Here is a 72,089-nt window from a genome sequence, read left to right as displayed (position 1 = left end):
TGCTTCAAAACATGTCCAGATGAGCAGAATTAAAATTCCTCAGTGCCAGAGTGAGAACAGTAGATCTCATATCTCCAGATCAGTTACTGGTTGGGTTGCCAACAAACTATTTATTTGTTGTATTCTGTTGGCAATACTTATATATTTTTCTTGCATTTGTTTACTTTCTGTTCAAGTTTTTGTTGTGCCAACTCTTGATTGTAGTTATGATTTTTGTATAGTTGATATATGTAATGGAACTTTCTAAGATTAAAACTCAACAGTTTCTCCATCTTTGGTGTTCTGGTTATCAAATGATGTTTTATTCTCACAACAGTGCCTACTGAAAAAGCAGTTGATAGGCTGAGTTGGGTAGGTCACCAGAGGTGTTTCTGAGGGAGAAAATACACAAGCATTTTGGTAAGTGCTTGTATTGATGATTAAAGATAGTCAGCACATCTTTGTGTATGGGAGGTTATCTTATGAATTTGCCTGAGTTTTGTGAGGAAGTAATTCAGAAGGTCAATGAGGGTGGGGGTTATATGGGCTTCAGTAAGACCTTTCTTTGATAAGGTTTTGCATGGTAGGCTACTATGAAAAGCTAGCTCAAATGGAGTCCAGAGACAGCTAACTAATCGGATATTAAATCAGCATATTGGTAGAAGCAAGGGGTGATGATGGTTTGTTTTATGGAACGGAAGCCTGGGACTAGTGGTGTTCACCAGGGCTTGGTGTGAGACCTGTTGCTATTTATCATCTATATTTATGATTTGGATGAAAATGTACTAGGCGTTGTTGGTTAGATTGCAGATATCACTAGAATAGGCAGTGTCATTGACAGTCTGACAGTTATTAGGGTTTACAGAGGGCTCTTGAGGAGTGGTCCAAGTAATGAGAAATGGAGTTTAATTTAGATAAGTGTGAGGTATTGCATTTTGGGAAAACAAATGAAGTTAGGATTTTTACAGTGAACATTAGGGTTCTAAGAATTGTTTTGAAACAGGGGGACCTGGGAGTCCAAGGGCATCATTCTTCAAAATGGCATCATAGGACAAGTTGTTGAAGGAGGTATTTGGTATGCTGATCATCATTGATTGGGACACTGAGTAAAGAAGTTGAAGTGTACTGTTGTTGTGCATGACACTGGTGAGGCCATTAAGTTAGAAAGAGTGGAGAGGACACGAGAGCATTGCTGTAATTTGGGTGACTGAGTTAGGGGAGACTGAGCAGGTTGGGACGTTTTTCACTGGAGTATGGGAGAATGAAAAGTCATTTTATAGAGGTGTATAAAATTATGAGGAACACAGATAGGGTGAATGCTCACTGCCTTTTTGCCAGGGTTGAGGAACCAAGAACTGTTGAGCCTAGGTTTAAGTGAGGAGAAATTTTACAGGAACCTGAGGGGCAACTTTTTCACCCAATGAGTGGTCAATCTGTGGAATGATCTGCCAAAAGGAGTATTTGAGACAGGTGTATTATCAATATTTAAAAATTACTTGTACTGGTAAATAGATAAGAGAGGTTTAGAGTGATATGGGCCAAACACAGGCATGGAGCAGTTGGGCTGGAAGGCTTGTTTCCATGATGTATGCTGCAGTGACTACTGGACAGTTCATTTGTCCTGGTCCTGCTTTACTTTGTTCTCCCTTTATCTCAATTACTGACTGAGGCATAAATGTCATTAATACAGAAGGAGAGAGGGATGGGAAGAAAATAGAGGAGGAAGTGAAAGTAGAGGGAGAAAGAAGTAAAGCAGGAGAAGGTGTGACATGATGGAGAAGAGGAGCATGGGGAGAGAGTCAGAAACAAAACATAAATTTGAAATATTAGTGGTGAATTTTTTGTGACTTGGCAATAGAACTGTGAAAATCTCAGAAGTTAGAGCCCATTGTATGGTTAGAACTTGCAGTTGAAGTCAGAAGTTTACATACACTTGGGTTGAAGTCATTAAAACTCATTGTTTAACCACTCCACAGATTTCATATTAGCAAATTATATTTTTGGCAAGATGTTGAGAATATCTACTCTGTGCATGACACGAGTATTTTTTTCAACAATTGTTTACGGACAGATTATTTCACTTTTAATTCACTATAATCACAATTCCAGTGGGTCAGAAGTTTACAAACAAAATCAAAAGAAATCAGCCAAAACCTCGGGAAAAAAAATTGTGGACCTCCAAGTCTGGTTCACCATCGGGAGCAATTTCCAGACGCCTGAAGATACCACTTTCATCTGTGCAAACAATAGTACACAAGTATAAACACCATGGGACCACGCAGCCATCATACCGCTCAGGAAGGAGACACATTCTGTCTCCTAGAGATGAACGTACTTTGGTGTGAAAAGTGCAAATCCATCCAAGAACAACAGCAAAGGACCTTGTGAAGATGCTGGAGGAAACAGGTAGACAAATATCTATATCCACAGTAAAACGAGTCCTATATCGACATAACCTGAAAGGCTGCTCAGCAAGGAAGAAGTCACTGCTCCAAAACCGCCATAAAAAAGCCAGACTACAGTTTGCAAGTGCACATGGGGCAAAGATCTTACTTTTTGGAGAAATGTCCTCTGGTCTGATGAAACAAAAATTGAGCTGTTTGGCCATCGTTTTGTTTGGAGGAAAATGGGTGAGGCTTGCAAGCTGAAGAACACCATCCCAACTGTGAAGCACGGGGTGGCAGCATCATGTTGTGGGGGTGCTTTGCTGCAGGAGGGACTGGTGCACTTCACAAAATAGATGGCATCATGAGGAAGGAAAATTATGTGGATATATTGAAGCAACATCTCAAGGACATCAGCCAGGAAGTTAAAGCTCAGTCACAAATGGGTCTTCCAAATGGACAATGACCCCAAGCATACCTCCAAAGTTGTGGCAAAATTGCTTAAGGACAACAAAGTCAAGGTATTGGAGTGGCCATCACAAAACCCTGACCTCAATCTGATAGAAAATTTGTGGGCAGACCTGAAAAAGTTTGTGTGAGCAAGGAGGCCTACAAACCTGACTCATTACACCAGTTCTGTCTGGAGGAATGGAACAAAATTCCAGCAACTTGTTGTGAGAAGCTTGTGGAAGGCTATCCAAAATGTTTGACCCAATTTAAAGGCAATGCTACCAAATACTAAAAGTGTATGTAAACTTCTAACCAACTGGGAATGGGATGAAAGAAATAAAAGCTGAAAAAAATCATTCTACTATTATTCTGACATTTCACATTCTTAAAATAAAGTAGTGATCCTAACTGACCTAAGACAGCGAATGTTTTCTAGGATTAAATGTCAGGAATTGTGGAAAAACTGAGTTTAAATGTATTTGGTTAAGGTGAATGTAAACTTCTGATTTCAACTGTATGTCAATTATAGTTTCAGTAGTCACCTGAGATAACCAGCCCAGGTTAAACAGTGAAACCTATTCACTTCACAAAAGCATAAAATATTTTCTTGGCACAATGAAAATAAAGAGAGGTTCTATTGAAGCTGTGTTTTTCTCATGGAAATTCAATATTTACACAAACTTGAATGCATTAGCTAAAGTAAAGAAGTTACCAGGTTATTTGCATAGCTATAAATCTTTGCAGTGAAATTATATGACGTGCACTACCTGATGGTGCTACTGATTAATTTTGAAGCACGAGAATTTTCAAGGTCATATTTAATCAAGTTTCATGAATCATTGATAACAGTAAGCAGTTGTGAAAACTGGTGAAATTTATAATGCACACATTTTTACTGCACAATTCAATCCCTACTGACTCATTAATTTGCTTAACAAAGAGCCATATTCTGGTTGTGAAAAGGGAATCGCAGGGTCACCAGATGCTACAGGGATTCACAGTTTTATTCTCCTTTCCAAAGCATGCAAAGAGGTGTTGAGCTAATCTGGGCGTGAAGCATCAAAACAGTCCAATGTACATGAAAGAAATAAAGCTGACTTTATAAATAAATCCTTGTATCTTATTCAAGGTTCAAAATTCAAGGATGTTTACTATTATGCTTTAGTACATGATTGAAAAGGAGACAGAAATGATTGTAATTCCAGATCTGGTGCAGCTTAAAAAGCACAATAAGCATAAAGAACGCAATTTAAAAAACAAAAAAACACAATATAAATATGAAAGCAATCCTATAAAACACAATGTACAAGTAACTGTTACATATAGATTGATTTGTATGTACGTAAAGTGACACAAAGTGATGTGTCCTCCCTTCCAAAACGTGTTGATGTCGCTGGTTAATGGCTGGAGATGCTGATCAGCCAGACAGCTTGTGGGAAGTCACAAACAAGAGAAAACCTGCTGGAGCTGGAAATCAAAGTAATACACACAAAATGCTGGAGGAACTCGACAGGCAGCATCTGAGGAAGAGAGTGAACGGTCGACATTTTGGGCCGAGACTTTTCATCAGGACCTGATGAAAGGTCTTGACCCGAAGCATCGACTGTTAACTCTTTTCTATTTTTGCTGCCTGGCCGCCTGAGCACCAGCAGCATTTTGTGTGTATTAGCTTGTGTGACGTAACTGTTTTTGAGACTAGTGGGTCTGGTGTGAATGCTGCATAGACTCCTCCCTGATGGGAATGGGGCAAACTGTCCAAACGCAGAGTAGGTGGGAACCTTTGTAATATCTCTGGTCTTCTGGCACCATTCTGTGTATAGGTCTTTGATGGCAGGTAGGTTAGGGCTGGTGATGACTTGCACATCATTATATATTGTATGCTTTGGCAATTTCAACTGTCTTCTTAGACCTAATGTCAGGGATTCCCATAATTGCCCAAGTGTTGTATTTTTATCATTTATTCATTTTCCAGGATAAGTGGTTCATTTTGGTAGCTCAAATATGATGGCAGAATATAATATTAATGGTAAGACTCTTGGCAGTGTGGAGGATCAGAGGGATCTTAGGGTCTGAGTCCATAGGACACTCAAAGCAGCTGCGCAGGTTGACTCTGTGGTTAAGAAGGTGTACGGTGTATTGGCCTTCATCAATCGTGGAATTGAATTTAGGAGCCGAGAGATAATGTTGCAGCTATATAGGACCCTGGTCAGACCCCACTTGGAGTACTGTGCTGAGTTCTGGTCGCCTCACTACAGGAAGGATGTGGAAACCATAGAAAGGGTGCAGAGGAGATTTACAAGGATGTTGCCTGGATTGGGGAGCATGCCTTATGAGAATAGGTTGAGTGAACTCTGCCTTTTCTCCTTGAGCAAAGGAAGATGAGAGGCATTGATCGTGTGGATAGTCAGAGGCTTTTTCCCAGGGCTGAAATGGTTGCCACAAGAGGACACAGGTTTAAGGTGCTGAGGAGCAGGTACAGAGGAAATGTGAGGAATAAGCTTTTTACTCAGTAGTGAGTGCGTGGAATAGGCTGCCAGCAACGGTGGTGGAAGCAGATATGATGGGGTCTTTTAAGAGCCTTTTAGATGGGTACATGGAGCTTAGTACAGTAAAATAGAGGGCTTATATGTAAGCCTAGTAATTCCTAAGGTAGGGACGTGTCCGGCACAACTTTGTGGGCTGAAGGGCCTGTATTGTGCTGTAGGTTTTCATGTTTCTATGAAGGTCACTCGCAAAACCAATATTTATTGTCCATCCCTAATTGCCTTAAAGACATTGTCATGAATTACTTTCTGGGATGCATTCCTCACAGTGCTGTCGAATTGAGGGTTTCAGGTTTTAGGTCCAGTATTGATGAAGAATGAGATATATATTTAAATTAGGATGTTGTGCACATCCTGGAGAGTCGTATGCAGATAGTTGTATTCCTTTGGGTCTGCTGTTCTTGAACCTCTTTGTGCTAGAGGATGAGGAATTGGGACGTGATGTCAGAAGACCTTGTGTGAGTAACTGAAGTTCCTTGTGTACATGGTAGACACAGTGACCACAGTGCACTGCTAGAGGTGACGATGAACATTTAGCGTGATTGTTGTGATGGCAGTCAATCTTCCTGAGGAGTTAGTTGTATTCATTCAGGCAAGTAAGGGGTAACATCTTCAGTATTAAAACAGGTCACGTATATTAATACATTAATAACATTTGTGTTATTTCCTTTTTCCGTTAAAGTACTTTTGCATGTTATTTGAGTAAAATATTAAGGATTCTTTCCAGCTTTATAGTTTTTCTCATGAAAAACAATTCCATTATTTTTAACTACTCTACTATTTCGTCTTTTTTTTCCTTCAGTCCTACCTAAGAGTCTTAGCTTGAAATGTCAGTTGTACTTCTTTTCATAGATGCTGCCTGTACTGCTGATTTCTTCCAGCATTTTGTTTGTGTTGCCTCCATATTTCCAAATTTTTTTGGAGATAATTAAAAACTATTCAATTTATATTTCTCAGATACCTTCTGATACTCTGGTTCCTACTAAACCAACCCTACATCCTGTCCCTAGTTCACCTCATGAATTTCATCAGTGTGAGAACTACAAGTTCATTGTCTACTCCAAGCCTTCTCTTGTTTCCTTAGTTCCATGAAATGCCTGACAATACAGGTTTTCTTGCTCAATCATGCATTACTGAGTAGCAAATTGCTTTGTTCTCTTTCAAGACTACCAGCATTAATTATGTTCAAAAAATACCCCTTTGCCTGCAGTCCTTCTCCCACCACCTTTTTTAAAGTGACTCCTTCCTCCACGGCTAATAAAGTAGCTGTGTTTTATGATGAGCATTTCTTCCCTCCCCACCCACACGCATTGCGACACGCGAGGCATATGAAACGGGTGACGTGAGAATTATCAGTGGCACCACTTCCTTCAAGACTAAGGACGAGGTAAAGTTCAGAGGTAATGTCAGAGCAAGAAATAATTCTGAGCATATTTTAAAATACCTCATCAGGACCCAATAGTTCACAATAAACTTTTTCAAACAACTATTTTAGAAAAAGGTAGATGAAAAAGGAACAAAAATTAAGTGGTAATTTATTATTTTAATTTTAAAATAAAACAATTAAGTGTTATTTTTAAATTTTATTCAGTAGAATATACTGTATTCTACTTGTTGATGAATAACAATTAGGAACCTTCTGTCAACGCTGTCCCATAAGCAGGTGAGTAGAAAGGTGTCATGGTTCATGCTGCTAGAAGACAATGGACAAGTTGTCTCACCAAAGGTTAAGCCACAAAATGACATTGAGGTATATCAACATGGATAGAGCATTGGTGATCATCTGATTGGAGTGTGGAAGATGGGGAAAATTGAAATGTAGATGCTGTTAATTTCCAGCAGATTTTTTTTGGTTCCAGTTTGCAGCACATGCAGTCGCTATTAACATGGAACAGCACAATACAGGCCCTTCAGCCCACAATGCTGTGCTGAACATGTACGTACTTTAGAAATTACCTAGGGTTACCCATGGCCTCTATTTTTCTAAGCTCCATGTACCTATCCAGGAGTCTCTTAAAAGACCCTATTGTATCCGCCTCCACCACTGGCACCGGCTGCCCATTCCACACACTCACCACTCTGAGTTTTCTAAAAAAAAAACTATTCCTGATATCTCCTCTGTACCTACTTCCAAGCACCTTAAAACTATGCTCTCTCACATTAGTCACTTCATCCCTGGGGGAAAAAGCCTCTGACTATCCACACAATCAATACCTCTCGTCTTATACACCTCTATCAGATCACCTCTCATCCTCTGCTCCAAGGAGAAAAGGCCAAGTTCATTCAACCTATTCTCATAAGGCATGCTCCCCAATCCAGGCAACATCCTTGTAAATCTCCTCTGCATCCTTTCTATAGTTTCTGCTTCTTTCCTCTAGTGAGGTGACCAGAACTGAGCACAGTACTCTAAGTGGGGTCTGACCAGGGTCCTATATAACTGTAAAATTACCTCTTGACTCTTAAACTCAATCCCACGATTGATGAAGGCCAATGCACCATATGCCTTCTTAAACACAGAGTCAACCTGCTTTGAGTGTCCTATGGACATGAAACCCAAGATCCTTCTGATCCTCCATACTGCCAAGAGTCTTACCATTAATACTATATTCTGTCATCATTTTTGACCTACCAAAATGAACCACCTCACACTTATCTGGGTTCAACTCCATCTTCCACTTCTCAGCCCAGTTTTGCATCTTATCAATGTCCTACTGTAACTTCTGACAGCCCTCCACACTATCTACAACACCTCCAACCTGTCTGTCATCAGCAAATTTACTAACCCATCCCTCCACTTCCTCATCCAGGTCATTTATAAAAATCACAAAGAGAAGGGGTCCCAGAACAGATCCCTGAGGCATACCACTGGTGACTGACCTCCATGCAGAATATGACCCATGTACAACTGCTCTGTCTTCTGGGGGCAAGGCAATTCTGGATCCACAAAGCAATGTCCCCTTGAATCCCATGCCTCCTTACTTTCTCAATAAGCCTTGCTTGGGGGTACCTTATCAAATGCCTTGCTGAAAAACATATACACTACATCTACTGCCCTACCTTCATCAATGTGCATAGTCACATCCACAAAAAATTCAATCAAAAATGTTTCACAATGAGGATAGTTTGGACTTTGAATGCTTGGACAATGTTTCAGTAAGTTTTGTTTGACATAAATCCATTAATTTCATTAGTGCAATCAGACTTTGAGTCCAGAATCTCTAGGGGTCAAAATTGTGAAAAATATACTTACCTTTTTTCCCATCAGTAGTATCACTTGCCATCAAAAGAGCCACTCCTTGGATACCAACGATCTAATACTGAAGTGATGAGCGATAAAGTTGGGACTTAAAATGCCAGTGCAATTTAAATGGTCAGTTTTTGAGTTGAAACATTTTGTTTATCCTTGAGTTCCATTAGCAAAGACTAATCTAGCTGTTGATGGCACGTAGCACTTTTGGAGGTTGACGGTATGACGTTGTGGGCATCACCGCATTATGGTTGATCGTAGTTGGCAGTTTAAGATGCAAGGATACATTGTACGGACAGGACAGCCAGGTAGGCAGAGGGGGTGGGTGGCTTTGTTAGTTAAAAAAAAGCAAATCCTTGGAAAGAGGTGACATAGGATCAGAAAATGTAGAATTCTTGTGTGTGGCATTGAGGAACTGTAAGGGTAAAAAGATCCTGATGGTATTTATATACAGGTATAGGCCTCCCAACTGTAGCCAGGACGTGGGGTACAAATTATAACAGCAGAAAGAAAAGGCACGTAAAAAGGATAATGTTTTGATAGACATGGTCACCTCATTATAGGAAGGATGTGGAAGCTATGGAGAGGGTGCAGAGGAGATTTACCAGGATGTTGCCTGGTTTGGAGAACAAGTCATATGAAGCAAGGTTAGCAGAGCTGGGACTTTTCTCTTTGGAGTGTAGAAGAATGAGAGGGGACTTGATAGAGGTTTACAAGATTGAGAGGCATTGACAGGGTAGATAGTCAGTACCTGTTTCCCAGGGCACCAATAGCAAACACCAGAGAGCATATGTACAAAATTAAGGGAGGGAAGTTTAGGGGAGACATCAGGGGTATGTTTTTTTTTTACACAGAAGGTTGTGAGTGCCTGGAATGACTTGCCTGGGATGGTGGTGGAGGCTAAAACATTAGGGGTATTTAAGAACCTCTTGGACAAGCACATGGATGAAAGAAAAATGGAGGGTTATGGGGTAGTGTGGGTTTAGTACTTTTTTTTAAGGATTATATGGGTCGGCACAACATGGAGGGCTGAAGGGCCTGTACTGTGCTGTAGTGTTCTATGGTTCTATGAAGTATTTCAATATACAGCAAGATTGGGAAAATCATTTTGGTGCTGGATCCCAAGAGAGGGGATTAGTAGGATGCCTACGTGATGGCTTTTTTGAGCAGCTTGTGGTTGAGGCCACCAGAGGAAAGGGATTTCTGGATTAGGTGATTTGAATTGAACCAGATTTGACTAGGGAGCTTAAGGTAAATTAACCCATAGGAGGCAGTGATCATAATATAGCATTCACCCTGCAGTTTGCAAGGGAAAAGCTAAAGTCAGATGTATCCGTATTCCAACTGGAAGGATCAGAAGCTTGAGAAGATGTAATTCACTCAGGTTTGCTGATTGTGTAGAAAAGGCAATGACTCCTGACAGTTTTGGAGCTTTGAACAGTGACCAAGCAGCTTTCAGGATTGATTGACAAGTACAAATTAAAGTAAGGCAGGGGCAAACAGAGTAGCTGAGTTAGTGGAGATTTGAGGCTTTAACTGTTTGGGGCTTCAGTAAGAAAAGGCAAAAACAAACTATGGTATAGGTAGAGTACTATTTTTCCCTTTACATTTGCTCAGTTAGAACAATAGAGATGCCAGGCAAGGGTGCATTTGGACAGGCTAGCTCTCGCAGGATGTGGGAATACAGGGAGACCTCCAGTGCCCCCGATGACTTCACCTGTGAGAAGTTGCATCCAGTTGCAGTTTCTAACAATCTGCGTTAATGAGTTGGATAGGGTATGATAGATAGGACATATAGAGAGGTAGTTATACCCATGATACAGGACAGAGTACCAGAACAATTAGTGGAGAGGTTGTGAGGCAGATGTTGGTAAGACCTCAGAAAAAGTCCAGAATGGAAAAGTTGAGCATGGTACTAGTGTCCTGAGCTGTGTATATTTCAATGCAAGAAGTATCGTAGGAAATGCAGATGAGCTCAGGGCATGGATCAACACCTAGAATTATGATACTATAGCCATTAATGTGACTTGGTTGCAGGAGGGGCAGGACTGGCAGCTCAGTATTCCAATGTTCTGTTTTAGATGTGATAGAGGGGGAGGGATTGAAGGGAGAGGGGTGGCATGACAAGTCAGGGAAAATGTCAGTGTTCCGTCAGGACAGACTGGAGAACTCATCTAGTGAGGTGTTATGGGTGGAAATGAAAAATAAAAATGGTATAGCTATGTTAATGGGGCTATTTTACAGACCATCCAAGGGATTTAGAGGAACAAATTTGTAGACAGATCGCAGACTGTTGCAAGAAGCATAAGATTGTTAAAGTAGGTCATTTTAACTTTCCACATATTGACTGGGACTCCTATTTGGTAAAAGACTAGATGGAACAAAGTTTGTCAAATGTGTTCAGGAAAGTTTTCTTAATGAGTATGTAGAAGTGCCAACGAGAGAGTGTGTGATACTTGATCTGCTATTAGGGAATGGCAGAAGTTTGTGTAGGGAAACACTTTGCATCTAGTGATCACAATGCCACTAGTTTCAAAGTAAATCTGCAAAAGGATAGGTCTGGTTCATGGGCTGAGATTCTAAATTGGAGAAAGGACAAGTTTAATGGTATCAAAAATAATCTGGCAAGTGTGGATTGGGCTTGCTTGCTTTCTGGCAAAGATGTGCTTGGTAAGTGGGAGGCTGTCAAAAGCAAAATTTTGAGAGCACAAATCATGTATGTGCCTGTCAGAATAAAAGGTAAAGATAACAAACATAGGGAACCTGGGTTTCAAGAGATATTGAGGCCCTGATTAAGAACAAAAAGGAGATGCATAGCAAATATAGGCAGGTAGGAACAAATGAGGTGCATAAGGAGTATAAGAAATAGAAGAGAACATTTAAGAAAAAAATCACGAGAGCTAACAGAAGGCATGGCGTTGCCCTAGCAGACAAGGTGAAGGAGGATCCCAAGAGGTTCTACAGATATATGAAGAGCAAAAGGATTGCAATGGACAAAATTGGTCCTCTGGAAGATCAGAATGTTAACCCATGTGTGGAGCCGAAAGAGATGGAGGAGATCTTAAATATGTTTTTTGCATCTGTATTTACTCTTGTGATTCATCCCAAGTCCAGCGAACCTGGCTGGTAGCACCTGGTAGGGATCCCTTGCTCGGGGTTACGAGCGATGGCCAACGACTGGTGGGGAAGGCGGAAGAGCTATGACCTTGGAAGACAGTGGTTGCTTTGCAAGCAGATGATCTACCATCTTCGTGCAAGGTTCCTTAAAGGTTAACTTGCAGATTGAGTCAGTGGTAATAAAAGCAAATGCAATGTTAGCATTCATTTCAAGAGGTCTAGAATATAAAAACAAGAATGTAATGCTGAGGATTTATAAGGCATTGGACAGGCCGAACTTTGTGTATTGTGAGCAGGTTTAGGCACCTTTACTAAGAAATCATGTGCTACCTTTGGAGAGAGTCCAGAGGAGATTCCCCAGAATGATTCCAGGAATGAAAGGGTTAATGCATGAGGAGCATTTGGTAATTCTGGGCATGTACTTGCTGGTGTTTAGAAGAATGAGGTGGATCTCATTGAAACCTATTAAATATTGAAAAGCCTAGATAGAGTGGATGTGGAAAAGATGTTTCCTATAGTAGGAAGAGTCTAGGATCAGAGGGCACAGCTTCAGGATAAAGGGACATCCATTTAAAACAGAGATGAAGAGGAATTTCTTGAGTCAGAGGGCAGTGAATCTTTGGAATTCATTGCCACAGATGACTCTGGAGGCCAAGTCATTGGGTTTACTTAAAGTGGAGGTTGATAAGTTCCTGATTAGTCAGGGCATCAAAGGTTACGGGGAGAAGGCAAGAGAATGGGGTTGAAGGAGGTAATAAAATCAGCCATGATGGAATGGCAGAGCAGATGTCATGGGTTGAATAGCCTAATTCTGCTTTAATGTCTTGTGGTCCTATCATCCACCAAGTAAATGTTGGCAACATTTTAAATGAAGTTGATATAGTACTTTCTATTAAAGATGTGCTTTAAGAATAGAGGACCCTTTTCTGAAGCAATGTTTGCAGAAAATGTGATAACCAGTTAACCCTCAAATGTAACCTTGTAACAAGATCCATTTGAAGATTTATTACTAATAAGGTTTAATTTCATATACTTACAGGCCCGTTTCAGTTTGCGATGCACTTCCAGTCAAACTGTGGGTGTTGATTTGACCACAGCATCAGCAGTGTACTTTGTGTGAACTATATACTGTCTATCTAGCATTTCTAATTTGGCATCAGCTTGACTAATATTCATATAGCAGAATTCAATTAGAAAGGTTTCATTTCCCCAAAATTCAAAGGTTTTTTCCCCAGTAACACAGCTGACTATAGCAGTCAATTTTAATGAAAGCCATTTTCAGTTTTCAAGCCAGCAATAATTTAGCTGTGAATTATTGTTAAGTTTTTCCATGAATCATTAATGAGACCAATAATACAAAAGTCTATAGATAAAGGTTTATTGTATTGTGAAAGATTATTTAATGGTTGAAACTTGCCCTTCAAGTATGAGGTTTCGGAATTTTATTTGATGCAAATATTGACACTGCCATCAGGAGCTACAGTCATGACAATCCCAGCTGTATTGTTTTCACCCAAATTACAAGGTAAAGCAATGCTCTGGAGTCTGTGCTAAAGGAGTTGAAGTTCTGAAGTGTCTGTAACAGTTGTGTTCTAGCACAGGTTAAAAACTCAGTATCATTCCCCCCCCACCCTCCCCAATCAGCTTAAAAAAATGAACTAATCACCTACAGCATTCAAACTAGCTGCTGTATCTGCAAGACATCATAACATTTAAGTGCTTTGAGTTGCACAGATTAAGATAGGTGATTACTGTGGACAGTGAAGAAAGTTATCAAAAAAATGGCAGGGTGATTTTGATCAGTTAGGCTCTTGGCTGAGGAATAGCATTCAATTCAGGCAAGTGCAAGGTGTTGCATTTTGGGAAGTCTGAGCAGAGTAAGATCTTGGTGGTGGTAGATAGTGGGGGGGGGGGGGAGTAAAGAACAGAGACCTGGGAATTCAAGTACCCTGGAAGTAGTGCCACAGGTAGACAAGATGAAGGTTTTGATGCTGACCTTCAGTCAGGGCACTGACCATGTTGAGACATTATATTGGTTGTACAGGATACTTCTGAGGTCACAAATTGAACAATGTGTACATTTTTGATTATCCTGTTATTGGTATCATTAAGCTGGAAAGATTTCAAATAAGATCTGTGAGAATGTTGCCAGGACTCAAGGGCCTGAGTTTATAGGGAGAGGCAGACAAAGATTTTATTTCTTGGAGGGTAGGAGACTGAGAGGTGACTTGAGGAGCATACAAGATTATAATGGACATAGACTGACTTCATCCTACCTTTCTCTCTTCCCTCTCCACCACTACCAACTGAGAAAGGAATCAAATTCCAGGGTGTATGGCTGGGGGAAGGGGGGGGGGGGGGAGATCCAAGTGATAACTTCTTGACAAAGGGCAAGTGTGAATGGACTGAGCTGCCAGAGTAAAATGTTGAGGCAGGAACAGTCACCATTGCAAGATATTTTGACAAGTATACAAATAGGAAAAGCTTTAAGGTCTTGGACCAAATGCAGGAAAATGGGATTAACTTAAGTGCCTACAAGGTTGACCTTGGTTGAAAAGTCTATTTCTCCAGTTAATATAGTCTGAATTATTAAAGATACGACTTTTCCTGTAATTTCATCCTTTCAGCTGGACTTAAAGAAAATGCTCATGTCCTCAAACTAGTTCTACATACTTATAAATAAATAAAGCAAATAGTACAGAAATCACTCCTTACCCACATATCAACACCAGACCATTCAATGGCATCATTAGTATTGGTTTCCAGTCTCCTAGCAAGGATGCAACAACTCTAAGGATCTCTTAAATATTCCCTATATCCCAGGTTATCGTTTGAAATAAATTAGACTTCATTAAGTTCATAATTTATTAAGACACAATTATACAAATCAACTTCATTGAAAGTCATAATTAAAATACAAAGACTAATTATTTGATGTTATATACAAAACAAGAGGCTTTATCATTTAAGAGGATCACTTATCCAGTGCAATACAAGACTAGTGGACATTGTTAGCCAATGTCAGGACTATGCATACATTCAATTTGTAGTCTTGCCCTACCTTATTTGTATTTATGCTAATAAAAGAAAATTTACACTGCTCAGTAGAAATTATTTTTCAGAAAAGTGCTGTGTATAAAAGGCTTCCAAGACATGAAGAATTTGTAAAGTGTTGACGTGAATAAATATATCAAAGTGTGGGCAAAATTAAGATTTTAGCTCTTGGTCAAGGGGTCAAAAATTTAAAAGTATAGCCAATGGATACAACATTTGTCCCACTAAATCTAAACAAGGCAGCCACTGTTTGAATCAAACTGACAAATTCCAGAAGTACTCAAAATTTAAAACATTTGCACTTATACCTCATTTCCAGTTGAGACTGATGGAAAATTAAATTATGGGAAAACAGAGGTACCTTGTCCTAGTGCAATAGGACAAATGCAATGGTGTCAGCAAGGATTTTCCTCTGAAAGATTTCTGCACATCCATTATAAATGGATTCTTAGAATTTTGTATTGGCATCCAGTAATTTCATATTAAACTCCAAGTGTTTGAAGATGTTCAACTCCCAGTACAATCGAACATTGATCTGAAGTTTCATTACACTCCCTAGACAACTTGCAATACGCTGGCTCTCATCCATAAGTCTTTCCATCAATCTTGCAGTACAGATACATTGACACCGCCATTGCAGCAATCTGAAATGAACAACAGCCCAGAAATATTAATTAAAACAGCAAACTTAACAACCACTCTCTAAAACTAAGTAGGCTCAAAACCAAGATGCCAATGAAGTTCATAATGATTGCTGCTAGCTTAGTTACTCTATTCTCCATTCTGCCACACTCAGTTGTTCTGATCATGGGGATTATAAATTGGACATTTTGGTTCCCTCTTATCTCAGTCCCCAGCTAGTTTAATAACAAAATGGAGATGTTTACATCTTAAATATTATTCCACAGGGTCAATTCTATCTAGGTAGCCTGCTTTGGCAAGATGAGTATTGAATTAGTTTGAACAAAATGAGCTCACCTCTAATACACAAATTCCTGCAGCAATCCCACCGACAATGTGTGCGTTTTCTTTCAGAATGTCAAAGAGTTGTTGAAAACATCCCTACAATAATGAAAAGATTGGGATTTATAGCTACAGTGAAGCGATGCAGGTCAGAAAATGTCAGGAATAAAAAGCCATCATACCTGTACTTTGCTGCTAGATGCCTCAGTTTCATTACAAGGAATTGTTGTATTGCAGCAGAACGGTGGGTATGTATTACTGTTCTTTGTGAAGTAATAGGAATCGGTAAAATCTGTATAGTTGGTAAAGCCACAACACTTCAGCTGCAAATGTTGAGAGAGAAGTATTAAACCAAATACTAGAGGTATTTTATTCATATCAAATCTCTGTACAGGTGCAGGAAATTTTAGGGGTACAAGTTTTGAAATTCAAAAGGTGGTTAGGGAGCCATTTTTGATGTTTTCCTAAACTGTCTGATTTTGGTTACATGACAGTTGCAAGTCAATTCAAAGCCATGGCAATTGAACAAACGATATCCACAAATAATCATCAGGCCTTAGACATCCCTGCTTAATACTGAGTTACTTCAAATCTTTCAGTGTCATCTCTGGTGCGCACTTGTTCTTCATAACACTTATCTCCATAGCAAGATTTCCCTGTCTCAATTTAGTCATTTAACATAAGTTAAACAATTACTTCGGTCATTGTAGTATTCCAGATTCCAGTCACATCTTTCTGCCTTCCATAGTCATTCTTTAGTAGTGGAGTTACCCAGGCACGAAGAAGACTCTCTGCCTACAAAAATACAAACAATTGTAGGATTAAATTTACCTTTCATTCAAAAGTGAATGAGACAATAATTGTACCAGATAAGCATCAAAGTGCAGCCAGGAGCAAGACTTGGTGTGCACGATGATGAAAAACAAATCTGACAACCAGACTTCAACATTTGGGCTTAGGTTGACAAACATTTTGCTTCACAAAACCAAACCAAGCCTATTTCTAATAGGAGAGTCCACTCTTACAACTACATTCAAGAATGTTGTCATCAAGTACTTCAGGAAGCCTCCACAAATTGACTGAAGCAGATGGCGGCTTTGTGGCAAACAAATTGGGTAATTGGGTTACCGTCAGGTGAGGGAAGGGGAAAGGGCAGGTAGTGCAAGGTTCCCCTGTGGCCATTCCCCTCCAGAACTGGTATACCGATTTGGATACTTTTGGGGGGGGATGGCTTATCTGGGACAAGCTGCGGCAGCCGGATCTCTGGCACTGAGTCTGGTTCTGCAGTGCAGAAGGAAGGGAGGAAGAAGAGGAGAGCAGTAGTGATAGGGGACTCCATAGTCAGGGGTACAGACAGTTGATTCTGTGGTTATGACAGAGACTCCCGGATGGTTTGTTGCCTCCCGGGTGCCAGGGTTAGGGATGTCTCTGATCATGTGCACGGCATTCTGAGGTAGGAGGGTGATCAGCCAGATGTCGTGGTACACATCGGTACCAATGACATAGGTAGAAAGAGTCAGAAGGTCCTGAATAGTGAGTGCAGAGAGCTTTGTAGGAAGTTGAAAAACAGGACCTCGAGGGTAGTAATCTCCGGATTGCTGCCTGTGCCACATGCCAGTGAGGGTAAGAGTAGGATGCTCTGGCAGATGAACACATGGCTGAGAAACTGGTGTAGGGGGCAGGGTTTCAGATTTCTAGATCATTGGGACCTCTTCTGGGGCATGTGGGGACCTGTACAAGAGAGATGGGTTACACCTGAACTACAAGAGGACCGATATACTTGCAGGGAGGTTTGCTAGTGTTATTGGGGAGAGTTTAAACTAGATTTGCAGGCGGATGGGAATCAGAGTGCTAGAGTAGATCGTGGAACGGGGATAAAAATAAATGTTAGTAGTTCATGCAAAGTCACAAATAGTAAGGTTGTGTGTGGTGGTAATAATCTTCTGAGGTATGTATATTTCAATGCGAGGAGTATTGTGGGAAAGGCAGATGAGCTGAGGGCCTGGATTGACACGTTGAATTATGACATCATAGCCATTACTGAAACTTGGCTACAGGAGGGGCAGGACTGGCAGCTCAATTTTCCAGGGTTCCGATATTTCAGGCATGATAGAGGCAGAGGGATTGGGGGAGGGGGGTGGTGGCTTTGCTAGTCAGGGGGAAAATACTACAGCAGTGCTTCAGCAGGACAGATTAGAGGGCTTGTCTACTGAGGCCATATGGGTGGAGATGAGAAACAGGAAAGGTATGACCACATTAATAAGGTTGTATTATAGACCACCCAATAGTCAGCGAGAATTGGAGGAGCAAATCTGCAGAGAGATAACAGATAACTGCAGGAGACAAAGTTGTGATTGTAAGGGATTTTAATTTTCCACACATTGATTGGGACTCCCATACTGTTAAAGGTCTAGATGGGTTAGTTTGTGAAATGTGTTCAGGGAAATTTTCTAAATCAATATATAGATGTACCAACTAGGGAGGATGCAATATTAGATCTCCTATTAGGAAATGAGTTAGGGCAGGTGACGGAAGTGTGTGTAGGGGAACACTTTGGTTCCAGTGATCATAACGTTATTAGTTTCAACTTGATCATGGATAAAGATAGATCTGGTTCTCGGGTTGAAGTTCTAAATTGGAAAAAGGCCAAACTTGAAGAAATGAGAAAGGATCTAAAAAGCGTAGATTGGGACAAGTTGTTCTCTGGCAAGGATGTGATTGGTAAGTGGGAGGCCTTCAAAGGAGAAATTTTGAGAGTGCAGAGTTTGTATGTTCCTGTCAGGGTTAAAGGCAAAACAAATAAGGAACCTTCATTTTCAAGGGATATTGGAACTCTGATAAAGAAGAGAGAGATGTATAACATGTATAGGCAACAGCGAGGAAATAAGATGCTTAAGGAGTATAAAAAGAGTAAGAAAATGCTTAAGAAAGAAATCGGGGGGCTAAAAGAAGACATGAGGTTGCTTTGGCAGTCAGGGTGAAGGATAATCCTAAGAGCTTCTACAGGTATGTTAAGAGCAAAAGGATAGTAAAAGATAAAATTCATTCTCATGAAGTTCAGAGTGGTCAGCTATGTATGGAACCAAAAGAAATGGGGGAGGTATTAAATGGGTTTTTTGCATCTGTATTTACTAAGGAAACTGGAATGGAGTCTATGGAAACAAGGCAAACAAGTAGGGAGGTCATGGAACTTATATAGATTATAGAGGAGGTGGTGCTTGCTGTCTTGAGGCAAATCAGAGTAGATAAATCCCCAGGACCTGACAGGGTATTCCCTCGGACCTCGAAGGAAATTAGTGTTGAAATTGCAGGAGCCCTGGCAGAAATATTTAAAATGTCGACATCCACAGGTCAGGTGCCGGAGGATTGGAGGATAGCTCATGTAGTTCCGTTGTTTAAAAAAGGCTCAAAAAGTAAGCCGGGAAATTATAGGCTGGTAAGTTTGACATTGGTAGTAGGTAAATTATTGGAAGGAATACTAAGAGATAGGATCTACAAGTATTTGGATAGACAGGGACTTATTAGAAACAGTCAGCATGGCTTTGTGCGTGGTAGGTCATGTTTAACCAATCTATTAGAGTTTTTCAAGGAAGTTACCAGGAAAGTGGATGAAGGGAAGGTAGTGGATGTTGCCTACATGGACTTCGGTAAGGCCTTTGACAAGGTCCCACATGGGAGGTTAGTTAGGAAGATTCAGTCGCTAGGTATACATGGTGAGGTAGTACATTGGATTAGACATTGGCTCAATGGCAGAAGCCAGAGAGTGGTAGTGGAGGCCTGTGACTAGTGGTGTGCCACAGGGGTCAGTGCTGGGTCCGTTTTTATTTGTCATCTATATCAATGATCTGAATGATCATTGGTAAATTGGATCAGCAAATTTGCTGATGATACAAAGATTGGAGGTGTAGTGGACAGTGAGGAAGGTTTTCAAAGCTTGCAGAGGGATTTGGACCAGTTGGAGGATTGGGCAGAAAAATGGCAGATGGAGTTTAATGCGGACAAGTGTGAGGTATTGCACTTCAGAAGGTCAAACCAAGGTAGAACATAGAAGGTAAATGGTAGGACACTGAGGAGTGCAGTAGAACAGAGGGATCTGGGAGTACAGATACATAATTCCCTAAAAGTGGCGTCACAAGTAGATAGGGTTGTAAAGAGAGGTTTTGGTACATTGGCCTTTATAAATCAAAGTATTGAGTATAAGAGTTGGAATGTAATGGTGAGGTTGTATAAGACATTGGTGAGACCGAATTTGGAGTATTGTGTGCAGTTTTGGTCACCTAATTACAGGAAGGATATTAATAAGGTTGAAAGAGTGCAGACAAGATTTACAAGGATGTTGCCGGGACTTGAGAAACTGAGTTACAGAGAAAGGATGAATAGGTTAGGACTTTATTCCCTGGAGTGTAGGAGAATGAGGGGTGATTTGATAGAGGTATATAAAATTATGATGGGTATAGATAGAGTGAATGCAAGCAGACTTTTTCCACTGAGGTTAGGGCAGAAAAAAAAGGTCATGGGTTAAGGGTGAAGGGGGAAAGGTTTAAAGGGAACATTGGGGGGGGGGCTTCACGCAGAGAGTGGTGGGAGTGTGGAATGAGCTACCAGATGAAGTGATGAATGTGGGCTCACTTTTGACATTTAAGAAAAACTTGGACAGGTATATGGATGAGAGGGTTTTGGAGGGATATGGCCCAGGTGCAGGTCAGTGGGACTAGGCAGAAAAATGGTTCAGTACAACCAAGAAGGGCCAAAAGGCCCGTTTCTGTGCTGTAATGTTCTATGGTTCTAAATATCTGTTAAACTCTCTGAAAGCTTTATACCATTCACAAAGCATTTACCTGGTGACTGTATCTGATACCTAGTCAATACACGTAACGAAGTTTGTACCGAATGATCAGTGAACTGGAACCACTTAGAAGGCTATTGTTCTATTACTGCTTCCAGCTGAAAAGCGAAGTTGAGCTTGTGTATCAAATGTTGTTGTTGTTCCTTACTGCACCTTGTGGTTTCTTTAGAATTTTTGTCTCTTTTTTTTTAAAAAACAAGGCAAAGTTATTAGATCAACACTCAACCCAGCATGGATGGACAGCATGCAAAGAGCCGGCTGGATTTGAACCAGGGACCACTTGCCTTGAAGTCCAGAGCAGATGTTACTAACCTACCGACCGACTGCATCAAATATTGCTGCTCTGAAACTGACCCTTCAACAGCCTTCAGGGAATACAAATAACAAACTTGCTGTCCTCATTGTCACCACATCTCCATATGGGGTGATTGTGGGAGGAAGAGATTAAATGTAACAAACGTCTCTCCCACTTCCATCACTCTCAAAGTGAAAGCTAGCAAAACTTTGCCATGATATTAGCTGGAATAACTGAAGGCCATTAAATACAATAAACTCACGACAAATAGCACTTTATAAATAGGAGACAAAAGCTTGTACTTACGAAAGAAGAATACACCAGAGCCACGACAGCAGCAGCAATTTCAGCAATGAAGATTATAAGAACAATAATGAAGAACTGGGAACATGAAAACAAAAGAATTGTTACCTGGCTCTGAGGAGAATGTTATTGACAAACTAGTTGCTGGAATATTTACATTTAAATGGTGGCAGGTACTGTCAGAATACAAAAACCCTCATGTGCAAGTTTGCTAACTAATGTAACAATTAGATATTACTCTTCATTAGTGGATTGATAAATGGAGGTCTCAAGGCACCATGCTAATTCAAACCAAAAGATCAGATTTTTATGTCCAGTAGCTCATTTAAAGCAGCCACCACATTGCTCAAATTAATGTTGTGTTGTTTAGTGAGAAGGTCTGTCTGTCATGTGTTGGAGCATGGTCCCCAACCTTTTTTATGCCATAGAGCCATGACCATTAACCAAGGGGTCCTCTAGCAGCTAGAGGGCTTGGTTGAGTGCATGCAACTACCAGCAATATTTAAAGAGATCTGAGAGAACACAACCATCACAAAAGGCTTAGGAGATAGCTTGCAGCACAAGGCTGTACTCCTATTGCACACTGTGACTGAAAACAATGCCAAAACCCCCTTTACTCAAAAAGCGAGGTCATGCAATAATGTCAATCTTTACGCGAATGGAATATTCCACCAGCGTTTGGAGCTTTTGTTGACATTCAATTGGATAGAACGTTGACATATAGCATGCAGTCACTATTGTACAACTCTTCCAGGTTGCATTTAGTCCAAACCCAAGGGAATGCGTTCCGAGTTTATGAAACCCAATTAAACTCCCAGTATCGGTCTGTCAACACACACATAAACCTTATTGAAGACCAGTATCATAGATGTGGCCAACAGAATGCTGAAACAGCTTTAGGATTCCAAATATTTGGAGACCAGGCTGATGTTGAGTTAATATGGGATTCTCTGGAAATCCAGAACATCACATAAAATGCTGGAGGAACTCGACAGGTCTTGATGAAGGGTTTTGGCCATGTGACTTGTGAGCTCCTCCAGCATTTTATGCGATACAGAATTAAGTTGTTCAATAGTTCCTCATTTTCCACCACCCACACTTCTCCAGCTCAGCAAATGGTAAAATTAAAATCATTTATTCATGGGCAGTATTTACTCCCCACAAATTATACCTACCAGCATTAGCAAGCATTTACTTTCTTTCTGTGCACCGCAACATCCCAGAAATCCAAGGATAACCAAGATGGCACCAATCACAATGCAGAAGTAGCCAATGTTGACAAACTGCATTGCTTGAGAAGATATAGGACCAATTACTTTTACAAAAGATGTTCCATCCACACTAACCCATATTCCGACACCCAACAGGATTCCTCCTGCAAGCTGAAAAGGAACAAGAAAATTTCAGATAGTTTTCCCCCACACTCAATTAAAATGCATGCAATTTAATCTAACAAGTCAAATTTGTAAAGATGAAAGTCACTTTATGAATTGTTAATCATTTTAATAGAGCAAAATATAAATAGCACCATTTTAATATAATAGGATTGATCTTAAATTCAGACAGTAACATCCTTTGTATTATTGGTCAAATATACATTAATCCTCAGTGCCTCTAATGCAGTCCCTATAGAATGAATGCATCAATTTTGATTTTGTGATCTGGAGAAGTCCCTACTCTTGAGCAACACACTTGAAACAAGACAATGAGACAAACTTAAACAATGGAAATGCAAATAAGTGTTCAAACAGCTGTAATCCAAACCGTATAACAAAAACAAGTGCATACTTGGTGTTGAATGAGTCACAAGAACATTAGGGCATATCCAACTTAACACACAATAGATCATTGTGCTTTAAAAAAGTGGTGGTAAGCAAAGGTATTGGTCATTTATAATTAAGCATCTATTTACCTCCATGTTAAATGTACCTAATGACTAACTCCATAATTATCCACGGCAATGAATTCCACAGATTCACCACTCTCTGGTTAAAGAAATTCCCTTTCATCTTTGTTTTAGAGACATCCTTGTACTCTAATGCCCACTGGTCCTAGATTCCTCTAATATAGGAAATATCTTCTCCACATCCATTCTATTGAGGCTTTTCGACATTCGATGGCTCCCCCCTCATTTTTAGTAAGTACATCCCTAGAGCCATCAAACTCTCCTCATACGTTAACCCTTTTACACCCAGGATCATTCTCATAAACCTCTTCTGGACCCTTCATTGCCAGCAGATTCTTTCTTTGATATGGGGCCCAAAAACTGTTCAGTACTCCAAATGTGTCCTGACCGTCACCTTATAAAGCCTAGCATTACATCAAGATTTTTGTAATGCATTCTAATTCTGTTGAAATAATGTTAATATTGTATTTGCCTTCATTACCAACAACTTAACCTACAAGTTAACATTTAAGGAATACTGCAATAGGTCTCCCAAGTCCCTTTGCATCTCCAATTTCTGAATTCACTCCCCATTTATAAAATCTCTGATTTTATTTAGTCTATTAAAGGATATGGCCATACAACTTCCCTAAACTGTATTCCATTAGCTCTTTTTTTGCCTGTTCTCCTGATCCATCCAACTAATTCTGCAGACTCCATTTCTTCAACACTACTTGCCCCTCCACCTATCTTTGCATCATCTACACCCCTCTACCATGAATTCTATCATTCAGATAATTAATATAAACATGAAAAGTAATGGAACCAACACTGATCCGTGCAGAACACTACTAATCACTGATAGCCAACCAGGTAAGGCCCCATTTATTCCACTCTTTGGCTGACAAGCAAATGGCAATCTTCTGTCCATGCTAGTATCTTCTTTATAAAAACATTATCTTATTTAGCAGCCTCACATGTGACACCTTGTAAAGCCCTTCTGAAAATCCAACTAAACAATATCCACTGACTCTCCTGTCTATCCTGCCTGTTATTTCTCAAGAATTCCAACAGACTTCTCAGGCAAGATTTCCCTTAAGGAAACCATGCTGACTTCGACCCATTTTTATTGTTTGCTTGTAAATTCAGTGAAATCAGATCCATAGAAATAGACTCTAACACCTTCACAACCACAGATGTCAGGTTAACTAGTCTACAATTTCCTGGCTTTGGCCCACCTCCCTTCTTAAAGGGTGGAATGATATTTGCGATTTTCCCATCATGGAGTCACAGAACACCACAGTACAGAAATAGGCCTTGCAGCTAACTTAGTCTGTCCTAAGGATTAATTGACCTAGTCCCTTTGCCCTGCATGTAGCCAGCCCACAACCCTCTAGAGCCTGCTTACATTTACCCTATGCATACCCCTTTTTATTCCCCAGAGCACAGCAAAATGAAGACCTAACCTATTAAACATTCCCTATAACTCAGGTCTTCCATTCCTGGCAACATACTTGTAAATTTTCTCTGCATGCTTATTCATTCTTTCCTGTAGGTAGGAGACCAGAACTGTACACAATATTCCAAATTAGGCCTCACTAACATTTTATACAACTTCAACAAAACATTCCAATACTCAATTCTTTGATTTATGAAGGTCAATATGCTTTTTTAAAAAAAATGACCCTATCTACCTGTGAATTCAAAGGCAACACGAGTGAATCTGCAGATGCTGGAAATAAATAAAAACACAAAATGCTGGCAGAACTCAGCAGGCCAGACAGCATCTATGGGAGGAGGTAGTGACGGCGTTTCGGGCCGAAACCCTTCATCTGTAACACCACTTTCAAGGAATTAAGGGTCTGCATTTCCAGATCCCTCTGTTTTACCGCACTCTGCAGTGACTTACAACTCACCATCTAAGTCCTATCTGGTTTCTCCCACCAAAGTGTCCAACATGTCACATTTGTCTTCATTAAATTCCACCTGCCATTTTTCCAGCTGGTCTAGATCCTGCTGCAAGCTTTCCTCACTGTCCACTTCACCCCACAATTTTGGTGTCATCTATAAATTTGCTGATCTAGTTTATTACATTGAAGTTATTTATGTATTGAGATACAGTGCAGAACAGGCCCTTCAAGCCGCATCATCCAGCAATCCCCTAATTTAATCTGGGCCTAATCAGGGACAATTCACAATGATCAATTAATCTATCAATCAGTATGACTTCAGACTGTGGGAGGAAACCCACGCGGTCACGGGGAGAACGTACAAACTCCTTGCAGGCAGTGATGAGATTATCATCTAGATTGTTGATACAAATGACAAAGAACTAACTCAGCACTGATCACAATGGCACCACTAGTCAAAGGCCTCCAGAGGGGCAACCATCTACCACCACTCTCTGGCGTCTTGTGATGCCAATGTCTAATCCAATTTACTACCTTATCCGGAATGCCAAGCAACTGAACTTCTTGACCAACCTCCCATGTGGGACCTTGTCAAAGGCCTGGCTAAGGTCTACACTGTTTTGCCTTCAACTTTCCTAGTCAAAAGACCACAGGATTAGTTAGACATGACTTACCACTCACATAGCCATGTTGACTATCCCTAATTAGTTCTTGCCTATCCAAATATTGTTATATTTAGTCTCTTAAAATAAATTACCTACTCCAGATGTCACCCTGTTTTATAATCTCCCAGTTTATTTTTAAGAGCCTTTCTTGAACAATGGAACAACATTAGCTGTTCTCCAATCCTCTGGTACCTAACCCGTTGCCAAGTTCATTTGAAATATAGTCCTCCAGAACTATTTAGAATCTAATGATTCTTGGAAGATCACTACTCATGCCTCCGCAATCTCCCCAGTTACCTCCTTCAGAGTCCTGGGATGTAGTTCATCTGGTCCTGGTGACTTACCCACCTTTAGATCTTTCAGCTTCCCAGGCACCCTCTCCTTAGTAATAGCAACTACATTCATTTCTGCCCCAATTCTCTTGAATTGCTGGCATACTGATGCACAGTACTCATTCAGCCCATCCTACATTTAATTTTCCTCATCATCTCTCCAGCATCATTATCCAGAGGTCCAATATCCACTCACAGTTCTCATATCTCACCTTTCCTCTCCTTATTGCTTCAAATGCCCTCTGTTGTTCCACCCATCCCAAAAAAAGTTTCCAAATCCTTTAATATCCCACTGTTTTTTTTTGCTGTACTGTGTTTTTTGTTGGCTTTGATTTCCCTTGTCATCCTTGGTTACCTCAGCCTTCTTTTAGAATGCTTCTTCTTTGGGATTAACCAATTCTGCATCTTCCAAATTGTCCCCATAGATTCCAGTCACTGCAGCTCTACCATCATCCCTGCTAGTGCCACCTTCCATTCACCAGCTCTTCACAGCTCTAGTTATCTTTGCTCACTGTAGTGCATTGATTTTAGCTTCTCTCCGATTTTAACTCCTATTAGGAAGTTTTAACCCTTGCAGTATTTTAACTCTACCCACAAGGCTTCTTCATTTTCTGATCCTATGTCACTTCTTTTGAAAATAATTGATTTCATTTATTAAACCAATGAACCCACCTCACCCCCTTAGCCTATGTGCCTGTCCTTTTGATACAATTGGACGTCCTTGGGTGTTAAAGTCCCAGCTGCGATCTTCTTTCAACCATAACTCCAATGCCTGTGATGTCATCATACCTGCCAATTTCTAACTGCATTACAAGATCATCTACCTTATTTCATGTACTGCATGCATTCCAAAATTACACCTTCAGTCCTGCATTTATCATCCTTTTTAATTATGTCTCCATGTTGCCTGGTTAAATTCTTATCCTTTTCTGTTTTTTGTCTTTATTCTGGAGATTTCCATAACCTCTTCAGCAATTTCCTTCCCCTTTACTTTATCCATAATTTTCCAAGCTGTTGAACCCACCCCTTGCTATTTAATGCAAAGCTCTATCCATAGCCCTAGAAAACCAGGATCCTGGTACCAGCATAGTTCAGGTGGAGCCCGTCTCATCTGTATAGCTCTCTCCTTCCCCAATACAGGTGCCAATGCCCCATATATTTAACTCTATTCTTATTAAGCCAATTTGCATGTTGCTCAGGTAACAATCTAGGGATCATTACATATTTGGTCCTGTGTTTTAATTTAGTTCTTAGCTACTTAAATTACCTCAGCAGAATATCTTTCCTTGTTCTTCCTATACTGTTGGCACCCACATGGATCACAAAAACTGGATCTTTCCCCTCCACTCCAAATTCCTCTGCAAGTGAGGTGTAATGCTCCTTATCCTGGAGCCAGACGGCAGAACAGTTATGGGACCCCTGTGACAGATGCATCAATTTATATCCCCGATGCAAATTGCATTTCTCTTCTCTTAGCCCTTCCCCCCCTCACCCCTCCCCACTGAATGGCTCCCTGAACTGCAGTCCAGTTGTTCATCCTTCTGGGAGCACATCACACTCAGCCTCATAGGGAGCAACATTCTCAGACCTGCTGGGCAAGCTCAAGGGCAGAGGATCTTACAGCATTAGATTCCACTACCCGCCTCACTTGCAGTCGTACACTCCTGTCGCTAGCCAAGACCCAAAAACTGAATCAATGCCAAACTCAGTAGAAAGTCCTGACAGGTCCTCTTGCTTTTATTGCTTAATTTGCATGATTAAGACCATAGATATCCAATTTGAACCTCACCCTGACCTTGGATCCAAAACCCTCACTGTTATTTTAGCTATTCTTAAGCAAACACTTCTACTCTTCAATTTATTCATTCAGCTCTGCTGTTCATGTTCTAATTTTAAAACCCTGATGACTATTAGGTTTGATTGATATTAGTTCCCCAGCAAGCAGTATTTGCATCTTAATTTGCACTTACTTTTTAGTTCATTGTACCATATTTACAATCTGCCATTTCTCTTCCCTCAAATTATTATATAAAAAAACAGGGGCCATGCTTTTACTCTGAAATTCTTCCCACAATCTTTTTCTATGTTCTATGAGCTCATGTCATCTTTGATGCCTGGCTTTAGGGTGACTCAGTTCTCCCTTTAAAAACAAATCTACTGCAAAGATACCTAAAATGACTTGCTTTTTAACATGATCATCAAAAATTGGTAATGAGTTGATACATCCGGAGACATTCTGCTATATTAGATTGCTGCTAAAAGTTGCTAAAAATTTGTATACAAAATAGCCTCTCAGTTACATCATTACTAAAAACCTCCAAACAGGGTTTCAAAATATCCAAGCTGACACATTTACCAACTGTCCGTGTATATAATCACTGTAAGGCAGCTGTGGAACAAGCATACTCACAAAGATGAGGCAGTTGAAAAGGATCATCATAACCTTCACAAATGTAAAGCACCCCATTTTTACTTGAAGAGATCTATAAAACAGCAAATAATCAAATAATCAGTTTTAAGATTGGCATTTGTGAAATGGCTTCTAATGAAGTCTATAATGAAAGTTCTGATTAGCTAATACTTTGCAAGCTACATTATAGCTCTTGATGAAAGAAATTTAATATCTCAAAAGGTACTTTTTGATTTATTGAAGATTCAAGGTTTATCTACTCATATCCCAGCAGTCTCCATAAAACAGAATGCCACAGTTCTGCATTGCTTTCAGTGTTTATTTTGGTGATAAGAACGTTCAATTAAAAACATACACTCTGGATTTACTCAACTATTTCAAGCTTCATTCTATGGAAAGATGATAAAATCCATTCATTCTAAGTGAAAAGGCATAGCATTTTCAACAGCCCAACTCAACTCCCAAATTGCCTCTAATTTCAGTGTTATAGACATAGTTACGATTTGGAAGCTTCGTGAAGCTTAACATCTGCAAACAAATTTCTAGACTCAAGCCAAGATGCTTCCTGCTCACCAGGTACATGTTTAGTGTATTCTTTCAGTTTATCTTTTGATACATTTGCTCCCTGACAAGTCCAACTTTTAAATAATATAAAATAAAAGAATAGGCAAACATTTGCCCCTTTGAATCTGCTCCATCATTCATCAAGATCGTCAAGGTCAATCGTTTGTCTCAGTGTCATTCAACAGCATCTCCATAACTCTCAGTTCACTCAATTATTGAAGGCATTGAATTAATTTGATGAACAAGTCTCCACAATTCTCATGAGGAGATAATTCCACAGATTCACCACCCTTTGAGTGAAGAAAATTTCAGTCTTAAACAGCTTGCATCTTATTCTTAATCTAATCTTGTTCATTATTCATACAGGAGAAATGTTTTTCAAGCATCTTTGCTAAGCTCCAAAAGGTACTTCTTTAGATCTTGAGGTAATCTTTCATTCTTGCGAACTCAAGAAGACGGTCTTATTCAATCATTCTCTCCAGAAAAATCTGCCATCTCTAGTGAGTCCCTCTGTAGCCCTTTGGATAAGGACAACACAAGTATACATGAAGCTCTGGGTGTTCTCTAAGCCCCATATAATTGGAGCACTTAAATCTTCTCAGAAGGACAATATATCATTTAATCATTTGCAGCACTTGTATGACAGCCATTCACTTATATTTTTTGTTCAAACATATCGTAACATATCATCCATTCTCACTTCTTCCTCAAATTGAGATAAATTGTGCAAAGTCACTTCCTCTATCCTTTCAACATCTAACTAGTCACACCCTGCCAAATATTCTTCTCTTTTATAATGCACTGTCCGATACCAAATTCTCAATCCAGTTCCATGTATTCTGCTTTTATAATGTGGATGTCCTTAATAAAGCTTTTCTCCTTTAGGTGCATAGTTGCAGGGCATAGCTTTAAAGGGGTTGGAGATTTACAGGAACATTTTCCACCCCAAGTGATTGAAATTTGTACTATGTCACAAATCCACTCTGCTCAATACCATTATTCTGTAAATGGTATTAAAGTAGATTTCTGCAGTTTCCTTATTACCAAGGTTTTGTCCAGTTTTTCCTCTTTCACTAAATTGCATGAAAGTAGATCAAGTTTCTTAACAAGCAAGTAAAACTATTTCTGCTAAGTGATTTGTTAGACAGAACAATAACCTTGAAACAGACAATCAATGCAATAAATGTTGAGTGGACTCGAAACAGCCCAGTGGATTCTGGTTAATTGGGACATATCATTATCAGTATATTTTGGCCAAAACAAGAGGCTGCCTGAATTATTTGAAGTTTCATGGAAATAGTTAAAAAGGGCCTTTGACAAAGTTCCACATGGAAGGTTAGTTAAGAAGGTTCAGTCGTTAGGTATTAATGCTGGAGTAATAAAATGGATTCAACAGTGGCTAGATGGGAGATGCCAGAGAGTAGTGATGGATAATTGTTTATCGGGATGGAGGCCGGTGACTAGCGGGGTGCCTCAGGGATCTGTTTTGGGCCCAATGTTGTTTGTAATATACATAAATGATCTGGATGATGGGGTGGTAAATTGGATTAGTAAGTATGCCGATGATACTAAGGTAGGAGGTGTTGTGGATGATGAGGTGGGTTTTCAAAGCTTGCAGGAAGATTTATGCCGGTTAGAAGAATGGGCTGAACGTTGGCAGATGGAGTTTAATGCTGAGAAGTGTGAGGTTCTACATTTTGGCAGGAATAATCCAAATAGAACATACAGGGTAAATGGTAGGGCATTGAGAAATGCAGTGGAACAGAGAGATCTAGGAATAACAGTGCATAGTTCCCTGAAGGTGGAGTCTCATGTAGATAGGGTGGTGAAGAAGGCTTTTGGAACGCTGGCCTTTATAAATCAGAGCATTGAGTACAGAAGTTGGGATGTAATGTTAAAATTGTACAAGGCATTGGTAAGGCCAAATTTGGAATATTGTGTACAGTTCTGGTCACCGAATTATAGGAAAGATATCAATAAATTAGAGAGAGTGCAGAGACGATTTACTAGGATGTTACCTGGGTTTCAGCACTTAAGTTACAGAGAAAGGTTGAACAAGTTAGGTCTCTATTCATTGGAGCGTAGAAGGTTGAGGGGGGATTTGATCGAGGTATTTAAAATGTTGAGAGGGATAGATAGAGTTGACGTGAATAGGCTGTTTCTATTGAGAGTAGGGGAGATTCAAACAAGAGGACATGATTTGAGAGTTAGGGGGCAAAAGTTTAAGGGAAACATGAGGGGGTATTTCTTTACTCAGAGAGTGATAGCTGTGTGGAATGAGCTTCCTGTAGAAGTAGTAGAGGCCAGTTCAGTTGTGTCATTTAAGGTAAAATTGGATAGGTATATGGACAGGAAAGGAGTGGAGGGTTATGGGCTGAGTGCGGGTAGGTGGGACTAGGTGAGATTAAGAGTTCGGCACGGACTAGGAGGGCCGGAATGGCCTGTTTCCGTGCTGTGATTGTTATATGGTTAAAAAGACAAACTATTTAACTGAGTAACATTATGTATGTAAATGAAAAATACAGAACAAATTAGAACACTATCAATCCTACTACAGTACTATAATACTGTTTACTTCCTTAAAAAAGGCAACACGAGTGAATCTGCAGCTGCTGGAAATAAAGAAAAACACAAAATGCTGGCAGAACTCAGCAGGCCAGCATTTTGTGTTTTTACTTCCTTATAGTTGTTGGAGGAATTTATCCAGTGTTTGTGCTCTTTTGATTGATTGTAAATGGATAGAATCAGCACAGACAGCTAGTGCAGATAATGGAATGCCTTTATACAATGCTATCAAAGACTGCATCCTGCAAATCTTCATTTTCATTGTTACAATCAAGATGATTGTTGATACCTTCAAATCCTTAGTGATTCTTAACTTGAGGTAGTTTTATTTTCACACCTAGCTGTTACTGGCATAGCAAGCCTGATTGCTTGAAATCACAGTAAGCAGAACAGGTCTGAATTGTCTTTCAGACAAAATCACTGCTTTTTGGACATATGCATGCAACTGAGGCTATTTATAAACTATTCGTTCTAAGCTTGGTTTACTGGCTAACAGCCACCCAAGAGCATGTGACCGATGCTAGTTAGAAACTGGTTGCAAGTCTCCTGCTCCAATTAAATGGTATAGTATCCCAAATTAATGAATGGTATTCCAGCTATTTTCTTGATCAGCTTTTGTTCTTTAAGAGTTGTCCTAATAAATATGATTAACCGAGGATCCAACTAACTGGAATCCATTGCATCTTGTTTCCACGTTTAGCTTTTTTGCTTATGTGTGACCGATCACAGTATTAAAAAGGAAATAACAACTTTTGACCTGTTGAAGGACTAAAGGTAGGCAGTCAAGTTGCGCTGACCACAGGCAAGGCCACCAAACAACTGAAGGAATAAAATATACCATATTTGTCTTTCAAGGTGGAATATTTTAAGTCCAACATTAGTGACAGTGAAATTGTTGGGTCAGAAAAAAAAAGTCTTTAAATACAGATTAATTAGGGGTAGTCAGCAAGACTTCAGGGGAGATCTTGTCTAATTTCACAGAATTTTTTAAGGCAACTATGCATTAATGGGGAATACGGCTGTGGATATTTACACTGACGTCAGCAAAGCCTTAGCAACATCCACTTGGGATACTGGCTCAAAAGGGAGAGCCTGTGGGATATGGTGCAATATGGCAAATTGGCTTGTGACGGGAGGCAGAGAGTGATGAGTGAAGGTTGTTTTTGTGACTGGAAACCTATGACTATTAATATAAGCATGGGAATTGGTGCCAGGCCACTGCAATTCACACACTAAATACGTGGATTGCATATGTAGGAGCTATAAGTTTACAGATACCATGTAAGCATTGTTTATGAAATCACAGGTAATCTGGCACAGTATCGATTAGATGCCAAGGTGGGCAGATAGAGTCAAAACAACACAGTACAGATACAGCTGCTTCAGCCCATCTCTCCATGCTGACCACAGTGCCCACCCAGCTAGCGTTAATTTCCTCTGTCAGCCCATATCCCTCCAAACTCTACTCCATTTAACTATCAGTGCCTCTTCAATGATACTATTGTACCTGTCTCAGCCACTTCCGCTGGGAGCTCGTTCCATTTACTCATTATCTTCTGGATGATAAAGTTATACCCCCCCCCCCCAAACCAGGACCCATTTAAATCATTCTCCCCTCCCCAAACTTGTACCTTCTGGGTCTGGTGTTCTCTGCCTCGTAGAGGAGACTTATCACCCATCTTATCTATACCCCTTAATAATAATATTAAGTATTTCTATCAGTTTTATAAAATTCTCTTATTCAAAGAAGGCCTAGCCTAGCCAACCTCTCCAGGTAACTCATGCCTTCTGTTCCAGGTAACATCCTCAAATCTTTTCTTCATTCTTTCTAGTTTAACCCCTTTCTTTCCGTTAACAAGGTGACCAAGACTCTACACAGTTCCCTTAAGTGCAGCTTCACCAATGACTCCACAACTGCAACATAACGCTGTAACTCCTATACTCAGTGCCCTGACCGATGACGGCTAGCATGCCAAAAAATAAGAACTTTTTCAACCTCGCTGTCTGTGACACTACTTTCAACAAATTAGGTACTTTTATTCCAAGTTTGTTGTTCCGTTGCATCCCTATGCTGGTTTGACTTTCCAAAATGCAATACCTCACACTTATCTGCCTTGAAATCCAGTTTGACTCCACACTGCCCACATCCCCAGCTGATCTCAATCCCCCTCTAATCTACAATAACTTTCACTCTCAATCATCTGCTGATTTTGTGTCATCTGCAAACTTACTGCCTTACACACTTGCATCCAAATCATTTATATTATTAAAAAAAGTCCCAACACTGACCCCTGCAGCACATGACTAGGGAGGGGCCTCCAATTCCAGAAACAACCTTCAACCATCACTCTGAGGAAATTTCAGATCTACCCAGCTAGCTCTCCCTGGATTCCATGGGACCAGATGGAACACATCTTGAAGAAAGTGTAAAACAATGCATTTCAGGAGTGCTGCTTGGGCCAGCCAGTGGTGTAGAAGTGTCAGCACTGGACTTCGAGCTGGATGGTCCCGAGTTCGAATCCAGCCAGTTCCAACCCAAGTAGCAGCAGTAGTTGCATGGAAGGAGGCTTGCCAATCTATTTCCGTATCTTGCCACGAAAACCCTATGGACAACTATACTATCCACAAGTCGACGATGACTCAACAGTACTTAACAACATGGGGTAGGATGTACATAATGAATGGTAGATCCTTAGGAAGTACTGAGGAACTTTGGTGTACATGTCCCAGGATCTCTGATGGCAAACGTGCAGGAGAGATTGCTATGACGTTAGAGCATTTCAGATACTTTAAGACTGGCTAGACTTAGCTTACTTTCCTTGCAGGAAGAATATGGCGAGGGATGCTGATAGAAGCTTATAAAGTTATAAGGGCAAAGAGGGTAGATAGCAAGATGGGTATTTAACGAGAGGCAAGAGTTGGTGCTTTAGAAGGGAATTGAAGAAGAAATTTCATCCAAAGAATGGTTGAAATCTGGAACAAAGCCCAGGGGGTTGATAAAGAGAAAATAAATGCAATAACATTGAAAGCTACAGGTCCAGTGCTGAAATAAAAGTTTAAGTGTAGAGATGGATACTGCATGGCCAGTTGGATACTGGGCAGGTGTTGTTGTTCTCCCATTGGGACTCAGTAATGAGTATTTTTGCCAAACATCCTGGTAGTCACAAGGGCTAACCGGACAATAACCAGGTACTAACTACAGGGGGAGGGAAGTTCTAGCTGAAAGCCTTGCTCTGTTGGTTAGCAACCTGCTGCGCTCTAGCAAGCCACCACATCAACACAGAATTGGAAAGAATAAAGGATTTAATTTCATCTGGTGGAATTGACCACATTTCATTTTAAACCAAAACTGGAAAAAAAACAATGTTGGAAATCTGAAAACAGAACCCAGCAGGTTTGGTAGTATGTTGAACGAACAGCTGAAGGACCCTTCCTCAGAGCTTCGAGGAAGAACGATTAGTTAAAACTCTTGGAACATGCCAAGTGAGAACTTGCTTGCCCGCCCGCCCACCCAAATACGCTACTTAATTGAATCCTGGACAGAAAATTCGGGCGAAGAAAACCATTTGAAAGAAAAGTCGGAACCAAAGCTTCCCCAAAATTGGAAGCAACAGTTAAATTAAATAATTTTAATTGCTTAGCTAATTTTAAAATACTTATTTCTAACGTGTACAGATCCGCTTCGTGGTAGGTTATGGTTCGGAACAAGGACGTCGTTTCCAAAGGAACACTTTTCCGTTGACAACTTACCCCATTTCAGTTTTTAAACTCACCCCGATTTCACCTAACCTAGTACGCTGAATAATTTTCTTTTGTATAACTCTAGTTTACGACTGATGTAGTAAATGTTCTCTCATAAACAAAAAAAAATCAAACCGCGACCCATGAAGGATAGTTGAAGGGAAAACGTCAGGCAAGATTAAATACAAGATTTTAAAAAATAATCAGAACGGATGAAGTAGTCCATCAATTTACACCTGATTTGAAGGTGTTTTAACGGATCACCGAACCAGTTACATCTAAACTTCAGGTACTTTCAATTTGAATTTGAATAAAAATATCACGAGCGATTGTATCAAGTATCATGCAAGTTGAAAAGTCAGAAATAGTTATATTTCACGTAAAATTATAAAAAATATTTTCGCACATTTGAAGATTAAATTCAGGTATATGAAACATACCTTTTAATCGTAAAAGAAAGTTCTCTGGCACCTTAACACGGACGCTGCTGTTATTCCACTTTTTTTAAACGAGGAAATAAATCATTGGTCGCACCAGACGAATGCTTCACCTGTTGCTCGACAGGAGATTTTAAGGAGGGTTTTTCGGGTTGTGGTTTTTAACTGACGTCGTGTTTAACCAATTATGTAAGGAAGTCGGTAGAGTTGATTTATTGGCTTAGTTACAGCCTGAGCCAGTTGCGCCCTCATGTGAATGTGTGGCCAGAGGCATTTTCTCAATACCACCCACAAAAAGAATTGACGTCGCATCCTTTGTACAAATCACGGAAAAGTATTTAAATATAGAATCCATTTTTTCGTCATAATGAACCTTCCAAGTACTGCAGAATTCCTTAGGCTCAGGCAACATTTTAATCGCTTTACTCATTGAAGTACAGGTGTCAGGTGAAAATACATTCGTAATCCAGCTGGACTGAGTGTCAGAAATTACAGGAGAGGAAGCTCCTAATCAAATGTGCAGCCCTCTCAAGTAGTTGTCATGCAGCCCATTTACAAAATTAATGGCGGAGTTCTTCGGAAAACTTTGAGTGTACCTTCTCCTTGATCGTAGTAATGAGAAGAAGGCATGTCCCGGATGGCGAGGGCCCTTGATAGCAAATGCTCCTACTTGATGCACTGCCTTTCGAAGATGTCCTCGATAGTGGGAAGACTTCAGCCAATGATGGAGCTGGCTTAGTCTACAACCCTCTGCAGCCACTTTCAATCCTGTGTATTAGCGCTTCCGTACCAGGCGGCGATGCAACTATTCAGGTTGCTCTCTGCGTACATCGGAGTCTTTGCCAACTTACCAAATCTCCTCAAATCCCTAATGAAGTACAGCTGCTGGTGTGCATTCTTTGTGATTGCATCAATATGTTGGGCCCAGGATAGATCCTCAGAGATGTCAACACCCAGGAAGTTGAAGCTGCTTACCCTTTCCACTGCTGGATAAAGGCTGGTATGTGTTCTCTCGACACCCCCTTCCTGAAGTCCGCTGTCCCTAGGTTTTACTGACGTTGAGTGCAAGGCTGTTGTTGCCCACCTCTCAACCAGCCAATCTATCCTACTCCCAACCGCCCCCTCATCACCATCTGATATTCTGCCAGCAAGTTTATACTACAAAAGGGGTCTTGTGGTCTCACACAGGATCATAGGATCAGAGAAAACTTACTGCAGAGAAATAGGTCATTTGTCCAGTTGTGTCTGTGGCTAAGGATCCACTGATCCAATCCCAGCCTCACCACGTAGGTCACCCTTTCTTAAAAAAAACATTTTAATTGTGATGGCTATTTCGGCCTTTACTAGTTTTTCAGCCAGCTCTCATTTCCTTCTGGGTGACACTCTACACTCTCTCCTTTTATATAATGCATTTTACACTTTATGGGCACTAATATTTGTCTCCTTTGCTAAAGGAGTTCCTAGTTACACTGGGACAGTTCCTTTACGCCATCACCCATGTCTGCCTTAGAACAGCTGAAGATACAAGTCCATTGTTTATCATAATATCCATCGTTGTTCATCCTGGTGCTTTTGAAGACTCTCTGGGAGTAGATATGAGTCACTTCTTGCATTCAGGACCCAATCCCCTGAGACATTGCCATAATAACACTTTCAGTAAGGAATTGTTTCCAGAACGGAATGAGCTTCAAAAGTGTGGAGAATACTGATATTTTTAGCGTAATAACCTGAAGATGTTTGGGAAAACTGCATTTGGCTGTGGAACTTTCCAGTCAGATCTTGGAGTGGAAGCAGAGATTCTCTTTAAAGTCAGCTTACAGAGAGGAGGTGCAGCGGCTAATGAACTGGTGCAGAGCCAACAACCTGTCTCTTAATGTGTACAAAACAAAAGAGATGGTTGTAGACTTCAGGAGGGCACGGAGCGACCAGTCCCCGCTGAACATTGACGGCTCTTCGGTAGAGATCATAAACAGCACCAAATTTCTAAATGTCCACCTGACGGAGAATTTCACCTGGTCCCTCAACACCAGTTCTATAGCAAAGAAAGCTCAGCAGCATCTTGACTTTTTGTGAAGGCTGAGAAAAGTCCATCTCCCACCCCCCATCCTCATCACATTCTACAGGGGTTGTATTGAAAGCATCCTGAGCAACTGCATCACTGCCTTGTTCAGAAATTGCACCATCTCAGATCGCAATACCCTGCAGCGGATAGTGAGGTCAGCTGAGAAGATCGCCGGGGTCTCTCTTCCTGCCATCACGGACATTTACACTACATGCTGCATCGGCAAAGGAAACAGCATTATGAAGGACCCCATGCACCCCTCATACAATCTCTTCTCCCTCCTGCCGTCTGGGAAAAGGCTCCGAAGCGTTCGGGCTCTCCCGACCAGACTATGTAACAGTTTCTTCCCCCAAGCTATCAGACTCCTCAGTACCCGAAGCCTGGACTGATACCTTGCCCTACTGTCCTGTTTATTATATATTGTAATGCCTGCACTGTTTTTGTGCACTTTTTGCAGTCCTGTGTAGGTCTGTAGTCTAGAGCAGCTTTCTCTGTTTTTTTTTATTGCGTAGTTCAGTCTAGTTTTTTGTACCGTGTCATGTAACACCATGGTCCTGAAAAACGTTGTCTCATTTTTACTATGCACTGTACCAGCAGTTATGGTCAAAATGACAATAAAAGTTGACTTGACTTGACTTGACTTGAAAAGAAAGAACAGCAGTAAATGAGTGTAACGTTCTCCAAGATTGTTTCATGGAAGGAATGTACTTCCTTCCATTAAGTCAATTTCAAAATTCAAAGTTAAATTATTATTATTATTTAAGACACAGGAGTAAACTTAGGCCATTCAGCCTACTGAACCAAGGATCTGTTGTTTGTCATGTATATCAATGATCTGGATGATAATACAGTAAAATGGATCAGCAAATTTGCGGATCACACCAAGATTGTTGGTGCAGTGGATAGTAAGGAAGACTAGCTATCAAAACTTGCAGTGGAATCTGGACCAGCTGGAAAAAAGGGCTGAAACATGGCAGATGGAATTTACTGCAGAAAGTATGAGGTGTTGCACTTTGGGACGACTATTCAGGGTGGGTCTTACACAATCAGCATTAGGGCACTGAGCAGTGCAGTAAAACAGAGGGATGTGGGAATACTGTTCCATAATTCCTTGAATATAGCACCAGAGGTAGAAAGAAAGCTTTTGGCACATTGCTCTTCATAAATCAATGCACTGAGTACAGGAGTTGGAATGTTATGTTGAAATTGTATAAGATGTTGGTGAAGCCTAATTTAGATTATTATGTGCAGCTTTGGTCACCTATTAACAGTAAAGATGTAAATGAGATTGAAAGAGTGCAGAGGAAATTTATAAGGATATGGCTGGGTCTTGAGGACCGGTGTTACAGGGAAAGGTTGAATCGTTAGGAGTTCATTCCTTCAAATGTGGAAAACTGAGAGGACATTTGATAGAGTTATACAAAAGCGAGAGAATTATGGATAGGATAAATGCAAGTAAGCTTTTTCCACTGAGGTAGGGTGAAACTATGACATGGGTTAAGGGTGAAAGGTTAAATGTTTAAGGGGAACTTGAGGGGGAACTTCTTCACTGAGAAGCTGGTGAGAGTGTGGAATGAGTTGCAAGTGGATGTGGTGGATTTAAACATTTAGGATTCTCCTTTACATTGTCTGCTGGAGCAACTTCCTGCCTTCTTTTAGCTTTCCTGATTTCTTTCTTGTGTTCTCTTGCATTTTCTATTACTCCATAAGCACCTCATTTGTTCCTACCTGCCTATACCTGCTATGCACCTCCTTTTTTTCTCTTAACTAGGACCTCAATAACTCTTGATCTCATGCTATCTCTTAATACCTCTACACTTGTTATCTTTACCTTTGATTCTGACAGGCACATACAAGCTTTGTACTCAAGATTTTGCTTTTGAAGTCTTCCCGCTTACCAAGCACACCTTTGCCAGGGAACAGCCTGTCCCAATCCACACTTGCTAGAACATGTTTGGTCCAGTTAATATTGCCCTATCTTCAATTTAGAATCTCAACCTGCAGACCAAACCTATACTTTTGCATTTTCACTTTGATGCTAATGGCATGTGATCACTAAATGCAAAGTGTTCCCCGACACAACTTTCCGTCACCTGCCCTGTCTCATTCCCTAACAGCAGATCCAGCATCGCATGCTCTCTCATTGGGTCTTCTACATACTGATGAAGGAAACTTTCCTGAATACATTTGACAAACTCTATCCCATCTAGTTCTCTTAGAGTCTGAGATACCCAGTCAATACGTGGAAAGAAAAAATCACCTACTATAACAACCTTATGTTTGTTGCAGCAGTCTGTGATCTCTTTACAAATTTATTCCTCTAAATCCCTAGGATTGTTGGGTGGTCTGTAATATAACCTCATTAACATGGTTAGACCTTTCTTAGTTCTCAGTTCCACCCATAATGCCTCACTAGATGAGAGCTCTAGTCTGTCCTGACAGAGAACTGCCATGACATTTTCCCTGGCTAGCAACGCCACCCCTCTTCCTTTAATCCCTGCCGCTCTGTCACATCTAAAACAACAGAACCCCGGAATATTGAACTGCCAGTCCTGCCCCTCCTGCAGCCAAGTCTCACTAATGGCTACAGTGGCTCAGGGCATGGATCTAGGTGTTGATCCATGCCCTGAGATCATCTGCCTTTTTTTCCTATGATACTTCATGCAATGAAATATATGCAGCTCAGGACACTAGTTGCACCATGCTCAACCTTTTGATTCCTGACTTTCTCTGAGGTCTTACTAACATCTGCCTCCACAACCTCTCCACTAATTGTTCTGGCACTCTGGTTTCCATCCCCCTGCAACTCTAGTTTAAACCCCACCATGCAGCATTAACAAACCCTCCTGCTAGTATATTAGTCCCCTGACAGTTTAGGTGCAAACTGTCCCTTCTGTAAGGACACCGCCTTCTCTGTAAGAGAGCCCAATGATCCAAAAATTTATGCCCTCCCTTCTACACCAACTCCTTAGCCACATGTTAAACTGTATAATCCTCCTATCTGGTGTCACTAGCACGTGACAGAAGTAGCAATCCTGAGATCACAAACCAGTAGGTCTTGCCCTTTACTTTAGCAACTAACTCCCTGAATACCCTGTGCAGAACCTCATCATTCATCCTACCCATGTCATCGGTACCTACAGGGACCATGATCTCTGGCTGTTCACCCTCCATTTTGAGAATGTCGAGGACTCGATCCGAGATGTCCTAGACCCTGGCACCCAGGAGGCAACATACCATCAGGGAATCTTGTTCTCACCCACAGAACCTCCATTCTGTTCCCCTATGTAACGAATCCCCTATCATCACAACATGCCTCTTCTCCTCCCTTCCCTTCTGAGTCACAGAGACAGATTTAATGGAGAGACCTGACCACTGTGACTTTAGTCTGCTAGCTCCCCCACCTCCCCTTAAGGTATCCAGAGTGATATCCCTTTGTTGAGGGTGAGGAGGATGGCCACAGGGTTACTCTGCATTGGCTCCTTAACCCCTTTCCCCTTCTTGACTGCCACCCGGTTTCCTATGTCCTAAGCTTGTGTGTAACTTCCTCTCTATATGTCCTACCCATCACTCCTTCTGCCTCCTGAATGATCCAGTGTTCATCCAGTTCCAACTCCTTAACATGGATTTTTAGAAGCTGCAGCTGAATGCATTTCTCGCAATTGTAGTCGTCAAGGACACCGGAGATCTTTCTGCCTTCTCACGTCCCACAAGAGGAGCATTCAACTATCCTGCCTGGCATCTCTGCTCTAAAGTGCTAAGTGCTTCCAAGAATCTTTCTTTGGTCATATCCCACATATCTAACATTATGCCTTTCAGAATTCAACAGGTTTCAATGAATCCCCCTCTTACTGAAATACATACGTGTCCATTTATTTATCTATCTATCTATTTATCAGTTAGAGTGTAGAACAGCCCCCTCCAGCCCAATGAACCGCACTGCCCAGCAACCAACCTATTTAACCCTAGCCTAATGACAGGACAATTCACAATAATAACTGGACGATGGGAGGAAACCAGAGCACCCAGAGGAAGCCCATGCAGTTCATGGGGAGGACTTACAAACTCCTTACTGTTGTCCTGGAATTGAACTTGGAACTCTGGAATGTCCTGGGCTGTAATAATGTCACACTATGATACTGTGGCACCCTTCTCAACTCCAGTGACTACAGATCCAGAGCCATCAACCGCTCTTCATGTGTTACCCTTTCATTCCTGGAATCATTCTCATGAACTACCTCTGGACCGTCTCCAAAGCCAGCACATCTTTTCTTAGATACGGGGCCCAAAACTGTTGACAGTACTTTGTGTGATCTCATCAATGCCTTATAAAGCCTCAAGCATTACATCCTTTTTCTTATTTTCCAGTCCTCTTGAAATGAATGCTAAAATTGCATTTGCCTTCCTTATGACTGACTCAACCAGCAAGTTAACCTTTTGGGAATCCTGCACAAGGACTCCACAGTCTCTTTGCACCTCTGATTTTTGAATTTTCTCTGCATTTAGAAAATAGTCTATATCTTTATTCCTTCTACCAAAATGCATGACCATACAACTCCCTACACTATATTCAATCTGCCACCTCTTTGCCGATTCTCCCAATCTGTTTAAGTCCTTCTGCTGACTCCCTGGTTCCTCAACATTACCAGCCCTCCACCTAGCTATTGTCCACAAAAGCCATCAATTTCATCATCCAAATCACTGACATATAACATGAAAAGAAGCAGTTCCAACAATGACCTCTATGGAACACTAGTCACGGGCAACCAACTTGAAAAGGGCCCCTTTATTCCCACTGTTTATCTCCTGCCAGTCAGCTAATCTTCTATCCATGCTAGCATCTTTCCTGTAATACCATGGGCTCTTATCGTGGGAGGGAGGGGGGGGGGGTAGTTTGAGGTTCTAACATTTAACTGTAATTTATTCTTTGGTGCACTCCTCTGTTTTTGTGGATGGTTGTGAAGAAAAAACATTTCAGGATGTATATTGTATACATTTCTCTGACATTAAATTCTACCTTTGAACCTATCTTGTTAAGCAGTCTCATGTGTGGCACCTTGCTAAAGGTCTTCTGAATTTCCAAGTAAACAACATCCACTGGCTTTCCTTTGTCTATCCTGCTTGTTTTCTCTTGAAAGATTTCCAATTGATTTATTAGGCAAGATTTCCCCTCAGGGAAACCATGCTGACTGTGGCTTATTTTATCATGTACCTCCAAGTACCCTAAATTCACATCCTTAATAATGGACCCCATTATCTTCCCATCCACTGATGTCAGGATAACTAACCCTATAATTTCCTTTCTTCTGCCTCCCCCCATTTTTAAAGAGTGGAGCTGTATTTGCAATTTTACAGTCCTCCAAAACCAAGACAGAATCTAGTGATTTTTGAAAGACCATTACAAATGCCTCTGCAATCTCTTCAGTTACCTCTTTCAGAACCCTGGGGTGTAGTCTGTCCAGTCCAGGTGACGCAACCACCTTCAGACCTTGCAGCTTCCAAAGCATTTTCTCCTTAGTAATAGCAACTACAGTTCTGCCACTCTCGAACTTCTGGCACAAAATACATCTGCCATTCTTTTGTTCCACATTATGACTTCTCCAGCATCATTTTCAGCACTCTGATATCCACTCTTACCTCTCTTTTACTCTACATATCTGAAAAATAAATCTGTGTTTTTTATATTATTAGCTAGCTTGCCTTCATATATAGTCTTCTCTCTTTGTAGCTTTTTAGTTGCCTTCAGTTGATTCTTACAAGCTTCCCATTTGTCTACCTTCTTATTAATTTTTGCTATATTATATGCCCTCTCTTTTGATTTTATGCTGTCTGTGACTTTCCCTGTCAGCCATACTGTTCAGAATACTTTTTCATCTGTGAACTGTGTCTATCCTACACCTTCAGAATTGCGCCAGAAACTCCAGCCATCACTTTTCTACTGGTGTCCCTGATAGTGACTCTTCCAATCAACTTTGGGCAGCCCCTCTCTCATGCCTCTGTCAATCCCTTTACTCCACTAATACATCTGACGTTGGTTTCTCCTTCTCAAGCTTCAGGATGAATTCTATTATATTATGATCACTTCCTCCTAAGGGTTCCTCTACCTTCAGCTCCCTAATCAAATCTGGTTCATTATGCAACACCCAACCCAGAACAGCCTCTCCTCTAGTGGGCTCAATCACAAGTTGCTCTAAAATGCCATCTTGTCAGCATTCTACAAATTCCATCTCTTGGGATCAGGCACCAACCTAATTTTCCCAATCTATTTGAAGATTGAAATTTCTCTGACTAATTGTAATGTTGCCCTTTTTACATGCCTTTTTTACCTCCCATTGTAATTTGTATCCCATATTGTGGCTACTGTGTATAACACAGGGTCTTTATATCCTTGCAGTTTCTTAACTCTACCCACAAGAATTCTACATCCTATGATCACCCGGATTTGGTTTTATTTTTTACCAACAAGCCCCTTTGCTTCCCTTTGATACTATGTGTATTCTTGGATGTCAAGCTCCCAACTATGATCTTCTTTCATGAAAAGACTCAGTGATGCCCACAATGTCACACCTGCCAATCACTAAATGCGCTACATCTACATTTTTCCATATACTGCATGCATTCAAATATAACACTTGCAGTCCTGTATTCATCGCCCTTTTCTACTTCGCTCCCATTACACTTCAACTCATCCCACTGACTTTAGTTTTGTAGTCATCTACCATCTCCTCACTATATACTGAGTTTTCTTGAAAATCAGCAGCCCTAACCCTGCACTTCCGATCCCCCTGCCAATATCATTGAAAGCCTCTCCAACAGATCAAGCAAACCTGTCCACAAGGATATTGGACCCCCTTGAGTTCAGGTATAACCTATCCTTTTTGTACAGATCGTATGTTCCCCAGAAGAGATCCCAATGATCCAGAAATATGAAACCCTGCTCCTTGCACCAATTCCTCAGCCACACATTCATCTGCCAAATCTTCTTATTTCACCCTCACTGGGGTGTGGCACAGGCAGCAATTCAGAGATTTCTATGTTTCAGCTTTCTACCTAACTCCCTATATTCTGTCTTCAGAACCTCCTCCCATTTCCTCCCTATGCAACTGATACCAATATGTAGCTCCATGTCTGACTGCTTACTCTTTCCCCCTTTAAAATGCTGTGGAACTGATTCGAGACATCCCTGACGCTGGCACCTGGGAGGCAACGTATCATCTGGGTGTCTCTTGGATGTTGACAGAATCTCCTCTCTTCTCCTCTCACTGTGGACTCCCCTATCATTACTGCACTTCTCTTCTCCTCACTGCCCTTCTGAGCCACAGAGCCTGACTCAATGCCAGTGATTTGACCACTGTGGATGTCCTCTGCTAGGACATCCCCCCAACAGTATTCAAAGTGGTATACTTACTGTTGAGCATAATGATCACAAAGGTACTCTGAAATAGCTGCCTACACTCTTTCACCCTCTTGAGAGTCACCCAGTTTGCTGTGTCCTGCACCTTGGGTGTAACTCCCTCACTGTATGTCCTGTCAATCAACTCCCCAGCCTCCTGAATGATCCGGAGTTCAAATCCTCTTCCAGTTCCAATTCCTTAACACTGTCTGAAAGAAGCTGCAGTTGGATGTACGTGTAAAGTATAGTCATCAGGGTGGTATCCCCGCCTCCCTAAAAGTGGAGCATTTCTGCCTGGCATTGCCACTGCTCTAACTGTTCAATAAGAAAGAAAAACAAAATGAAAAAAAATCTACCTACAGGTTTTGCACTGTCTGCTGAATACACTATGAGCCAAAGCTTGAGATCTCCACTCACACTAGTTCACTCCCGCAATGGCCGTTGCCAATGCTGAACTGTGTCCAATCCAACATCTCCTTGTCACCATAAACTACCGTGAGATTCATTTTCTTGTGGGCATTTACATTAAATACAAAGAAACACAAAAGAAAAAAGTTGTTTGTTTCAATTGAGTGCCTGATTTGTTTTTTTTTCTCTTGCACATTGGGTCTTAGTCTTTTATTTTTAATTCTATTCTTTTTTTTTCTTTAATTAGGTTCTTGTGGGTTTCCTGCTTTGTGGCTACCTATGAGCAAATAAATCTCCAGGTTGTATAATTTTTACATTCTTTGATAATAAATATACTTGAATCTTTGAATCAATGAAAAAAATTCACACAACAGAGGCAGAGAAAGAACTGTGAAAAGACAACAAACTATAAATACAAAAAAAGAAAAAAAAACCCAAAATAATTATAATAAATAAATAAGCAATAAGTATCGAGAACATAAGTTGTCCCTGAAAATAAGTCAATATGTTGTGGAATCTGTTCAGTATTGGGATGAGTGAAATAGAGTGAAGTTAGCCCCTCTGACTGAAGAGCCTGATTGTTGAGGGGTATTAACTGTTCCTGAACCTGGTGGTGTGGGACCTGGGGCTCCTGTACCACCTTTCTGATGGCGACAGCGAGAAGAGAGCATGACCTGGATGGTGGGGGTCCTTGATATTGGATGCTGGTGTCCTGCAACAGCATTCCTTGTAGCTGTGTTCAGCGGTGGGAAATGTTTTACCTGTGATGAACTGGGTTGTGTTCATTTCTTTTTGTAGGCTTTTCCATTCAGGGGCATTGGTGTTTCCATACCAGATGGAGATGCAACTGCTCTGTATATAGAAGTTCATCAAAGATTTAGATGATATGATGAATCTTTGCTATCTTCTAAGAAAGTAAAGTCTCTGCAGTGCCTTTTTTGGAATGGTGCTCACAGGCTGAACCCAAGATGATCTTCTGAAATGATAATGTGAGGAATTGAAAGTAGCTGACCTTCTCGAACTCTAATCCCCAGAAAAAACAGTGTCATGGACCTCCAGTACTTCTTCCTATAATCAATAATCATATCTGTGGTTTTGCTGACTTTGAGTGAGATATTGTTGTGGCACCATTCAGCCAGATTTTCAATCTTCCTCCTATATGCTAATACATTGCCACATTTGACTCAGCCAATAACAGTGGCGTTGTTAGCAAACTTAAATATGGCATTGGAGCTGTACTTAGCCTCACAGTCATCGGTATAAAGTGTGCTGAGCAGGGGGCGAAGCACACTGTCCTGTGGTGCACCTGTGCTGATGGTAATTGTGGAGGAGATGCTGCTGCTAATCCAAACTGAATGAGTTTGGATTATTTGAAGTGAGCAAATTGAGGATCCAGTTGCACAAGAGATATTGAGGCCAAGGGGTTGGAGCTTATTGATTAGTTTTGAGGGGATGATAATGTTGAATGTAGTGCTGTAGTCAATGAAGTGCATCCTTATGTATACATCTTCACTGTCGAGATGTTCTAGGGTTGAGTGAAGGGCCAATGAAATGATATGTGCTGTAGACCTCTTGTGACGGGAGGCAAAACGGAGTGGATCCAGACCAGAGTTGATACATTTCACCAATCTCTCAAAGCACTTTGTCACCGTGGATGTAAGTGTTACTGAGTGATTGTCATCGATGTAGGTTGCCACTTCCTTCTTGGGCACCAGTGTAAATAAAGCTTTCTTGAAGCAGGTGGGTACCTCGGAGAGCTGCCTTTGGCAAGGTGGTGCCAGCGCCCAATGGCGACATCCTGCAGATAGCTCATAAAATGACTAGATACTCTTCTTCTTCAAAATATACTTCTTCTGAACTGTGATTGATTACAACCTGTAATGTCCCTTTTAAAGATGAATTTTTGAGTGGACTTAATGATCTGGTGCTTCTGCGATCTCCTAGAAGATTCAGCAAAGGTCAGAGTGGAGAGTGCAGCCACGGCCATTAAGAGCAAGATTAAAATCGCTGAGGATGAAAGTGGAAATTGGAAAGGTGCTTAGTGCTGTCTGCCTGCATTTGACATCTCTTCTTGCTGCTGCCAGCTGGCTGAAGGTGGAGGAGTTTTGAGTCCCACACTGCCAGATCCAGGAGAAGCTATTGCCCTGCAGCCTTAACACTGTAAGACCATAAGATATAGGAACAGAATTGGGCCATTTGGCCCATGGAGTCTGCCCTGCCATTTCATCATGGCTGATCCATTTTCCTCCCAGTCCCAGTCTCCAGCCTTCTCACCGTATCCCTTCATGCCCTGACCAATCAAGAATCCATCAACCACTGCATTAAATATTCATAAAGATGGCCTCCATAGTTGCTTGTGACAAAGAATTCCACAGATTCACCACTCTCTGGCTAAAGAAATACTTTCTCAACTCTGTTCTAAAAGGGTGCCCCTGTATTCTGAGGCTGTGTCCTTTGGTCTTTGACTCTCCCACTGTAGGAAGCATCCACTTCATGTCTTGTCTATCAAGTCCTTTCACCATTTGATAGGTTTTAATGAGGTCACCCCTCAAACTTCTGAATTCCAGTGAATACAGGAATCAAACATTCTTCATATGACAGGCCATTCAATCCAGGAATCATTTTTGTGAATCTCCTTTGAACCCTCTCCAGTTTCAGCACATCCTTTCTAAAATAAGGGGCCCAAAACTGCTCTCAATACTCTAAGTGAGGCTTCATCAGTGCTTTATAAAACCTGAACATTATATCCTTGCTTTTATATGATAATCCTCTTGAAATGAATGCTATCATTGCATTTGCCTTCCTCATTCCAGACTCAACCTAAAAATTAACCTTTAAGAAATCCTGCACAAGGATTCCCAAGTTCCTTTGTGCCTCAGTTTTTTGTATTTTTTCTCCATTTAGAAAATAGTCAACCCTTTCCTTTCTTCTACTGAAGTGCATGACCATACACTTCCCAATACTGTATTCCATTGACCATTTCTTTGCCCGTTCTCCTTGTCCATCTAAGTACTTCTGTAGCGTCTCTACTTCCTCAAAACTACCCAGTCCTCCACTGATCTTCATATCATCTGCAAACTTTACAACAAATTCATCAATTCCATCATCCAAATCATTGACATATGACATAAAAAGAATCGCTCCCAATACAGACCCCTGTGGAACACCACTAGTCACCAGCAGCCAGTCAGAAAAAGCTCCCTTTATTCCTGTTCTTCATCTCCTGCTAATCAGTCACTCCTTTTCCGTATTAGAATCTTTACTGTAATACCATAGACTCATAACTTGTTAAGCAGCCTCAAGTATGGCACCTTGTTAAAAGCCTTCTGAAAATCCAAGTACATAAGATCAGCTGATTCTCCATTGTCTGTCCTGATTATTATTTCTACAAAGAATTCCAACAGGTTTTTCAGGCACGATTTTCCCTTGAGGAAACCATGCTGACTATGGCCTATTTTATCATGTGCCTGCAAGTACCCTAAGACCTCCTCCTTAATAATTGACTCCAATATCTACCCAACTTCTGAGGTCAGACTGACTGGCCTATAGTTACGTTTCTTGCACCTCTCTCCCTTCTTGAAGAGTGAAGTGACATTTACAATTTTCCAGTCTTCTGGAAACATTCCAGAATCTAGTGATTCTTGAAAGATCATTAATAATGCCTCCTTGATCTCTTCAGCCACCTCTTTCAGAACCCTGAGGTATACACCATCTGGTCCAGGTAACTTATCTACCTCCAGACCTTTCAGTTTCCCAAGAACCTTCTCTCTAGTAATGCTAACTTCACACACTTCATGACCCCTGATGCCTGAAACTTCCATCATACTGCTAGTGTCTTCCATAGTGAAGACTGATGCAAAATACTTATTCAGTTCATCCACCATTTCATTGTCCCCCATTACTACCTCTCTAGCATCATTTTCCAGTGGTCTGATATCCACTCTCACCTGTTACACTTTATGTAACTGAAGAAACATAAAGCCTTTGGGCTTCTGGGGTGGGCTTCACTTGCCTCCGCGCTGACCGGGCTCTGCGGCTCTGGACTCACTTCCGTGGACTTTGCAGTTCATGTTCCTCGTGTTCTTGTTTATTTCCTTTTTTTAAAACTATTTTCATGATTTGATCAAGGTACTTCAGCACTGAATTGATTCTGGAGTCCTGGAGCGGCTTTACTCGCCTCTGTGACCCGGTGGTTTTGAACTTACTTTTGGAGACTCTGCGGTTAATGTTATTTGTTTACTTTTTATTGTTTGCACGGCTTGTTTTTTTCACACATTGCATGTTTGATGGTCTTGTTGTGTGAGTTTGTTCTTCAAACAGGTTCTGTTGTGTTTCCTTGTTTTGTGGCTGTCTGTAAGAAGATGAATCTCAAGGTTGCATACTGTATACATACGTTGATAATAAATGTACTTTGAATTTTGAAGCAAGAGTTTAAAGATACTAGTGAACACTCCAGCCAGTTTATTAGCCAGTTTAGTACTCGGCCAGATACCCCTTCGGGGCCATATGCTTTCTATAGGTTCATCCTCTTGAAAAAAGCTCTTACATAGCCCACAGAAACAAAAACCTCAGGACGGATGGGTGCTGTGGGCGTTCATAAAGGTGCTTCCAGATTTGTCAGTCAAAGCAAGCGTAAAAGGCATTGAGCTCATCTAAGAGTGAAATCTTATTCGCACAAGTGGCTTGGTTTTATTTTGTAGGAGGTGATAGCATTCAAGCCCTGACATAGCTGTTGAGTAGACTTGTGTAATTCAAATGTGGTTCAGAATTGCCACTTGGCATGTGAGGTGGCCTTCTGGAGGACGTACCTGGGCTCCTACTTTACTTGGTTGCCAGACCTGAATGCCACTGATCCGGCTCTCAGCAGATTGTGGATCTGTTTGTTCTTCCAGGGCTTCTAGTTGGGGAAGACTCTGAATGAGTTTGAGAGGACACTGATCAATGACTGTTTTTGTAAAGACCCTGACAACCGAGGCATATCCATTCAGACCCTCTGATGAGTCCTTGAACATGGCCTAGTCTACTGACTCAAAGCAATCTGTAGCCACTGTTCTGCCTCCTGCAACCACTTCTTTGTTGTCCTTACCTCTGGATCTTTGCTCTTCTGCCCCTGTCTTAATGCAGGTAGGAGGAAGACGGCCAGATGATCAAGCTTCCTGAAATGCAGTCCAAGGATGGAACTGTAGGCATTTCTTGTGGTGGGATAGTAGTGGTCAAGTGTGTTTTGGACCCCTGGTACTGCAGGTGATATGTTGATGATAATTGGGCAGATTTCTTCAAACAAATTTGATTGAAGTCCCCACAATGATTTGAAAGGTGTTGGGGTAGGCTGTTACTTGGTTACTAATCGCAGCACTCAATACATTGAGTGCTTGCTTAAATCATCCTTTGGTGGTATGTAAACTGCAGCCAGAATCCAGAGGAGAACTCTCTCAGTAAGTAGAATGGATGGCACTTAATCAGTAGATGTTCCACAATATCACTAGTCTGAGCACTATGAATAGTTTATCCTGAAACACAGACCCCTACCCTTTGCCCTCTTTGAATTAGCAGTTCCATTCATCTGGTGGATTGTGAACCCCTTGGGTCTGACCCTTGGCTCTAACTGGCTTGTTCCAGGTGAGCCATGTCTCCATAAAACATAGAACTTAGCAATCCCCCATTTCCCTCCAATGCAGCAATCTTGCCCTTACGTTCTCCGCCTGGTTCTCCAGTGACTGTACGTTTGCTAACAAGATACCAGGTAGAGGAAGTTCTACATTTGATGTTTTTCTCTGGCTTGTAGTCCTCCTTGCCGACCTCTCTTCCAGCCATGGTGATGGATGTTCGTTCGCTTAAAGGTGCCGTACCAGCATTCCAGCCTGCTGTCAAAGGATTGAGACATCATGAGTTTGTTTAGACAGTTCAAAAGTGCGTGACCTAAAGGGAGGTTACAGGCTGCAGATTGCTGTGATAGTACAATATGGTGGCACATACAGCTGGGGTGCCTAAGATTTTGGCACAGTACTGTATTTGTCAACATGGAGTGGAGAGTAAGTCTATAAATGTTGTGGGAGCAAAGAATATTGGGAATGGTGATGGTGGAATGCTGCAGGAAGAGTGTGGGATTGCTGGCAGAGAAGGAGTGCAAGAGATGGGGTTGGTGCAGGTGCAGACACACTCAGCCTGGAGACACCAGAAACATTAATTTGATCTCGAACAATTGGTTTACTGATCATTACAGAATGCCTCTGTGGTGCTTACTGCTCCCTTCCCTCTTCCTTCCCCTTTTCCCAACCATGATTCTTCTCTCCCTGCCCCGATCCCACTCATAGTCCACAGTAAAGACCCATATCACAGGTTTATCATCACTCACATACGGATATCATGAAATTTGTTTTTTTTTGTGGCAGCAATACAGTGCAATACATAAAGTTACTACAATACTGTACAAAAGTCTTAGTCACCCCGGCAATATATGTCTGCCTGAGACTTTTGCACAGTAGTACATATTCAGAAGTTTTGTCAGCTGCCTGCAAAATGTCGCCATATATTACCAGTGCCATTTTGATTCAATTTTGCATCTAACCGACTAGCTCACCCAGGATCCCAAGTGATCTCATTTTCCAGACCAGGCTGTCATATTAGGCACACCAGCCTGTAGTTTCCTGATTTGTCCTTGTAGTCCTTTCTAAATAAGGGCCCAGTATTAGTCAATTTCCGGTCTTTCGTCATCTTACCTGCATCTAAGGAGGTTACAAAAATGTTTGCCTGGATTCTTGTTCTCTGCTGTGTCATAAGATACATTCGGATAGGTCCCGGGGATTTATCCAATATGCATGTTAAGACTGCCAACACCTCCATTCATAACATCAATGCGTTTCAGAATGTCACTATTTTCTTGTCTGAATTCTGTGCAGATGAGGAGTATTCATTTCAAACCTTCCCTGTCTTTAATAGCTCCAGACGTAGACAATGACACTGATCTTTAAGGACATCTCATCTCTCCATACTTACTCCGTTGCTTTTAAAATACATTTAGAATCTCTTCACATTCTCTTTTGTCCTATCTACCGAAGATATGTCATGTTCACTTATTGTCTTCCTGATTTCCTTAGGTGTATTCCACATCTATAATGTTCCTCACTTAATCCCAGATACACAAGCCTGATATATGCTCCTCTTAATCCTGACTTGTGCCTCAATATTCCACATCAACCAGGTTTCTTGAATTCTGCCTGCCTTACCCTTCACTCTAACAGGAACATGTTCCCCTGAATATTCCCTATGGCACTTTGAAAAGCCTCTAACTTGCTAAAGGTCCCTTTACCTACAAGCAGTCTCTCCCAATCAAACTTTACAAGTTCCTGTCAAATACTATTAAAATTACCCTTGCCCAAAGTTAGGACTTTAACTTGTGGGGCTGCTCTATCTCTTTCCATAATGATAATAAATCTAATAGAACTATGGTTACCATTCTTAAAGTGACCCCCCCCCCCCCCCACTGACACCAAAGCCACTTGCCCACTATCATTATCCAAGAGAAGGTCTAGTGTTGCCCCACTCTCTGGTAGGGCCTTCTACATTTTGCTTGAGAATGCTTTCCTGGATATACTTAACAACTTCTGGGCCATCTAATCCCTTATCACTGTTTCTGTACCAGCCAATATTAGGGAAGTAAAATCACCCACCAAGCTATGCTGTCATTCTCCCTGATCCCTGCTGTCTTCTGAGGGTCTATAGTGTAAGTTTAGTACAAAATGATCATCCCTTCTTTATTCCTAATTCCTGTGTTACCTGTATAGCCTCACTGGATGTTCTCCCAGAAATATCCTCTCTCCATACTGCCATGAGGTTTTCCCTAGTATAAAAAAACCTCCCCTCCTCTCTTAACTCCACCTGTCACTCCTGTAGTGTAACTTAGAATACTGAGTTACCAGAGCTGCGCACCATTCAAACACATTTCTGTAATATCTATAATGTCGCACCCTTTCCCTGGTAGTCACCCAACTACCCGCTGCTTGTATCTTTGGTGTGACTGCTTCACAAAATCTCCTCTCTATGATTCCTTCAGCATTACAGAATCCCCATAATGAAATGTGCATAATTGGCACCAGACTGGGAAGTGCATCATTTTACATTTTGGATGGGTTTTAGATTGAAACCAAGACCCAAGCATTTATGCTTAAATGAGGTTAAAATAACTGGTCAGAAATTTATAAGTTCTAGAAAAATTGAAGAGAAATTAAACAATTGGCCTTGTTTCCTTGTAATGAAGTTCCACATTTCCTTGAAAGCTAAGCTGTGGCTGTTTTCTCAACAACAGTAATGCTTTAGTTCCTCATTACTGATGTGTGATTAATTTAAGCTGAGATGCTAAACCAGTCATACTGAAAGGAACAGGTTATGTTTCATTCCTCTTGATTGTAACAATGCCTCATGCATTCCCTGAACTGGTCTGAAGCCAAACGACATTTTAACTTATCAATCTATAAGTAGAAATGCAGAAACATTTTCCTAATAAGTGACTGGAAAAGTGCTTGATTGTATCAAAACAGCTATTACCCTTCTCACAGCTTCAACTACTTCATGTTTAAACTCTGGGATTATTTATATAAAATATTCTGTCTGTGCACCTCACTCTCCCGTTTTAAGGTGCCCGCTAAAACCTATATCTCTTTGTCTGCCCTTCAGTAAAATTTTGCCCACATGAAGTGCTGTGGAGAGTTTCCTTAATTAAAAGCACTGTATAAATGTAAATTGTGTTTGAATACAGTTGGATGAAAGAGGAAAGCTAAAAGGAATTTCCCCTTTGGCTGAATGTGACTTTGGTGCACCTATTCAAGATTATAATTTTCCATTCAGGTCACCACACCCTATGAGGGTTATTTTAGTGTTGAATGAGGTAAAATTACCACTGAGTGTAGAGTATTACGTGGCCAGCAGCGTGACACAGCATGAGGTGGTGCCTCACAACTTTGTGACGTTAGTTTGATCATAACCCCCATTAGCTTGGCAGAATTCATCATGTGACTGTGTGTGTTTCCTATAGGCTCTTTGGATTCATCCCACCTTCCAAAGACATGCAATTGACCACTGTGTGCAGGTGGGTGGTGGAATCTGGGGGATGTGATGGGAATGGTGGGGAACAAAATGGGATGGGTGAAAATGGGTGCTTGATGGTTGGCACAGTATTGGTGTGCCAAAGGACCTATCTCCATGCTGTGTGGTTTTATGATAATATTCCTTCCACATAACCTTTAAGGGTTCCCCTGTCACTCTAACAGTAAGGATCCAAAAGAGGGTTCTGATGATGGGTCTCAGCTTAAAATGTTGGCTGATTATTCCTCTCCATAGGTGCTGCCTGACCTGCAGAGCTCCTCCAGCATTTTGTGTGAGTTCCTCCGGATTTCCAGTATCTGCAGAATCTCCTGTGTTTCTTTTCCAACAGAGGTAAGTGCACAGTGGGATGCAAGTAGGAGTGACACCGGGAGTTCTCAACATTAATTCCAAGTCCCAGGAGTTTGACCAGCAGCAGTTTAGACCGATGGAGAGGGGCTCCTGCAGATTACCACCTCTCACTTACAACCAGCTGCTGAGTCAGTGCTCTTCTCTGTTGGACACCATTTGGTTGAACTTTCCAAAGCCACAGGATGTGATTTGCATCAGTATTCAGTGTCCACCACTAAGAGTGGATTGGCACCTTCACAATAGACTGAGCAGGTCAAGTGTAGAAAGATGAAGCTACCAGACAGATGGTATTTACTGTTAACTCGGCTTTAATTGACAAGACACTCTTGTTCCATCTTGTAGCTAATTTTGCCTTTTTTTTCCCCTTGTTATTAGAGCAGATATCTAACAAGTAACAGATTAAATTGAACATTTTGGTGGTTAGTTTCTTAAACTGCAAGCAGAAGAAGGGATTATGTCTGAGTTTATGACCAAAAGTTTATCTACCACAGGAGATTTCAGCCATCATCTTGGCGTACATCCCACCTCAGACCAGGGTCACACAGACTGTAAACAAACTGAACAACGTAATCATCAGGCATGAAACAGTGCATCCTCATGTTTTCCCTTTCATTTTGAGGGATTTTAACCAGGGTGGCTTGAGAAAACCTCTAAATAATTATTCCCAGCAAATCACTTGTGGTACCAGATGAACCAACACACTGGGTCACTGTTACACCACATTCAAGAGTGCTTACCGTGCCACCCCATGCCCACACTTTGGAAGTCTGATCACCTACATAGGCAGAGACTGAAGACTGCAGCACCAGTACTGAGGATCAAGAAAGTATGGACAAGGGAGGCACAGGAGTGCCTACAGAACTATTTTGAATCGGTGGACTGGACTGTATTTGGGGATTCATTTTCGAGTCTGAATGAGCTGTTACTGATTTCATTAAAACCTGTGTGGATGAGTGTACGCCTTTGAGAACATACTGTACATACCTAGTCAAAAGTTGTGAATGAATCACAAGGTTCGTAGTCTGCTGATGACTTGATCTGTGACATTCAAGTCTAGTGACTCAGCACTAAACCAGGTACAACTTATGGAGGTCTATCTCAAGAGCCAAGGAACAATTCCAAACAAGGTTGGGGCAGAATTGGATGCATATCAACGATGGCAGGGTTTGCAGGCCATTACTTCCTGCAGAATGAAACCTAACATCTTGAATGGCTGTGATGCTTCACTCCCAGATGAGCTCAACACCTTTTAGGCACACTTTGAAAGGGAGAATAAAACTGCAGCTATGAGGATCTGGTGACCCTGTGATCTCTGCCTCAGAGGCCGATGTGGGGCTCTCTCTCAAGAGGGTGAACCCTTGCAAAGCGACAGGCCTTGATGGTGTACCTGGTAGGGCTCTGAAAACCTGTGCCAACCAACTGGTGGAGGTGTTGAAAGAAGTTTTCAATTTGTTAGTGTTACAGTCAGAAGTTCCCACCTGTTCTAAAAGGGCAACAATTACGCCAGTACCAAAAAAGAGCAGGGTGAGCTGCCTTAATGATTATCATCCAGTAGCACTCACATCTATGGTGATTAAGAGCTTTGAAAGAGAGAGAGAGGCTCGTTATGGCTAGAATTAACTCCTGTCTCAATTTGCCTAAAACTACAATAGATCTATGGTAGATGCAATCTTATTGACTACAGCTCAGCGTTTAACGAAAGTATTCCTACAGTTCTGATCAAAGAGATCCCAAACCTGGGCCTCTGCAACTGGATCTTTAACTTCCTAACCGAAGGGCCACAATGTGTGGATTGGGAATAACGTCTCCACTTCGCTGAGAATCAACACTGGCGCACCTCAAGGATATGTGCACAGCCCACTGCTCTACTCTCTCTACACTCATAACTGTGTAGCTAGGCATAGCACAAATGCCATCTATAATTAGCTGATGACACAATTATTTTGGCAGAGTTCTAGATGGTGACGAGTGGAAGTGCAGGAACAAGACTTATGAGTTGGTTGAGTGGTGTCACAACTTTGCTTTCAACGTAAATAAGACCAATGAACTGATTGTGGACTTCAGAAAGTGTAAGACGATTGACCACACACCTGTCCTCATAGAGGGATCAGAAGTGGAAAGAGTGAGCAACTTCAAGTTCCTGTGTGTCAGTTTCTCTGAGGATCTATCCTGGGCCCAACATATCAATGCAACTACAAAGGAGACACGACATTGGCTATATTTCATCAGGAATTTGAGGAGATTTGATATGTCACCAAAGACACTCACAACTTTCTACAGATGTACCGTGGAGAGCATTCTAACTGGTTGCATCACTGTTTGGTATGGAGGGGGCGGTATTGCACAGGGTTGAAATAAGCTGCAGAGAGTTATAAACCTGGTCAGTTCGTTCACGGGTATTAGCCTTCATAGAATCCAGGACATCTTCAAGGAGTGATGCCTCAGAAAGGCAGCATCCATCATTGAGGACCCCCATCCCCAGGACATGCCCTCTTCTCATTGCTACCATTAGGATGGAGGTATAAAAGCCTGAAGGCACATACTCAATAATTCAGTAACAGCTTCTTCCCCTCTGTCATCTGATTTTTGAATGGAGATTGAATGCAAGAGCACTACTTTGGTAACAAGAGACAATCTACAGATGCTAGAAATCACCTTATGGGCTGTGAGTATGTGAATGTTTCCCTCAACAATCTTGAGCAGGTCCTCTACCAGAGGCCTGCGAGCTTGGCTTGAGGGTTCGGTGCAGTACCCTTGTAGTGCGCTCTTCTGGACCAAGATCTCAGATGTTGTTCCTGGGATTTGTTGGAGCCACTCTTCCAGTCCAGGTGTCACGGCTCCAAGTGCTCCTATCACCACTGGGATTACTCTGGCTTTAACTTTCCGCATCCTTTCTATCTGCTCTTTCAAGCCCTGGTATTTCTCCAGCTTCTCATATTCTTCCTTCCTGATGTTACTGTCATTCGCGATTGCCACATCCATTACTGTAGCTTTCTTCTGTTCATTGTCCAGTATTACTACGTCAGATTGGTTGGCCAGTATCTGCTTATCAGTCGGTAATTAGAAGTCCCATGGGATCTTAGCTCAGTCATTCTCCACTACCTTCTCGGGTGTTTCCCATTTGGACTTGGGAGTGTCCAGTCTATACTCAGTGCAGATGTTCCTGTGCACAATTCCTGCAACTTGGTTGTGCCATTCAGTGTATGCTGTCCCTGCCTGCATCTTACACTCTGCTGCAATGTGCAGGATGGCTTCAGCAGATTCCCTGCACAGTTTGCATCTTGGGTCTTGTCTGGTGTGATAGACCCCTGCTTCTATTGCTCTTGTGCTCAGTGCCCGATCTTGTGCAGCCATGAGCAGTGTCTCTGTGCTGTCCCTCAGCCCTGCCATTTCCAGCCATTGGTAGGACTTTCTTATGTCAGCCACTTTTGATATCTGGTGATGGTACATCCTGTGCAGTGGCTTGTCCTGCCATGGCCTCTGGTCCTCTGGCTCTGCATCACCCACTTCCATTTCCATGTCCCCTGTCTGCTGTCTGAGGTATTCTCCTAGCAGGTCGTCCTTAGGGACAATCTTCCTGACATGGTCATGGATGCTTTGCATTTCTTCCAGGACTGTGGCCTTGACACTTCCAAGTCCCCGTCCTCCTTTATTCTGGCTGGTGTACAGTCATTTGACATTGGACTTTGGATGGAATCCTCCATGCATTGTTAGTAGTTTCTGCATCTTGATGTCAGTGGCTTCCAGTTTGTTCCTTGGCCAGCACACTACTGCGGCTGGATATCTGATGACTGGGAGAGTGAATATGTTGATGGCTCTGGTCTTGTTCTTTCCATTCAGCTGACCTTTTAGGACCTGTCTCACTCTTTGGAGATACTTAGATGTTGCAGCCTTCTTTGTGTCCTTATCATGGCTTCCACACACCTGCAGGATCCCCAGGTATTTGTAGCTGTCCTGTACATCTTGTATGTGGCCCTCAGGCAACTCAGCTCCTCCAGTCTTGATGAGTTTGCCTCTTGTCACAACCATCCGGCTGCACTTTTCCAGTCCAAATGGCATCCCAGTGTCTCTGCTGTACACCCTTGTCAGGTGGATCCGTGAGTCAATGTCTCTTTCATTTCTGGCATACAGCTTGATGTCATCCACGTGCAGGAGGTGGCTGATGGTCACTCCTCTCTTGAACCTGTCCCCATGTCCACTCTCTGAGATGATCTGGCTTGGGGGGGGCGGTCAAGCCCATGCAGAACAGCAGTGGGGAGAGTACATCACCTGGGTATAGAAACATAGAAAACCTACAGCACAATACAGGCCCTTCGGCCCACAATGCTGTGCCGAACATGTACTTACTTTAGAAATTACCTAGGGTTACCCATAACCCTCTATTGTTCTAAGCTCCGTGTACCTATCCAGGACTCTCTTAAAAGAACCTATCATATCTGCCTTCACCCCCATCACCGGCAGCCCATTGCACACACTCACCACTCTCTGCGTAAAAAAAACACTTACTCCTGACACCTCCTCTGTACCTGCTTACAAGCACCATAAAACTGTCCTCTCATGTTAGCCATTTCAACCCTGGGAAAAAGCCTCTGACTATCCACATGATCAATGCCTCTCATCATCTTATACACCTCTATCATGTCACCTCTCATATTCCACATCTGATGGTCACTTGTGCTATTGGCTTTGAGTTAACATCTAACATTGTCCTCCAACTGCGCATTGAGTTCTAGATGTAAGTCTTTGGCACCTTGTTGACCTTCTACAGAGACAGGGATTCCAGAATCCATGTGTGGGGTATTGAGTCGTGTGCTGTAGTTGATCCAGGCCTTGTTTAGACTTGGAGTCTCACATGATTGCTTTGGCTACCAGTAGTTGGTGCCTGGAGCCTCTGGTTTCAATACCAATCCCCCTCTGAGGAATTTCCACACATGTTCCTTTAGCTTGGTGGCTATGATGCCTGACTGGAGGTTCCATGTTGTTGACAGGCAGGTTATAGGCCGGTAGTTTGATAGTGTTGTTTCTTCATTATGAGTGCTGTCCTCCTTTGAGTGGCCAGGCAGGGTGGGAGCCTGCTTCAGGCAGCTGCTTCATTTGAGCTGCCAGCCGTGTATGCAACGCTGTTAGTTTCTTCAGCCAATACTCTAGGTGTGGATTTTATCAGGCCCTGGTTTGGTCTAGTTCTTCATACTTGCTACCCATTGCTAGACATGCACTGCTATGATGGTGGATTGGTTCTTCTTCTGAGGGATTGCCGGTAGGTCTTTCAGCCATTGGACACTGGTGTCATGTGATGCTTCTTTCTCTCCAATGCTCTTCCAGTACTTCTCAGTTGCTGCTTTGGTTGGTTCAGATACTGGCATGCTGTTGCACTGGAAATGTGTGAATGCTCTTCCTGGTAAGAGTGCATTAATTGTCTTGCATCATTGGTGTATCTCTGTAGCCTGGTGGCTGGAGCTGTTAACTGTAACTTCCAGGGCTTTGGCTATGGACACTCCTCTGTACTTCCTTAGTAGCTGAGATGAGTCTCTGGCCTTCCCACTTTTCTGCAGCTCAGACTTCTGCCCTTGTGGTTTTCATCTTGGCGTTGAATCGTCGTCTCCCGGGGAGGGGGGCAGGTTATAACAGTACTCTCCTCTGTATTTCATTTTGAGCCCAGCAATTCTAAGCCTCCGCTGCCGATGCATATATCAGGTTATTGGTCTCAATTATGTTGGAGGTTGCAATTGCGAGTAGTGCTTCATTGGCTGCCTCAAACATGCTGCCTGATGAGTTTTATCAATAAGATTGGGGAGCCCAGTTCATTGATTGACTGTCGCCAATTTAGCTTTGATTATAGCAGCCAGCATCGATACGCTGGTGAGGTTCGAACTTGCATTTCCCATGTACAACGGAATGCTATTACCTTTGCACCATGTGGAGGTGGGCTTTGAACTTGTAATTCCCGATCAGCTCGGTTCTGCAGTGATGTTGCCGTGGTGCATTGTGATTTTATGCCTTCCATTTCAAGATGTGGGAGCAATCCTCTGTTGACAATGTTGATCGCTGGGTAGCCAGTTGTATTTTCCATGAACGTGGACGATGGTCTTCTTGTTATTGGAGTCCCAACATGTGCTTGATTATCCTCCTTCTTGTGGGTTGCTATCAAAGTAGCATTCCATTAATTCCATGTTGTCCAGTCTCATCCATTTATGTTTGTTCCAGTAGCCAATTTCTTGCCAGATGGACTCAGTTCCCCATCCTTTGGTGCAGATCTTGTTAATCTGGGTGACAACCGAGCCAGCATGACTATTCTTGTTCTTGTCATTCTCATCCGGAGCATTTTGAGGGTTTGTCTAAGTGTGAGGGGTGATTCTGATTCTGAGATGATACAACATAATACCACTAGGTGGCGCTGTGTCCACATCTCAGAACTGCAGAGAGCACTTAAAAACCAGGCCTAGCAAGTCTGATGTGTGCAGTAATGTGCTACGATGCGTCTCTACCAGGGACCTGCTCCAGCTTCTTCTGAGACCACAGGGGATGAATTCATAGAGCAGGAGCTGTGAAAGCTGTGGGAATCCTGGATCTCGAGAATAGTTATGCAAGGCAGCCACATTTAATATCAAAAAGAAACATAGTCACTCGTTGGGCTTGGAGCTGTTAGGGCCGTGGTGCTCAATGTAATCCAAGCTTCAAAAAGTGGGCCTGACCCAGTTATAGTTATTGCATCATCAGAAAATTGCATGGGGGAAGGGAAGAGAGTCCTCCAGTTATGTAATTTATGTCCCAGCGATCCGATGAAGCAGATTTACGCTCCAAAGTGCCATTGTAAGAGAACATTTGAATGTTAGATTTCAGTACTGGCTGTCTTATAATGTATGTGTCTCAGGTTTGAGGTATAATGATGGATATAGCATTTGATGATGCATTATTGACCTTGGTCAAGCATGTGACATCGTTGAACTCAAGGCACTAAAGCCAACTTTCTTGTATTCACCTACAATTGAATTGTAAGAATAGTAGGCAGGTTATATAGAATAGGATGTGCTATGTTCACCTACCTTGGGGTAAGGTTAAGTGGATATCCCAGTCCCTGAGTGTCAGGCCTGTTCCCGTAGGCATCTCCCAGTCTCCACTTAGCTTAGAGGTTTGACCTGCCACATTCTAGACTCATCACCTGCAGCCTATTTGACCCCAGTTCTCATCCAGTTGCTTCCAGCTTTCACTCTCGTTGTCTACAGTTTACTTTGTTGTCCGTTGTGTTTCATTTCTGTTCTCTCTTGGTCTTTGGCCCTTTGTGGTTTGTTATTTTACAGTCTATTATTAAAGTTGTTGTTTACTGCTAAATCATCTCTGCTGCTCTATCTGGGTCAGACTTCCTCTACATTTCCTGACAAGGTGAGTGAAACATCGATTGACAAGATGATTATCCAAGAACCTCCAAGATCACATCTTTCATGTCTGTTCTGTCCTTCAGTATCTCCTTGAAAACCAACTAGCCAAATCACTGCTCCTCATACCTTCCTCTCCAATTCATTTACCTTGCTGATAACCTGGTTTTCTGATGCAGACCGCACTTTTGAGAAGCTCAAGAGATGCTTCACCACTGCTACCATCCTCTGCCAACCAAACTCCTTGTGGTAGAGGTGATTGAATCTGGCATGGGTGTCTGGGCCATCCTCTCCCAGCAAGGAGTGGACTGGAAGATACGCCTTTGTGTCTTCCACTCACGCAAGCTCAATCCTGAACAGTGCCGTTACGGTGTAGGAGGTAAGGAGCTACTCATTATTAAATGGGGCTTGGAGAAATGGAGACATTGGTTGATGGGAAACATTGAACCCTTCTTGATCTGGACTGACCACCAGAACCTCATATCCATACAACAGTCCCGCCAACTCAACCCCCGTCAGGCTCGCTGCACCTTCTTCTTCAAGCAATTCAACTTCTCCATGTCCTACCAACCTGGTTCCAAGAACATGAAGGTGGACGCCCTGTCACGACAGTTCAACCCAGCTGAAACAGAGACCGACCCTCAGCCTATCAATCCATCCTCTCAGATCCTCGTTGCGGTCATCTGGGACCTTGAGAACCAGACCTGCCAGGCCCTCCAGTATGAGCCTGCTCCTGCCAACTCACCTGACAACCTCATGCACTGTGACGCACTCCAGTGGGCCCACTCCTCACTCCCCACCCTTCTCTAGCCATCCAGGAGCACAATGGACTCTGTATTTTCTGCAATGCTGCTTCTGGTGGCACACCATGATTGCAAGTAGACATTAGTTCATTGCCTGGTGCAATTTCTCTAATCAGTGGGCTTCCGTGGCCCCTACCGGTCCCTCAACACCTGTTGTCCCATATCGCCGTAGATTTCATCAGGGATTTGCCACCTTCCCATAGGGCCACGGTGATCGTGACAGTGGTGGACTGGTTCTCCAAAGCAGCCTACTTCATTGCCCTTCCCAAACTTCCGTCAGCCACTGAGACGACGGACCTGGTTCTCCCACATGTAGTTCATCTCCATGGTTTCCCTCGGGACATTGTGTTGGGCCGGGATCCACAATTTGCTTCCTGCTTCTGGCGAGCCTTCTGCCCCTCCCCCTCCACACCTCAGTGAGTTTGTCCTCCGGCTATCATCCGCAGACCAACAGTCAGCGAGAAAGAGCCATTCAGCAGTTGGAGACATTTCTGCAGTGCTTTGCGGCCTCTAACTCTGGGCTGAGCAGTCCTACAGTGTGCATACCTCCACTGTCACCTATATGTCACCCTTTGAAATGCTTCACAGCTAAGAACCCTACTGTTCCCACGGAGGAGGCACAGTGGAGGTTCAGTTATCCTGGGCCCTGGTTTACCGCTGCTAGAGTGCTTGGAGGAGGGCACAGAGGGCCATCCTGGCTGCCAGCCACTCCTACTGTTGCTAGGCCAACTGCCATCGGCAGCCAGGGAGATTACTCTGGCCCGGGGAAAGTGTTGGCTGTCCACCCGAGATCTGCCCCTGCGCACTGACTCCTGCAGGCTCTCGCCCCAGTTCATTGGTCCTTTCAAGATCGCCCATCGCATCAATCCAGTCACTTACCGTCTCTATCTGCCACCATCCCTCAGGGTCACACCCACCTCTCACGTGTCCTGTTTCAAGCCTGTTGTCCATGGAGCACTCAACCCAGCTGAGCCTGTGCCTCCAGAACAAAGTACGGTGGAAGATGGTCCAGGGTACATGATTCGCCAGTTGATGGATTCACATCACCGTGTAAGGCGTGCCTGGTCAGCCAGAAGTCTTGGGTGCCGTCCAGTTACATCTTGGATCCATTGATCATCGAGGAGTTCCTTCCAACCCATCAGATTGAGCTGGGCTGTCAAATTTAGATAAAGCTGTAAGATGAGCAAATCCTTAGCAGCAATATGAAGGAAAAGAGCAGTAAGGAGAGAGGTCTGTATCTGATGTAGATTGCCATGATCTAAGCAAAAGCAAAATAAATAAAAAAGGAAAATAACAGTTGATACAGGGCAGTTCAGTGCCTTTGAGGGTCAAGAGTGACGAATGTTAAGACTGCTTTGAAATAGAGAGGCAAAAATTTAAAAAAAATAGAAAAAAGTTGAAAATGCCCAGCAGGTCAGACAGCAACTGTGGAGTGAGAAACAGAATTAGTGTTTCAGACCAGTGACCCTTCATCAGAATGTTCTTGTTGACTCTCAGTTTCTGTAGTGATGTGTGGATCTGATATTTCCTGACATGACATCCTTGCCCTCCATCGCCGAACGTGCTCTTACCAGATACAAAAAGATGATCTTGTTTGCCCAGGACTACTAGGAGCCAGGTGTGGACATAAGAGTTACGTGGGCAGACCAGGATAAGGCCCACAAGAAAACTTCTCTGAAGACCTATGATGGCCACCAAAGTCATGCCCCTGCTCAGCGGATGGAGAAGTGATTAAGGTCACTTAGTAAGTTGTAAGCAATCTTAGTGACAAAGTAGCATCCATAAACATCTGTGTTTTTTAAAAATTGAAGTAAATAATGGCATTTAAAAGTATTTTTGAAAAAAAGGGAAAAACATTAAACAAACCCCAATTTTTTCCTTAAATGCACATGGACTGATAATCCACATTCATTTGAAAAGTCTGACCAAGAAATGAAGGCTGAGGTCAGTGGTGAGTTTGGAACCTGTGCTCAGAAATGCCCGCAATTCCACGTGGAATAGTTGACAAAATCCAGCAAAATACAGACTATATAAAGACACTTCTGGTATGCAGCTGTGACAAGAAGTGATGGAATTTGACATGGCAGAGCTCATGTGGCCAGTTATCTGTTAAAAACATGAATTCTTAAGGTCAATAGATAATAGAAAACTGCATTCCCACAGGCTAGCTGGCTGAGACATCCACTGATTTAAACCTTGCATCCTCATTTAAAAATGAACTTCCCTGGTTTTACTGCTAATATTGTAAGGATTATCAAAATATTTTCTGCTGTCCCTTTGAAATCCTTATTGCTATTAAATCCAACCATGAAAAGAAATACTGATGCTAATTCTTCTTATTTCTAAACTTTGATATGATATTATAGAGTCTTGTTTCATTTCTATTTTCTCAAGTTATTATCTGGAAACTTAACAACTGTAGCAGTTCTTTAATCTTTTATACTTTAGAAGTGAATGAACAGAATTGCTAATATTATGACATAAGAAGGGCAAGTAATGTTGCCTTTTGCCCAGCAGATTGAATAGAAGAGCATTTAATTATCATTGCAGTGTACTTTGTTCCATGCTACAGCCAGCACTGGCCAAATGCAGTCCAATTAACCTTCAAGTGCTTCACCTTTTAATGGATCGTATAGCAGAAGAGCTCATTAGAAAGTCCACTAAATCTAATGGTGTGATGAGAGATCAAATTTCAGTCACTCTGCCTCAGTCAGAATTTTTGTTAATCACGATCATGTTCATAACACAAAGGGCAACCGATTTGCACCGTCTTTGGTCGAGTATGAAACAATTAGTACTGGGTGACTTTTAGATGCAGTTGCTCTCTTTCTCTTACCCTCTAATAATCACTTATCTCTACTTCCTTCACGACAGCTGAGAGTAAAGCATGGTGGTCTGCTGGCTTCTGTCATATATGGTTGTGGGCACTCACAATACACTCTGCCAAAGCCAATGGCAGATGTGTGTTTTATTTCCCAATTTCCCCGGAAGGGCAGTCCCTGAGATCACTCATAGTTATTTTTTAGATAATATTCAAAGTCAATAGATTTAGTCATAAATTGCATTTCATGCAAATTTCTTTTTGCTAGGTCGGCAACTAAAGATATTTTTCTGCTTATTTTCAGAGGTCATAGAATAAAAAATCTAGCTTCTATTTACACAAGATTATATAATAATCCTTCAAACTCTAGCCTCCAGTTCAAATCTGGCTCATAATTTCATGGGCACCATAAGGATAATTGGTCACAGTGAAGGTGCCCTGCTTGGCTGACAGGAGCCATTAAATGATCTGACATGGCTGCTGGCAGTTACTTTATCTGTGTGATGCAGTTGGTTCTGAGAAGTATCTGCATTCAGAGAGGTTCACAAACTAATCCCTTTTGGTATATGTTAGGACCACTTAGACTGGAGCCTATTTTTACACTCATAAGAGGCTGAACCCAACCAACAAAGGAAACTTTCCTGTTGTTCGGTTTGGCAAATAATAAATTGCTTAGAGTTGTTCCTCTTTTCCATTTTACTAAAAACAAACATTATATGAAAGCTCTTAATTAAAATGAAAATGATTTTGACTCTTTGATATATCATGATCAAATGGGGACAATTTGCAAGGAGATTCTCTAAAAATCTTATATAATCTGGCATCTTCCTTTTATTACTTAGATAAAGATACTGAAAAATTATCTTCTTGTACATCAAAATTGCAGTAGAAAACTTCAAAGCTTGCTTGATAATTGCATCTTGGGCAATTGTAAAAGGATTTATTTATACATTTAGATGCTTAAGCAAGGAAAACCAACAATAACCTTCAGTAGTAGTCTCGTGCACAGTGAAACATATACTTTGTCTAATTCATATCATCACAATAATTTTTTCACATGATCAGTTAAAATTATTTATTTTGATATATATTTTTTATTTGTTTATTTATTTATCTTAAAATAAGCTGCTAATATGAAGAACTATATTTACATGCACATCTGAAGTGACAAGATCAGTGAAGCATCTTACTTCAAAGATGACCTTAATCAATCTTACAGCACTTCTGTCATCATTTCCTATAATGACATCAGCACTCACCTTTGTATGAAGTTAATGATATATTTTGCAGAATAAAATCTGACTGTGCACAACAGAAAAAAATCTCACTGCAGAATTACAAAATACTTTTGATAAAAGAACTAATGTTGAAAAGAAAACCACCAAAGCACTGGAGGAATTTGTTTTCTTTAAATTAAACGTTTTTGCCCTTTTTTCGTTTTCTGTTGCCTCAATAGCCCTTTAGTTGAGTGCCCAATCCAAAATGCTTTTTGCAAGGTTTGATAAGCTCCAGAATGGGGTAAGATTTAAATGAGACCCGGTTCGGGGAGGGGGGGGCAAGTTTTTCACACACAGGATACTGTATATAGGGAACGTGCTGCCAAAGGATGTGTACAGTGTACATTTACAGCAATAAGAAAGCTATCTGGACAGGTTGATGGATAGGGAAGGTAAATGGAGCCAATGTAGGAAACTGAAACTAGCCTAGGGTGGCCCTTTGGTAGGCATGGATGCACTGGGCTTGTTTCCATGTTGTATTCCTCTCCGACTCCGTCACATCCAACCTGATGTCAGCATTAGAAACTTCCTCTCCTTCTCTCTTTCAGCATTCCAAAAGAATAATTCTTTCTGGGTAATCCCAGATCTTTTGCCCTGCTCAGTCCCCTTTTCCTGGTGCTCTCATGTCTCAAGGCAGGTGATGCAACACCTACCTTTACACCTCCTCTCTTCCTGCCGTCCAGGGACTCAAGCACTTTTTCCGCGTGAAGCAACAGTTCTGTTGGCTTTATGTACTCCATCTGGCCTCATCTGGGAAACCAAAGGCAGACTGAGTGTCCATATTACTGAACACTTCTATTCAATCACTAAGGGTGACTCTGAGTTTACAGTTTCTGTCCCTTTAAACGCCCATCCCTTTTCTACTTTGTCACTGGCCTCCAAAGCTGTTCAATGAAGCTCAACTTATCCTTAAAGAATAACACCTCATCTTCTGCCTAGGCATGTTGCAACCTTCCAGACATAGTAAAGAGTTCAGCATCTCACCAGGCTCAATAACAGCTTCGACCCCAGGATTATAACAGTATCAATGGTTCTCTGGTAGGACAGGATGCACTCTTAACCCCACAATCTACCTCATTGCCCCTATTACTGTGCTACGCTTTCTCTGGAACGATTATTCTGCATTGTTATTTTTTTATCTTATTCTACCTCAATACATTGTGTAAAGATCTGTTCTGTTTGAACAGAATTGCAGACAAGCTTTTCACTATATCTCAGTAGGTGTGACAAAGATAAACCAATTCCAATTCTAATTCTAGTTTGTGACATTCAGCCCTTCTGGTCTTCATCCAATTCCACATCCTCTCTTCTGTTCTTTCTGTTTCTCCCCCACCAACATCTGCTCACTGTGCCCACTCCTCCTGGCTATTGGCAACTTCTAAACTCCAATTCTTTCAGTGCAACTTAAGACTTGTTTTATTTCTAACTTTACTCAGTTATGATGGAAGGTCAATTTTTCTCCCTCTGCAGATGCTGCCTGAATTACTGAGTGCTTCTGGCATTTTATGTCTCTGAGTAAACCTGTAAACTGTTTTTGGTCGCTAGCATCAAATACTCTATTTGTTACTCTACATTCCTCTGTTAAGTATTGATCGCATGGGGAAACAAGTAGAACCAAAATGTATACCTTGTATTTCTGTTTTTTTTCAGCTGGTCACTTTAAGAAAGTTACAGCATCTTAAAGAAATTAAAAATCAGGTACCTTAATATTTTGATTGAGAATAGGCTGAAATATTTACAAGCAGATGGAAAGTGTTGCAAAATTTTGTTAATTGTAGCATGTCAGTTTAATTTATGAACAGTAGCAGTAGCACAGTTCCTATTAAAGTGAACATATTTTCTTTAAAGAAAAGCCATCATAATAGGATCCAGATTGTATGCCAAATTTTGCAGATTCTTTATCTTGAAAGATAACTTGTAAAGAGCTGTCATGAATACTTCCTCATTTAGAACCATATAACATAGAACATAGGACATTACAGCACAGAAACAGGCCTTTTGGCCCTTCTTGGCTGTGCCAAACCATTTTTCTGCCTAGTACCACTGACCTGCACCTGGTCCACATCCCTCCACACCCAACTCATCCATATACCTGTCCAAGTTTTTCTTAGATGTCAAAAGTGAGCCTGCATTTGGTGAAGTTATTGTAGTAAATCCTTTGTTCTGACCTTGATAAAGGATGCCTTATATCAAATGTTCTTTACATTAAATTTTCATTCTGTTATGTAGTTAATATGAAACCTCACTGGTTTCCTTGGCTGCATACGTCTAAGGAGTACACACTCCGGTCCCGTCAAACCCGTGAGATTGAGACGGCTCTCCCACCCCAAACCCCGGTTTGTGTGTGGATGCCGTGCAATTTGCTACCCTGCAACAACTCAGTCCTAAGTAACAACAGACAGCACACTGCATACGATTAAAGGAATGATATTTATGAATCTTAACTAAAGGGTTAGTAAAGAAAGAAAAAAATAAAAAGAGCCCATTATAATTAAACAGCCAAATGTGCACAAGCTGAAGCTGAACTCTTCCCAAAATTCATATTGACTGATCCTCAGTCGACCTCGGCACTTTGCTCCATCGAATCACGGTCCCCCACTGGGTTGAGTCCTACCACTGGTTCTCTGCGGTGTCTTCTGTCTTCATCTCCTGCTGAACAAAAAGAAACCAAGATCAACCTTCCTAACTGAATGACACACGTTCCTCAGCATCCCTTATCTTCAACAATAACCCAAATGGGTTGAAAGCAGAACACACTGCTAAGATGAAGTACCTACAGCATAACAGTAAAAATGTGAACCAGGACCCCCACCAAAGTAGTCTCTTCCATTTCACCTGCCTCAGTGTGAGAAAGGTTGGGAATCTCTTCATCAATTATTGGGGAGTTTACGAAGAGCAGCATATATAACCATATAACAATTACAGCACAGAAACAGGCCATCTTGGCCCTTTTAGTCCATGCTGAATGCTTACTCTCGCCTAGTCCCACCTACCTGCACTCAGCCCATAACCCTCCATTCCTTTCCTGTCCATATACCTATCCAATTTTTTTTAAATGACAAAATCGAACCTGCCTCTACCACTTCTACTGGAAGCTCATTCCACACAGCTACCACTCTCTGAGTAAAGAAGTTCCCCCTCGTGTTACCCCTAAGTTTTTGCCCCTTAAAGTTATACACACCCTCTTTTGTTCATCCTCCAAGTCCGTATCACATTCAGGGGTGGGGTCCAGTCTAATCCTTCCCATTGCTGGTCCCTTGGTTTCCCCCATGTCATCGCAGAGTCCTCTGACTAGGTGTAGGATCCAAGTCAGCCAAGGGTGCCACTACCGAGGACTGTATCCACTGATGGAGGCCTCCCGCGTCTCCATCACATTCTCCTCCTTTCTTACTTCTCTGATCAGCTCGAGGGAGGGGGTGTGTCTTATGAGACCTTCGGAGACCCCAAGTGATCATGTCCTGTGACTGTGTGCTTTTCCCCACTTGCTCCGTTCTTGACTGATTCACCTCAGCTGTTTGAATGGCCCCCAAAACTGTAAGCAACTCAGCTGCCCCTCTAGCCGAAAAATGCAGGCAGAAATTTTCTCCCCCTTCTCCTGAACCATGCTCCAAAACCCTGTCCTAAGTTCCATTAGGCTTCCCATCATGCCAAGAACATTTTCTAGTGCTTGCATGTAGCCCGCAGAAGCAGCAAAGAGGTTTTGTGTCTTTAAAGATCACACTACGTCAGCAGCCGGCCCCCTCAGACTCTCTACCAATTGCTGTCTTTACATGTCATCGGAGCACTGCCACTCACCTCGCATCTGAGAAGTCTGCTCCGCCCAGGTCTCATACTCCTCTTTCCCCATAAGGGGTGGGCGTTATTCCCGAGAACATGCTGAGCCTACGTTAACTCGGACTTTGAACCTGGGCACTTTGCCATTTACTCGCCAGGGAGGTAAGGGCTGCTACCAACTCAGAATGCTCACCCCTCACCCTCCCCCACCTTCCACATCTGACCACTCCTCCTCACTCCACAGAAATGAGAGCAACTTGTCTTTAAAATCTCCACCCCCAGCTACGGGAAATCTGGCTTCCAATTCTAATTTCCTCCCAGAAAGTATGGACAGCCCAGGGCCCCCCTCTCCGGGGGCGCCAATAGTACCAGGCAGATCCACTGCCATTACAACGCGCTAGTCTGTACTAAAACAAAGTCTTTGCCTGCCATTTTGTCAAATCTCCACTCCATGGTTCCTAATGGTACTTAAAGTCGGAATTAACAATTCGTTGGGGATATGAATGTCTACCTCACTCAATACACACACATTCATTACCAGTAATCACCATGGATTCACACCACTGCTCAGCCCCAGCAGCGTCCACAGCCACATTTCTTAATCACTTTACTGGCCAATAGGTTAACACAGGCTTAAACACACAACCCACTGGATCAATGCGCAGGGCAATCACACAACATCCAATGAAACTGATCCTGGATGAGCCCCCACAAATGAAACCCCGCTGGTTTCCTTGGCTGCATATGTCTAGAGAATACACACTCTGGTCCCACCAAACCCGTGAGATTGATCCAGATCTCCCACCCCAAACCCCGGTGTGTGTGGATGCCATGTAATTTGCTACCCTGTTACAACTCAGTCCCAAGAAACAACAGACAGCACACTGCAACCAATTAAAGGAATGATATTTATGAATCTTAACTAAAGGGTTGGTAAAGCAAAGAAAGAAAAAAACCCAGAAAGGGCCCACTATAATTAAACAGTCAAATGTGGACAAGTTGGAGCCGAACTCTTCCCAAAATTCATATTCATTGATC

At 41.8% G+C, this 72,089-nt stretch overlaps 1 protein-coding gene across 1 annotated transcript; it reads right to left on the bottom strand.

Moving 5' to 3' along the window:
- Positions 1-14,571: 14,571 nt before the first annotated feature.
- LOC140736931 (tetraspanin-1) lies at positions 14,572-35,850 on the bottom strand. Its single transcript, XM_073062977.1, has 8 exons — positions 35,694-35,850; positions 28,384-28,456; positions 22,357-22,563; positions 21,185-21,259; positions 16,434-16,532; positions 15,920-16,060; positions 15,753-15,836; positions 14,572-15,418 (listed from the first exon to the last, which is right to left on the bottom strand). The coding sequence occupies exons 2-8, from the start codon at positions 28,438-28,440 to the stop codon at positions 15,356-15,358; spliced, it is 726 nt and encodes a 241-aa protein (XP_072919078.1). The 5' UTR covers positions 28,441-28,456; positions 35,694-35,850; the 3' UTR covers positions 14,572-15,355.
- Between the last annotated feature and the right edge of the window lie 36,239 nt (positions 35,851-72,089).

The sequence above is a fragment of the Hemitrygon akajei genome, chromosome 12 (assembly GCF_048418815.1).
Source record: "Hemitrygon akajei chromosome 12, sHemAka1.3, whole genome shotgun sequence".
NCBI lineage: Eukaryota > Metazoa > Chordata > Chondrichthyes > Myliobatiformes > Dasyatidae > Hemitrygon > Hemitrygon akajei.
This window is presented reverse-complemented; position numbering and strand designations above follow the sequence as displayed.

What these genes read in the sequence shown, in the direction of transcription:
- LOC140736931 (XM_073062977.1), bottom strand. Translation starts at nt 28,440, where the DNA reads ATGGGGTGCTTTACATTTGTGAAGGTTATGATGATCCTTTTCAACTGC. An exon ending in CTCTGGTGTATTCTTCTTTC is followed by an intron (nt 16,533 to 21,184) that starts GTAAGTACAAGC and finishes GTATTTTTGTAG; the next exon opens with GCAGAGAGTCTTCTTCGTGC. An exon ending in CATCTAGCAGCAAAGTACAG is followed by an intron (nt 15,837 to 15,919) that starts GTATGATGGCTT and finishes TCATTATTGTAG; the next exon opens with GGATGTTTTCAACAACTCTT.